The sequence below is a fragment of the Carettochelys insculpta genome, chromosome 21 (genome assembly GCF_033958435.1).
Source record: "Carettochelys insculpta isolate YL-2023 chromosome 21, ASM3395843v1, whole genome shotgun sequence".
NCBI lineage: Eukaryota > Metazoa > Chordata > Testudines > Carettochelyidae > Carettochelys > Carettochelys insculpta.
In genome coordinates, this window is record NC_134157.1 from 281,418 (window position 1) to 345,730 (window position 64,313).

Genomic DNA, 64,313 nt, shown 5'->3' on the forward strand with positions numbered 1-64,313 from the left:
TTGAAAGACACATGAGCTGGGGTTGTCTGCTGGGCCGGACGAGGTGCAGGGCACAGCTGGGATGGGACACGCTCCAGGAGAGCACTGCAGGCTGCTGTGGTGAGTGCAGGGCACAGCTGGGATGGGACATGCCCCAGGCGGGCGCTGCAGGCTGCTGTGGTGGGTGCAGGGCACAGCTGGGATGGGACACGCCCCAGGCGGGCGCTGCAGGCTGCTGTGGTGGGTGCAGGGCACAGCTGGGGTGGGACACGCCCCAGGCGGGTGCTGCAGGCTGCTGCGCTGGGTCCCTGATCCGAGGAGTGTCGCTGTATCTCTGCTCTCAGCTCTGTTGCTCCCAGGCGCTGCCGGGGTGGTCCCTGTGACGAAGTCACTGGGTACATGCACCAGCAGAGCCCTGCACAGACACAGGACCAGGCCCATTGCACATCTGGCTCCAGACCCTCAGACATGCCCGGACACCGGCGCTGCCCCACAGGAGCCTGGGCCAAACCGAGCAGCAGTGGGAGTTGGTGCCTAAGTCCCCTGGGCCCATTGCAAACCTGTCCAGCGTTTGCATGAACGTGCTCGGTCCCACCCCCCGTGGGGCAGAACGCGGCCCACTGTCACCCCACGGCACGGGGGGGAACAGGCGCGGCCCTGGGGGGCCGAGGAAGAGCCTTGGGCCCAGGCTGGAGCCGGGCGCCGGCGCTGCCCTTCGGGCTACCTGCCCCACGCGGGGTCTCTCCTCTTCCGCCCGGGAGCTGGCGAGAGGTGGGCGCCCTGCGGTTGCCCCGGGTCAAGCGCTGCCCCTGGCCCCTGGCCCGCCGCGGCCGTTGCTCCCTCGCGCAGTCACACACCGCCCCTCCCCCGCTCCGCGCCGCGACCGTTAACGGCCGTTCTGCGCGTGCCCGGCGCTGGCGGGAAAAGCGGGGGAGGCTCTTCCCGCAGATGCGGCGCTGAGCGCCGACCCCGCCGGAGCGCTGCGACCGCGCGACCCGGGCTACAGCCGGGCGGGGCGGAGAACCCCAGCAGGGCCCCGGACCGCTCTGCCCAGGAGCCCCAGCGCGGGCAAGACCTGAGCGCCACCCGCCAGGCTCCTCCTGGCCCTCCCTCTGCCCTACGGCCGCTGCGCCTCCGGCCAATCACTGTCCGCTCCTTCCTCAGTCCCGCCCGCCCCGAGCTGCGATTGGCTCCTTTCGACCGCCTGCCTCACCTGAGGGCGGGGTGAGGGAGAGCGCCAGCAGCCGGTACTGCGCATGCTCAGCGCGGTGCGCAGGCGCAGTGCGCCCTGGCTGAGCGGCTGGCGCGGGTGAAGGGCTGCAGAGCGGCCGGAGACGCCGCTGCGCACCGGGCCCCGTCTGCCTGCGGCAGCCCCGCCCTTGGCCGCCCGGTACACGTGGGAGAGGGGTCCTGGCGGGCTGGGGCACACCCTGACCCGGCCTGTGCGGCTCCGGCCGCGGCGCGACACGGGGTGTAGCGGCCGGGGCCGGGGCCGGGGCTGGGGCTGGGGCTGGGGCGGGCGCGGTGCGTTCGGCTTGTGCGGGGGCCGCCCAGCTGCACCCGCTCTCCGGCGCTTTCTCCCTGTGGCGCCCAGGGCGCGGCCTCGGCGCCTGTGGAATCGCGCGCCCCGCTCTGGCTCAGGCGCCAGGCGTGGAGGCCCCCGGCTGGGCCCCGGCTGGACGGCTCAAGCTTTGGCCCCATGGGGCGGTTCTGGCTTTGGGTCCCAGAGGTGTGATGGTGGGTTTGGCCCCAGGCGGGTCCTGGGACCAGCAGCGCTGGATGTGGTCGCAGGCAGGTGCCTGGTTTCTCGCTGGACAGCTCAGCTCTGGCTCTGACCCAGGCACGGGTGGCTCTAGCTTCGGCTCCAGGTGGGTCGGCGTCTGTCTTGACCCCAGACATGGTGGCTTTGGCCCCTAACACAGCCACTCCAGCTCTGGCCCCAGGCGCAGCATCACTGGCTTTAGCCTTGTATGTGGGGCTTTCACTTTGTTCCTGAGTGTGGAGGCTCCATCTCTGGCCCAAGGCAAAGTGGCTCCATCTTGGGTTCCAGGCATGGCACTTCTGGCATTAGCCCTGTTTGCTGAGCTTGTGGTTTGGTCCCAGGTGGGGAATGTACATATTTGCCCCGGGTGTGAAGGCTCTGGGCAGAGCACTTCTGGCCTTAGCTCTGGTGGTCACTGAACTGGTTTGGCCCTGAGCAAGGTGTCTGTGGATTTGGCCCCTTGTGCAACAGCTCTGGCTTTGGGCCTATGCCCAGAGGCTGCAGCTTTGGCCCTGGGTGCAGCAGCTCTAGCTTTGGACACAGACACAACAGCTCCCTTTCTTGCCCCAGGTTAGGTGCTTTTGGCTCTAGCTCTGGGTGCAGAGACTCTGAGCTTGGCCCCCTGCTGAGTGGCTCTGTATCTGACTCCAGGAGAAGTGGCTCCAGCTTTCCTCTTGGGTATGGAGCTTGTCATTTTGGGCACCATACTGGTGGCTCTGTGCTGGGGCCTGGGTGGGGCAGCTCTGGTATCTGTCCCAGTACAGCAGCTCCAGCCGTGAGCCCATGCATGATGGCTCTGCATTTGCCCTGGAGCAGGTGGCTCCGGTTTCAGCCCCAGGAGGGTGGATGCAGCTGTGGATTTGGGTGGGCTGACTGGCTTTGGCCCTGGGCATGAAGGCTTCAGCTTTGGTCATGTATGAGGAGACTCCGGCTTTGTGCCCAGTCAGGGTGGCCCCAGCTTTGGCCCTGACATAGTGGCTATGGGCTTGGCCATGGGCATGGAAGTGTGTCATCTCTGGCTCTAAGTAGTGTACTTCTGGCTTTGGCCCTCAGTGCAGTGATTCTGGCTCTGACCCTGGGCAGAAGTGGTGTTGCCTTTGGCCACAGGTGAGGCAACTGCAGGCTGGGCTATGGGCGTAGTGGCTGCGGCTTTGGCCCTGAGAGTATAGCCTTTGGCTCCAGCCGAGATAATCATGAATTTGGTTCTGGACAGGATGGCTCCAGCTTTTACCCCAGGTGTGGTGCTTTGACCCTGGCTACAGTGGTTCCAGCATCGTTGCTAGTCATGAAGGTTCCAGCTTTGCCTCTGGGCAGGGTGTCCTGGCTTTGGCTCTGGGCAGTGTGGCTCCATCAGTGGCCCTGGATGCCCAGGCTCTGTCTTTGACTCCAGGCTCAGTGGCTCCTCCTTTGGCTGCATGCACGGAGGCTTTGAGTTTGGCCCCAGGTCAGTCAGTGCTTCTTTAGTTCCAGATGAGGTAAGTTTGAATTTGGCTGCAAGCCAGGTGGCTGCACCTTTGGCCCCGAGCTGGGTGCCTCTCTCTTTGTCTTTGGGCAGAGTGGCTGTGGCCTTAGCCATGTATATGGCAGCTCCATTTTAGCCCTGGATGTGGAGGCTCCATTTTTGGCCCAGAGATGAGCAGCTTTGTCTTTGTCCCCAGGTGAGGTGGTTCTCGCTATAGGTCCTGATGGGGAGCTTCTGGATTTTGGCCCTGGGAGTGGAGGCTTTGGCTTTAGACCCATGTACAGAGGTTATGGCTCTGACCCTGTATAGGGCACTTCTGGCTTTAGGTCTGGGCACTGAACTTCTGGATTTGTCCCCAGGTAGAGGGGGCGCCAGCTTTGTCCCCAGGCTGGGCAGCTGTGAATTTGGCTCCAGCAGGGAGGTTCTGGCTTTGTCACGAGGTGTGGCAGCTACTGCTTTGTCCCTGGGTGCAGAGGCTCCAGCTTTTTGCCCCAGGATTCATGGCTCCAGCTTTGTGACTAGGTGTGCAAAGGAGCATTGGTTTTGATCCATGACACAGCAGCTCCAGCCTTGGCTCTGAGCATAGTGTGTCTGAGTTTGTCCCTGGAAACACCTCCTGGCTTGACATAGGGCCTGGCAGCTCTGGCTTTGGTCCCAGGTGCAGAGCTTCTGACTTTGTGCTTGAGCTTAGTGACTCCATCTTTGTCCCCAGGTAGGGAGCTTCTGGCTTTGGCTCCATGCAGGAATGATCTGGCTGTAGGCCTGGATGGGGCAGCTCCAGCTGTGGCCTTGGGTGGGGGGCTTTAGCTTTTACCCTGTGCATGGAGGCTTTATTTTTGACCCCAGTTACAGTGACTGTTGCTTTAGCCCCAAGAAGGGCAGATGCTCTCTTTGGCTGTAGTGGGCTGGCTCTGGCCTTGGCCACGGTGGTTTGGCGATGCTGGTTTTGGCCTTGGGTGCACCAGTTCCAGCTTTGGCCCTAGTCACGGAGAGGCCAGCTTTGGCTCCTGGTTGGGTGCTCTGGCTTTAGCCCCAGGCTCGGTGGCTCTGGCTTTGGCCCTGGGTGCCTCAAGATGTATCTTTGTCCCTAGCCAATAATGCTCTGGTTTTGGCCCCGGGCTTCTGGTGGGGCTCTTCTGGCCTTGGCTCTCAGCATGGTGACTCCGGCTTTGGCCCCAGATGCAGTGGCTCTGGGTTTGGCCCTATGCACTGAGGATCTGTGTTTGGCTCTGAGTGCAGAGATCTGGTACATGACTTTTGACTTGGGTGAAGTGGCTCCAGCTTTGACCGCAGACACGGTGGCTCTGGCTTTAGTCCTGGGTGGGGCAGCACTGGCCTTGGCCCATGATGCAGTGGCTCCAGCCTGGACCCTGAGCACAGCAGCTCCAGCTCTGGTCCTATTTGTGGAGTCTCCAGCTTTGGCCCCAGTGCAGCACTTCTGGCTTTGGCTCTGGGTTGAGCGGCTCCGTCTGTGGGTCTGGGTGGGGTAATTCTAGCTGTAGCCCCATGTGGGTGGCCCTGGAGGTGGCAGCTCCAGCTGTGCCCCCCCCCCCCCCACCCGCATGGTGGCTCGAGTTTTAGCACCAATTGTGGCAGCTCTGCTTTTGGCCCTGGGTGGGGCAAATCTGGCTGTGGACTCCAGCACGGTGGCTCTGGCTTTGGCTCCAGGCAATATGGCTTCAGCTGTTTCCTTGGGTGTCCCTGGACTTGGCAGCTCCAGCTCTGGCCTCAAGCGTGGAAGCTCCAGCTTTGTCCCCAAGGAGGGGGCTTCTGGTTTTGGCCCCAGGGGCTTTTCTGGGTTTCGCCTTGGGTGGGTGGTTCTAGCTGTGGCCCCAGATATGGTAGCTCCAGCTTTGGCCTCGAGCAGGGCTGCTCCAGGTTTGTCCAGAGGTCAGGTGACTGCAAATTTGATCCTGGGCACAGCAGCTCTAGCTTTGGTCCTGGGTGGAGCACTTCTGTGTTTGGTCCCAGGCAGGACAATTCTGTTTTCAGCCCAAGTCTGGGCGGCTCCAGCTTTGTCCCTGGGCTCAGTGGGTCCAGCTTTGGCCCCTGGTGCAGAGGCATTTCTGGCTTTGGTCCTGGGCACGGAGGTCTACCTTTCATTCCAGCTGGGGAGCTTCTGATTTTTGGCCTCAGGTGGGGCAGCTCCAGCCTTGGCCCTGGGTGAGGGGTCTCCAGTTTTGGCCTGGGGAGCAGCTCCTCTAGCTTTGTCCCTGGGCACAGCAGCTCTGGCTTTAGCCATAGTTGTGGAGACTCCAGCTTTGGCCCTGGGTGCAACACGTTCGGCTATAGTCTCAGCTGCGGCAGCTCTGCCTTGGGCTCTCACTTGGGTGCTAGCGGGATGGCTCTGGCTTGGAGCTGGGCACAGATGCTCTACCTGTGCCCCAGACTGGGGAGGTGGTTGCTGTGATCCTTGGCAGGCAGCTCCAGCTTTGGTCTTGGGTGCAAAGGCTTCAGGTTTGGCCCCAGGCAGCATTTCTGGCTTTGGCCCTGGGTAAGGGCTTCCAGCTTCAGCCCAGGTGGGGCAGCAGTTCCTTTGGCCACAGGTGGGGTGGCTCCAGCTCTGTCCCAAATGGTGCAGCCCTGGCGGTTGCCCTGGCTGGCGCAGTTCCGGGGGCAGTCCTGGACCGAGGCTCTGGCTTTGGCCCGAGCTAGGAGTTCCAGCTTTGAAGTGGGCATGGTGGTTCTGGCTCTGCCTTGGGAAGGGCAGCTCTGGTCTTGGCCTTGGGTGCTTTGGCTCTGGGTTTGGCTCAATGTGAGGCACTTCTGGCTTTGGCCCTGGGCAGAAACTGCTGTTTGGCCCTGGGTGCTCGGGCATGGGCACCTCTTGCTTTGGCCTCAGGCAGTCACCCAAGGCTCCTGCCCAGGCCGCTGGCTCCGGTTTTGGCTCCAGGAGTGGTGGCTCTGGCTTTGGCCACCACCAGGGAGTTCTGGCTGTAGCCCCTTGTGAGGCAGCTCTGGTTTTGGTCCTTGGCCTTGCAGTACAAAGTTGGGTAGCAAATGGGCCCTGCGCTTTGCGGGGCAGAGTGCTACATAGGCATGTGGGGGGACAAACAGGGAGGGGCTTGTGCTGGCAGCAGGGGGCAGGGCCCTGCCCCGCTTCTTTTCATGTTTGCCTGCAGCCCTACCCTGTGCTGCCTCTGGCAGTGCCTATAGGAGAGACTGTATCTCTCCAGCTGTGGAGCTGAAGCAGCACAACTGTCTCCTGCACTGTCAGAATGAAGTGAAACCAAAGCACCCAGCTGATGGGGAAGGGGCAGAGAGGTCACCTCCCCTCGGAGCAACACACTTGCAGATACTGGGCCCCCAATGCCAGTCCCAGCTACACAGCTCCCGCACTCCATGCAGGTGAGCGACTGTCAGTGTAGAGGGGCTGTAGGGTGGCTGGTCCCTTGTGGAAAGTCTGGGCCCAGGCTGCCTGGGGGATCTCATGGACCAGCCAGGAGCCCATGGGAGGCAGTTGATATCTGCCAAGTCCCTGGCCCTGCTCAGAGGCCAGGAGGGGCCCTTGGGGACAGGAGCTCTGTGGCTGTGGGAGGAGAGCCTGAGTCTGGGATACTCCTTACACTGTCAGGTGAGCTGAAGGGATGGGCCTCAGCCCCTGCTCAGCCAATCAGTGCTGAGCCTCTGAGGGGCAGGAAGCTGTGAGTTCCCCCAGATGGCCCAGGGATAGCTCCAGTCACAGTGGGAATCCCACTCCCAGCTCTCTGCCTGCCTCTTTCTGTGTGAGGCGTCCCACCAGGAGGGCTGGAGCAGCCCCTTCCCTGCTAGTGGAGGAGGGGAAGTAGGGAAAAGAGAGACAGAAATAGAGAAACCCTCATGTCCACAGTGACTCTAAGAGACGAAGTCCCAGTAGGAAAATTCTCCCACCTGAGCCCAGTGTGTGTTACACCATCCATGTGCCCAGCCCCAGTGGCTCAGGCCGTGGGTACCAAACCTCTCAGGGGCCCTTCCCCACAGGGATGTCTGTCGCTAGCTCTTTAGTTGTGGGACAGGAGAGAACTCTGCTGCTGCTGCTTCTCACGCTCACGTTCCTCACCCTGAATTTTCCTTCTGGCCTCCAGGGCAGCGCTGAGGAAGGAGACTCCATACCGCAGAGCCCTGGGGGGGCAGGTCTCTGAGATGGCCCTTCCCCTGCAGCCCGTCTGACCTGGCCATTTCCATGTACTCGCTGTGAGGTCACCACCTCCCAGCCTCCTTTAACCAATCAGCTGCTTGTGTCCTGCCCCTGGCAGCCCCTTTGCATGGCTGAGCTGCTCCCCTGCCTCACCCCTACTCCTTCAGGGTTAGTTTTGGCCTCAAGCCAGAATACCAAAGGTTGTTCAGAGCCGCAGAGATTTGCAGTGTTTGAGGACAGAATAAGTGATTAGATCTAATCTGTCCCTGCCTCCCCCTGCAGATCACAGGCCTCCTGTTGGGCACATTAGGGAGTTTTTAACCAAAGCTGACTCCAGAAAGGCAGCTGACCTGCCCTGGAAGGCAGCAAGGGATGGAGAAATCAGCACATCCTTTGGCAGTTTGGAGGGAATTGATGAAGTGAGGGGAAGCAAATTGCCTTTGTACTGTTGGAAACTTTCTGGGCACTGCTGAGAGGGCCAACAGGTTAAATACAGGGCTTCTTACAGCCCAAGGCTGGGGGTCCTTCACTGTAAGATGCCAAATCAGTCACAAAGAGCCTTTCTGTAGCCACAATGGCCAGCCTGAAGTCATACAGGCAGTTCCCTTGCACACTCCAGCTTCTGTTGTGTCACAGCCCATATCTCATTAGGAAAACCTATGGAATATTAGGAAAATAAATCTCACCAAAACCAGACAGGTTCTTCTGATTCATCTACACTCCCAGGTCAGTGTGCCCTGAGGAGCAGTTGCCGAGCCTGAGCCGCTGGTGCAGGGAGGGTTGAACCCAAGACAGCTGGAACAACCCCATATGAACCACAGCTGCCCCCTGCCAGGGTGACAGTCCCATCCCTGGCTGCTTATGTCATATTGCCTGGCGGGTCTGTTCCAGACCAAACTGTGAGAGTGGGGGCAATGCCCAGGCCAGGGACTGAGGGGTGAAATCAGAGGTGGTGAGATTCAGAGCAGAGATGAGGCCCAGCCAGCCTGTGGGGGAGGACAACCCCAGGGTGGGGGGGAAGTGATGTAGGCAGGAGGTGGGAGCTGAATGCATTGGGGGCACACACAGGGTGAGGGGCCAGGGTGATATCTCCCATAGCCAGGATGGTGCATCTTAACCCCCCCAACACCCACTGTTCCCATCGTCTGAGCTGCACAACTACTCACTGCTACTCAATGACCTCTGACAGCATCAGTGATGTTGCTCTGAGCATTGCCATTCACCTGTCTCCAGCCTGGCCTGTCAGCCCTGCCTGTCACTGACCTCTGACAGCATCACTGGTATTGCCATGAGTGCGTCACCCTTTACGTTAGTTTACAGTGTTCTCCCAGAGCAGTCATTTGCCATCACCTCATCGTCTCCTCACCTCAAAAAAGATATATTGGCATTAGAAAAGGTTCAGAAAAGGGCAACTAAAATGATTAAGGATTTGGACCGGGTGCCATATGAGGAGAGGCTAGAAAGACTGGAACTTTTCAGTCTAGAAAAGAGGAGACTGAGGGGCGATATGATAGAGGTATATAAAATCATGAATGGTCTGGAGAAAGTGAATACAGAAAAGTTATTTACTTGTTCCCATAATATAAGAAGTAGAGGACACCAAATGAAATTAATGGGTAACAGGTTCAAAACTAATAAAAGGAAGTTTTTCTTCTCACAGCACACAGTCAACCTGTGGAACTCCTTACCAGAGGAGGCTGTGAAGGCCAGGACTCTAACAGTTTAAAAAAGAGCTTGATAAATATTTGGAGGTTAGGTTGATAGATGGCTATTAGCAAGGGTAAGGTATGGTGCCTAGCCTTTTGTCAAAGGCAGGAGGTGGATGGCAGGAGACAAATCACTTGATCGTTGTCTTCGGTTCACCTCCTCTGGGGTACCTGGCATTGGCTACTGTCAGCAGACAGGATACTGGGTTAGATGGACCTTTGGTCTGACCCTGTATGGCTGTTCTTATGTTCTTATCACTTGTTTTTCCAACTCAGATCATGGGTGGCAAAGTTAGACTCGAAACTCACAATTTGTCAGACCACTCTGTTTGTTAGCAAAGCTGCTCTGCTAATACATTCAGAAAAACGTGAGCCCCCACCTAGGGCTTAGGTCTCTCAATTTATACAGACAAAAGAAGGCAAGTCAATAAACAAGGAAAAAGCCAGGGGTAACCCACAGGATGGTGTGTCTAGCACAGCTTTGGATACAAGAAGAGATGAATTGGAAACATACAAAAATAATTAAAATTCCAAATAAGATAGTCAGAATTCCTCGAAACAACCAGTTTCCTAGGCTAGAGAAATTAGATAAGCTACTTAGCCATTTCCACAAGGAACTTGGCTCTTCATGGGGAAGGTATGCAATGTGCTCCAAGTGGCTAGCATGATTTATTACATCGTTGGTATTATCAGGTACATATACACAGCATTCTGTTCCAATGAGAGCGTAGGTCCCTCCTTTTGCTGCTAGTATTATGTCTAAAGCCTGACGGTTTTGGAGGGCCACTTGTCAGACTGCTCCTGTGCCTTTAGCCAGAGCCTTTAGACTTTCTCCAGTTTCGTTTGCCATGATTTCAACCACTGCTTGTAATCTTAAAAGCCTTTTTGCATGGTGCATTTCTCCTCCAATTGGGACAAAGGAACCACCAATAATCTCTTCCGAGGTCAAAGGGCGTATGTCATCCACATATCATTGGGCATCTGACAAATCTCTTCTTTTTCGCCTAAAATTACGGAGGCAATTTCGTGGGAGGGATTGAAGCACACGGAATTGTGGGAAAGGCTGAGCAGGATAACAGATACCTGACCAGTTAGCTGGTAGCGTGGTGTAAGCTTTTGTCCCACAGACCCAATGATGCCCTGTTAAAGCCAGGAAAGGGTGGCTGCACCTATTTGACATATAGGCGTCTGTAAAAGAGGAGTAATATCCCCCAAAGGGCATAGGATAATCTTCCTTGCAGGGAGCGGTAACATTTGCATGGCATTGAAAGATTGTATTGCTTTTCTCAGGGAGGCTGTAGGGGGAGCAAGAAAGTGATTTTTCCTGTTTGATCCCAAGTTGAGAGAGAATTCATATCCCCATACCCAGTTTGCCCTTCTCCAATCTTATTTGAATAGTCCCATACACCATGGGTCACAATATATTGGAGACAGCTGCTCCTCCCTAAATTCAGCCCTGTCCCATTACGTACCCAGCACCAGTGGCCCTTTCCCTCCACCACACTTATCCATTTAGAAGCATTTGTTCTCACCAGTCCCCAAGTGTCATTTCTTTTCCATGTCTTTTCAAGTGGATGAGGTCCTCCGGTGAGGTCTGAGGAATTAAGAGGAATTGCCATGACGGGGACGCTAGCTTGTGAGTGAGCTGGGATGTAGCTGCACATGTGTGGGATACTGAGAGTCTGAGCTATCCACTAGCCAAGGATTAGGTTCCACCAGGGACACATGTTGGAGGCAAGACCCTTTCTGGTTCTGACAACCTCTCTCGAGGGAACCACAGTCATGGTTTTATGTCCAGCAGGCACTAGGTTCACTACTGCTTCTTCTTGGGTCCTATCATCTGTTGACCATCTGTTTCTGACAACCCTTACGGGGGCGTAGGTTGTAAGGTATTGCAGGCTGTTGCTCTGCGTCTTCTTCTGGAGCCATAATTGGCTCTGCGGGGTCCTGAGGTGGTGCTTGGTCCACTGGGGATGGTGCTTTCTGACACTGTGAAGCGTGAATCCAAGCTGCGATGCTGGATAGCTTTACAGCTGTCTGGGTAATGAGCAGTACCTGGTATGGACCCTTCCACTGGGGTTCCAAGGCGTGTTTTCGAAGGTAGCGTTGCACATAGACCCAGTCGCCTAGCTCAAGGGTGTGACAGGCGTCAGAGGTGGGTTTAGTTGGCCAGGCTGCTCGTACCTGTGACTGGAAGTGACTCACAGCTTGCATCAGCCCCTTGCAATACTGAAGGAGCGTGCTGAGAGTCAGGTTTAGGTCTGAGACTGGGGTAATGGTAGCCATTGTTCGCATAGGGTGTCCCATAACGATTTCAAAGGGACTTAATTTGTGCCTTTGAGATGGGGATGATCGAATATCCATAAGGGCCAGCGGTAAGGCTGCTGGCCAGTTTAACCCTGTAGAGTCACAAATTTTTGCAAGCTTATTTTTTAGCACACCGTTTCCTCTTTCAACTGCACCTGCACTCTTTGGGTGGTAGGGACAGTGCAACAGGTGAGTGACATGTAATACCCGGTCCAGATGCTGAACAATTTGTCCAGTAAAATGTGTTACCCGGTCACTGGACAGAGTAGCAGGAATTCCCTTGGCAGGGATGATATGATTTAACAAGCATTTGGCAACAGACAATGAATCAGCTTTGCAACAGGGAAAAGCTTCAATCCAACCTGAAAACAGGCATACCAGAACCAAAATGAATTCATATTGCTGGCACTTAGGCATTTGTACAAAGTCAAGTTGCCAGTGTAAGAACTGTGCTTGGAGCAGACCTCAAAACCCTTGAGTTACCCTTACAGACTTGCCTACATTGTAGCTTTGGCAAGTGGTACAAGCGGCGCAGTGGCAGGCTGCAGAGGAGCTGAAATGGGGAGCCCACCATCCCACCTTAGTCATAGCAGAAACCATCCCCTCCATTCCGACATGAGAAACACCATGTAACAGGGCGGCCGGAAATGGGTAGAGTGAAAGAGGGGCTACGAGGGCACCGATAGGTGAGCGGCAAAGGGAATCGGGGTGTAGAGAACAACCCTGAGTGCTCCAGGAGTCTTTCTCTGCTTCAGGGGCAGAGTCCTGGAGCTGGGCAAGATCAGAAAGGGACGGCGGTAGTACAGAGGCAGAGAGGGAACCAAGAAACCCGTCTAGCCAAGGTTCCATAGTGGCAGCCTTTTTTGCAGCGGCATCCGCACGTTCATTTCCCTTAGCCACCTCAGTATCTGCAGTTGAGTGACTGGTACATTTAACAATAGCCAAAGCAGATGGGAGCAAAACTGCATACGGGAGAGCAGCAATTTAGGGGCCTTTCTTGTTAGGGGTACTGGCAGAGGTAAGGAAACTTTGAGCCTGCCAGAGTCATGAACAACCCCAAAAGCATTTTGAGTGTCAGTGTAAATGGTAGCGGAGCGTCCCTCAGCCAGGAAGCAAGTGCAGGTTAGGGCAACTAATTCTGCTACTTGGGAAGAAGTTACAGAGGTAAAGGCGCAGTTTCTATAGTTTCAGAGAGTGATACCACAGCATATCCTACAAGGAGACAACCTTGTTTGTGTCTAAAACAGGAACCATCAGTGAACAACACAAGATCAGAGTTAGGGAGAGGGACATCCGAAAGGTTGGGGTGTGGGATGGTGACAGCGGACACAGTTGCGTGGCAGTCGGGGGGTTCACCATCATCAGGCAAAGGAAGGAGGGTGGCAGGGTTTAGCCGGGAACAGCGCTTTACAGTGATATGTGAGGCTGAGAGTAGTAAAAGTTCGTACCTAGGGAGGCGGGTGGAGGAGAGGTGAGCAGTATTGCATTGCAGTAGGAGCGTTTCTGCGGAATGGAGAACCATGAGAGTGACAGGAGAATAGAGAACAAGGGACTCAGACATCTCGACTAGGCATGCTGCGGCGGCTACAGCACGCAGGCAGGGGCGTAAACCCTGGGCAACAGGATCCAAGGTGGCAGAGAAATAAGCTACTGGGTGATTTTTGTCACCATCCTCTTGGGTAAGGACCCCGAGTGCACAAGCAGACTGTTCATGACAGAAAAGGGTGAAAGGTTTGCAGTAGTCAGGTAATCCTAAGGCAGGGGCAGAAGCTAAGCTCTGTTTAAGAGAAGTAAAGGCAGCATTTGCTTTTGGGGACAATGGCATGGTGTCAGGCACAGAGAACTGAGTAAGCTCCTGGAGCGGTTTAGCAAGAGAAGCATATTGGGGAATCCATTGCCTGCAGAAAGCTGTCATGCCTAAAAGCTTCCTGACCTGGTGTGGAGAGCGAGGTTGGGGAAAGCTAAGGATGGCTTGAACCCAGGTGGGAGAAAGTGTATGGGAGCCGTGGGAAAGAAGAAAGCCAAGGTACGTGATAGAGGTTTGGCAGAGCTGCAATTTAGAGCAGGAAGCCTTATGGCCCTTGTTTGCTAAAGCAGTAAGGAGCACCAATGAATCAGTTTCTGAGACAGACAATGAAGGGGAACAGAGGAGTAAGTCATCTACATATTGGATCAATGTAGATCCTGACGGGAAAACCAGGTCAGCAAGATCCCTGGCTAGGGCTTGGGAGAAGTAAGATGGGCTCTCTGTAGTAGTAGGCGGCATTCTTCAGTCTACGTAGACTGTGGATCGCACCCTTTATAGTTCCATTTGGGATCATCATTTGCAGCGTCAGCTGTGACTGTGAAGGCCCACGTACGAGTGACAGTCCTTGCTGCATCTGTTGCATGTGTAATGGGTGTCTGGCAGGTCCTTACTGTGCTTTCTGTGGGCTCGCTTCTCCTCTGCTAGCTCTCTGATCCTCATCTCACCCATCTGAACACCCTTGTGTAGTTCCTGACTCCATCTGCTGCAATCGTCTGCCAGCTCCTCCCAGCTGTCCAGCTCGATGTCTACGTCCGTGAGGTCCCTCTTGTAAACATCTTTGTAGCGCAATTGGGGGCATCTGGGAGGTCTTTTGCCAGAGGCTAGCTCACCATACAGGATGTCTTTTGGGATCCTTCCATCATTCATCTTGTGGACGTGGCCAAGCCAGCGGAGCTGCCACTGCCTGAGGACGGTGTGCATGGTTAGGATTCCAGCTTGCTCAAGGATGGCAGTGTTGGACATTCTGTCCTTCCATGATATTCCAAGGATGCACCTGAGGCAGCACAAGTGGAAGACGTTCAGCCTCTTTTCCTGGCGGGCGTACAGGGTCCAAGACTCACTGCTGTTAAAGGAAGGTGCTGAGGATGCAGGCTCTGTAGACTTGCATTTTGGTGTGGGTGTACAACTTGATGTTATTCCACACACTCTTGCTGAGTCTGGACAGAGGTGTGGCTGCTTTTCTGATCCTCCTATTTAGCTCAGTCTCCAATCACAGGGTGTCAGTGAGAGGGGTCATCCATGAGTTTGTTTACCTTGGGTCCACCAACGTATAGTTGTCAATGCTGATTGATGGAGGTTCAGCAACGTCCTGACCAAGTATGTTTGTCGTCTTTAGGCTGGTGGAAAGCCCGAAGTCCTTGCATGTTTTGGAGAACTGATTGAGCAGTTTCTGAAGCTGGTCTTCTGTGTGTGACACTACAGCAGCATCGTCTGCGAACAGCATATCTCTGAGGACTTCCCGCACCTTAGATTTAGCCTTCAGCCTTGCAAGATTAAACAGTTTCCTGCAGATCTTGTGTGCAAAAAGATGCCCTCTGTTGAGGATCCAAAGGTGTGCTTCAGGAGGAGTGCGAAGAAGTTCCCAAACAATGTCGGAGCAAGGACACGTCCTTGTTTGATGCTGCTCCTGATGCTGAAAACATCTGACAATGTGCAGTCATATTGGATGGTTCCTCTCATGTTTTCATGGAAAGACTAGATCATCTTTAGTAACCGTGGTGGACAACCTATCTTGTGGAGCAGTTTGAACAGTCCTTCCCTGCTGACCAAGTTGAAGGCCTTGGTCAGGTCGATGAAGACAATATAGAGTGGCTTCCTCTGCTTCCTTCATTTCTCCTGCAGCTGCCTCAGAGAGAAGACCATGTCAATGGTAGATCTCTCTGCGCAGAATCTGCACTGTGATTCGGGATACACCTCTCAGCAATCTTCTGGAGTCTGCTGAGAATGACACGAGCGAACAGTTTACCAGTGATGCTTAGGAGGGAGATTCCACGGTAATTGTTGCAGTTGCTTCTGTCTCCTTTGTTCTTATACAAGGTTACGATGTTAGCGTCATGCATATCCTGTGGAACCTCTCCCTCTCTCCAGCACAGGCACAGTAGCTCATGTAGGGGTTCCAGGAGGGTGTCCGTGGCACGATTGATTACCTCTGGTGGTAAACCATCCTGGCCTGGGGCCTTTCCTACTGCAATGCTGTCGATGGCTTTTTTCAGTTCGTCAACTGTTGGTTCCTGATCTGGTTCGTCCATTACTGGTAGGAGCTCGACAGTGTTGAGGGCTGTATCAGCCACAATGTTCTTGCGTGAGTACAGCTCAGAGTAGTACTCGACCCAGCGCTCCATCTGTTTGGCTTTGTCAGCGATGACTTCACCAGATTTGGATTTCAGAGGTGCCATCTTGTTCTGGGTGGGTCCTAATGCCGCCTTGATGCCCTCGTACATTCCCCTGAGATTACCAGAGTCAGCACAGGTCTGGATGCTGCTGCGTAGCTCGAGCCAGTAGTTGTTGGCACAGCGCCTGGCTGTCTGCTGTACTGTTTTTCTGGCTGCTCTGAGTGCTTGCAGGGTACTCTGGCTCGGAGAGCGTTTGTACTCCAGGAGTGCAGCGTACTTCTTTTCGATGGCTGGAATCATCTCATCGGAGTTAGCTTCGAACCAGTCATTTGTGTTTCCAGCTCTTCTTCCAAACACCGACAAGGCCTTATTGTAAATTGTATCCCTCAGATGCTGCCATCTGGATGTCACATTGGCACCCCGAGGGCTGCTGTGCAGATTCTCCTCGAGGGTCACTCTGAACTTTTCAGCTCTCTGTGAGTTTGCTGTCTTTCTGGCATCAGTGCAGGGCCTTCCAGTTGGTTTAGAGTGGTACAGCTTCTTGGGTCTCACCTTGAGTTTGGAGCAAACTAGTGAGCGATCTGTATCGCAGTCAGCACTATGATAGCTGCGTGTCAGAAAAACGTTTTTGAGGTTATCACGTCTAGCGATGACCACGTCTAGTTGATGCCACTGTTTCGAGTGTGGGTGTGTCTGTGACACTCTGTGCTGTGGCTTGGTTTGGAAAAATGTGTTTGTGATGCACAGATTGTTGTACATGCAAATTTCAACAAGACGCTGTCCGTTTTCATTCATTTTTCCCACACCGAAGTGGCCAAAGCAGGAAGGCCACGAGTCACGATTGGCTCCAGCTCTCGCATTGAAGTCACCCAAAATGTAGAGTTGTTTGCGAGCAGGTATTTGCACTACGGCAGCACTAAGCACATCCTGTGGTGTAATGGCAGCACTTAGGACTCTGGATCCTGCAATCTGAGTTCAAAGCTCAGTAGCACCTGTAGACTTGCCCCACTGCCTTGTGGGTTATCCTGGGAAGGAGCAAGGCTAAGGGAGTAAACCCTGACAGAAAATCCAGAGGGGAGTCTTAAGGCAGTTCTGTGCCAACTTCTGGCATTGACCCAGCAACTCCTGCAGCTGAGCTGGTATCAGACATAGAGGTTATCCTCTCCTTTGGACTACATCAGTAAAGCCGAGAGGGGGACACTGGTGTCTGGGCAGCCCAGGGTCCCAAAAAAAAAAAAAAAGCTCAGGCTCACACCTGGAGAGGTACTTCAGCATCGCTTAACAGTGTTGAACCAACACGGGAGGTTACAGATACCGGTTATAAGCTCTTGCTCGATTGGCGTAGAGAACGAGCGCAAGGGGTTGCCTTCGATGGTGGGAGAGATCATCGCATCTCACTGGACAGTCACCGCCCGCCTCAAGCTGGGCAGCCCCCAGCCAGAAGGGTACTGTCCTGCCACAGTTCACCTGCCTCCCTGGGTGCGTGAGGCTTAAGGTTCCCAAACCTGACAAGTGACTGAAATTTGAGCACCAGGCAAACCAGTAAGAAAATCAACCAGAAAAGGAAACCATCCAGGTTTTAAGCTTGCTTGCTGGAATGTGCAGACCATGCTGACTGGTTTGACTGAAGATCTTCAGGACATCAGCGACACCTGAAAGACCGCTGTCATCAATGAGGAACTGAAGAGGCTCCAAGTTGACATTGCTGCTCTGCAAGAGACGCGACTCGCAGATTCGGGATCCCTAAAGGAAAAGGACTACACCTTTTTCTGGCAGGGTAAAGCCCGAGAAGAACCGAGGGAGCATGGTGTTGGCTTTGCCATCAGAAACACCCTTCTATAAATGGTGGAATTAGTCATGGGCGGATCAGAAAGACTCCTTCAGGTCATACTTCAAACTTGCGCTGGTCCTGTCCACCTGATCAGCGCTTACGCTCTGACCCTGTACGCAGCACCAGAAGTAAAAGACAAGTTTTATGACGTGCTTAGTGCTGCCATAGCACAAATACCTGCTCGTGAACAACTGTACGTTTTGGGCTCTCTGTATACCCCTGGGGAAGCGTAGTCCACGTGTATTGCTGGCCCTTATAAGAAAAGGCAAAAAGGTACTGGGACTCGGGGTGAACCGGGACAGAGAAGAAAGCAGAACACAAATCCACAACGGTAAAATGGGTTGCATCTGGAGGAATAGAAGCCAGTATTGTGTCTGGATTAGGGACTACTGGAAAAGTGGGTATGACAATGCGATTAGTAGCTCGGATATCCTAAACAAACCACCATGATTTACCATCAGCCTTTTGGACTGGGAGGATAGGGGTGTTACAAGGGCAATCATGCCTTATTCCTTCAGTGCGGTTATAACTGGAGCAATGCCAGCCTCTGCTTCAGGATTTAAAGGGTACTGAGACAGGGGAGGCAGAAGTTTGGAATTGTCTACAATAATGCGAACAAGGTCACTTTAATTGGCCCGCTTCAGACGGGTGTCATGGCCATAGAGAGGATGGAACCTGTGAAATTAGGTGTTCGAGGGATGGGACTAAGGGGCAACAAGGAACTGGTGTGGAAAGGGAAGTTTCGGACAGCAGGGTGGCTGCAGAGTCACACAGGGAAGACTGAGGAATTTGTAGACAGACGCCATCTGGGGAACAGTAAATAGTACAGCCAAGTTTACATAGTAAATCCTGACCCAGAAGATTTACAGGAGTGGAATCAGAGAAGGAATGCATGGTCCTCAGAGAGGGGGCCAACCTGAACCGATAAAGGTTTTGAGAGGGGAAAGAGGTAGGGATTCCCGTAATGCCCACAGCAGACAGTTTTTCCAGATTGGGGAACCACAGGTAGGTCAGTGGTACGGACTGTAGAAAGAGAAGCTCCCGTATCAACAAGGAGAGGGGGAGAGAGATCATTAATAGTCAGGACACATTCCCCAGTAGGGGTAGAGGTAATAAGGGAGCTAAAATTTCCTGAGTTTCCCCAGCATCCCGTCATTGCGGTGCATAGTAGTGTTGGGGATTAACTGATGGGAGCAGCAGAGAGTTTAGCTGATTTCCTGCATGGTTACTAGATCTGCTTGGACACTAGTTCTCCCAGTGTCCTGGCTGCTTACAGTAATTACAAACCACTGAAAGTCCAGCCCCACAGCCCGCGCCCCCCCCCCCCCGACCGCGTCCCTGTCCTCGGTGCTGCCTGCTCTGCCCTGCGTAGTGCTGTATTTGCAGAGCCATTAACCTTTGGGAGGACTGTTCCTCCTTTCCCTTTAAAGTGCAGTAGCAATTTGTGCATGGTCTCGGTCTCCCACCCGACACTTATTCGTTTTAACATACTGCCTAGAGCAGGGAGAAGGCCGTCAACAAATGCATGTGCCAGGGCTCCCTGCCCATTGACATCAGGCTGTTGTATTCCCGAATGTTGTAGGAAAATATCAGCCGGGTTCGATAGTCTTCTGGGCTCTCTCCTTGCCCTTGCTTATGGCAGCGTATGGCTGTCAGGTTTGTTTTAGGGGACCACACTTTAGGAATGGCTTCATACAGGCGGCTCCAAAGAGCCCTACGCCGGTCTGTATGTGCAGTATCTGGGCCAGTACTTTTCATGGTTGAATGGCGAGCCTCAGCTGGCCAGTCTGAGGCAGCCAGCCATTTTTCATGCTCACTGGTAGAGGCTAACAGTTTACGCAGTTGGAGGAGGTCTGTCTCGGAGGGTTCATAGGTTTCACAGATTAACAGAAACTCCTCAGCAAATTTGATAGGATTTGCCTGTGGCTTCGGAAAACCTTTAACCATAGACAAAAGTTCCATACGGGTCCAGGGTTTATAATTCCATACGGGCTCACTTCCTTTCATCTTAAGGACCCGTAAAGGTGCCACATTTTTATCAGAGTCCTTTTTCAACCTCCCATCAGATTCTCTTGTCCAGGTAGTGAGATCAGGAGAATTTTTGCAGTCTGATTTGGGTTATCTTTTCATAACATTTTGCAGGGCTGTGAGGCCAATGAGGGTATCTTCCTCATTCTCATCACTGCTCTCATCAACGGTAGTTACCGAAGGCGTTTCTTTCCCCTTTCCTTTACTAGGGCAGGAGTACAGTGGGGTTCGGGTTTGATCAGGATCATTACACAGGACTGGGCAAAGGGGAGCGCTCAGGCTCGTGGTGGGAGAGACTGCATCCAATTGGGCTTTTAGTTTAGAATTTCTAAGAGAGGTGAGCTTTGATTCAGTCCATCTGTGATTTGCCTCTTCCCACCACTGCATGAAGCAGTCTACCTCTCCTTTAGCCAATTTAGGTTTTGAGAGGACAAGTTTGTCTTTTAAGGTGTTCACTCGGTCCTTATCCCAAGAACCTAACCGGTGGCCACTGCAATTTGGGGTCCTCCAGGGTCAGTTTACACCATTTCTCCAGAAACCTGCAAGAGTCTGGACCCTTTCTAAAATACATCAAATGAGCCAGTGTCCCCTTAGGTAACTGTTCTACCTTAGACGTCTGGTTACCCATACAGGAGGACTTCACACACCACTCACACAAGAAGGAAATTCAGGCTTGTCAGAGCGGTACCCGGTGCAACACACAGAAAGGAGCCCACGGGCTACTGCCTCAGTCGCCCTTGCTTTCACGCCAGGGTTATACCCAAGGTGTGCTGCAGCTGCGATAGTGCAGATTTCACTTATCCAGACCGCAGGGATGGGAACCCCGTGGTCAGCCGCTCCCTGGACGGAGACGGCGCCCAGACTTAAACACACCACAGGGAGGATGGATAGACACGGAGACAGGACAGTCCTCAGACCAGTCAAAACCCAGAAAGAATAATTACCTGGTCAGGACCAGATCCCAGAAGTTGTATCCCAGGATCCCTACCAGAACAGAGGGAACCAACAGGTTCGATGGCGTAGACCACGCTGTGGCCGCACACCTTTCCGTCTTGTGGAGGACCGCTCGGACTAAATGTCCAGGCGCCGGCTGCCACGGTCGTCCTTCAAGGCAGTCAGGGCTCATGCAGCCTCAGCGAAGACATTTGCCATCTCGGTGGAACCTCCAAATTGTCAAAGTTAGACTTGAGACTCACAATTTGTCAGACCACTCTGTTAGCAAAGCTGCTCTGCTAATACATTCAGAAAAATGTGAGCCCCCACCTAGGGCTCAGGTCTCTCACTTTATACAGACAAAAGAAGGTAAGTTAGTAAACAAAGAGGGAAAAAACAGACACCCACCCACCCCACATAGCCCCTGAGACTAGTCAGGTATCTTCATTTCCATATCACCTTCAGCAGTCTCCTATTGATGACTCTCTGGTTACCTTAATTACCATCCAACACCTACTGCTCTGGTTCCTGCTTTCCCAGGCACACCTGGCTCCATCCAAACCCACCCTACATTTCTACACACAGCATCAACAGAACTTCCCCTTCTTGAGCTCAGAAGCAACATTGTATCATAGTAACAGCAACGAAGGGTCCTGTGGCACCTTGTAGACTAGCAGAAGAGTTTGAGCATGAGCTTTCCTGAGCAAAGACTCGCTTCATCAGATGCATTCCGTGACTATCTATGCCTCTGCTATTGTATCATAGTGTGATTTTTACAATGTAACTCTTATACTTCCACATAGGAAATATTCTGTGCTGGCGGCTCCTGCCATCCTATGGCCCAGCATTGCTACTGCAGCACTTTGTCATTGCTGCCACTTCATAAACATTGGGGGTTTTTTTCGACAGAAGTTTATTCTCTGGGACCATGTGATTTCCAGGCTGACATTTCTTTGGTGTCAAAACCACTTCAATTTCCATTCACCCTCCAATGGGCATTGGTTTGGTCAGTGGTGCTTTTGCCTCTCTGCCCAGCAGTCTAGTGCTTTTTCACCTGTCACTGCTTGGGTAGATCTTGGTTCCCAAATATTGACTGCAGGCCAGATTTTTCATGTGCAAACACCAAGATACTTCAGAAAAACTCTTTTGTAATCAAAACTTACTGTCCTTTATTGGTAAGTAATTCCCCATCCTGCAGACACTGTGGTACAAACTGTTTCTCTGGGCATCTAAGTGTTGTATTTCTCGTTATGTGATTATACTTGTAATTGCAGGTGTCACTGCCCTAGCTGTCTACGTATGCTACGTCTGTTATGATGCGTTTCAGTGATGTTCTTCATTCTGCCACTCTGAAGTATCTCTTTCTGACTGCATTGTATATGGGGTATAGTGCCAGCCTTACCAGCTTTGGCTTTCACACTGTGTTTCAATAGAACAATAACTTTCTTAGTCCATAGTGAAACAGACGCTTTCTTTTAGCATTGAGGACACAGACTCTAATGGTGGTTTAGATGCCAAGTTAAATATTGTGACAAGCTCCGATAGGCTATGACTGCACTGTAACTGGAAATAGCTTTTGTAATTTGCACAATGGAAATTGTGTGAGTTAGTTCCAGCTAACCTCTTTCAAACTCAGTGCTGTCCGAATGGCACCAAAGTTTGAAATAAGTGGCAGTTTCAAAGTTTCTGCTGCCTTTCTCATGACAAGGCATAGTGGAAACTGAGTACTATGCTCGAAATAGCCCTGCAAATGTGCGCCAAAATAGCAGCCGCAGGGCAGCCATAGCTATACTGTTTGTGTGGGTTAAATGCAGCTGCCTTGCCATCATGGGTATTTGTGCCTGAAAGTCTACAGGCTCCTGTGTGTGTTGATTTTAAATTAAAGGAATTAACACAGAGTTTATGAAACCTCATTTTCCCTTATTCTTTGACCTTATTAGGGGCTTGTCTACATAGTGTGACACTAATGCTGTGAAGTTAAAACACACAAGTTTCAAGGTATTAAATCTCAGAGATTTCAGTATTCCATCGGTTCAGTTTAAACATGGAGCTGATATAAAACAATCAAGATGCTGAAGGGCTGAAAGCAGACTGGCTTCCACTGTATAAGTCTTGTTCGTGGACAAACTGCTGTATCCCCAAGAGCTCTTCAGTCTAGTGACTAATGGCTCAGCATGAACAAATAACCGAAAGCTGAAGCCAGACAATTTGGCTATGATTAGAATAGGTCTGTGTTTTGAAATTATGTAAGGAGAAGGTCAGAGTACACAATCTAGTGATCCTTTTGTTGCTGTGAATCTATCAATTTAAGGATTTCACCCTGCAAACACTCCCAATGCATGTTTAGTAGTAAACATCTGAACAGTTATATTCATGTCACTTATTCACTGTTGCGGAGAGGGTTTATAAAGTCTCTCTGTTTAGTCCTGATGAGAGGGCCTAGGTCTGTGCTGCAAATAAGTGGAGGAAAACTGGGGGCTTTAACTAAAACAGCCTAAGTTTGGAGACCTACAGCCATACTCAGACTGCTGAATAAGCAGCTTATTTATCAGACACAATGGGGGCTGAGAACTGAATCCCATTTTTGCGGGTGCAGTAATGTTGAAACTTGAGCCATGAATTGAGGGAAATTAATATGGATTTGGGGTCTGTGTTGTTTATGTAAAAGGTTGATTCAAGCATTTACCCAAATGTGAGTGTCTAGCATGTCTGTCAACAGGGAAAGAGTCTGGGGAGATAGGAAGCATGGAAAAGATTGAAGTCCCTTCTCAACTATCTCCAATTGCTCTTCTCCCCAGGACAGGGACAGACCACCCAAGTCTTGCTCCAGATCAGCCCCTGCCCTGAAGAGACAGAGAGGATATGGCTGTGGTGGAGCCAGTGACCTTCGAGGAGGTGGCTGTGTATTTCTCTGAGGAGGAATGGGCTCTGTTGGACCCAGGTCAGAGAACCCTCTACAGGGATGTGATGCAGGAGAATTATCAGACTGTGCGCTGGCTGGGTGAGGATTTCTAGTGTTACAAAACGGGTGCTACTGCACAGCTGGTCAGGGTGGCGGCAGGTCCCAGATAAAAACTGAAAACAATTAATTTCCACAGAATAGAAGAGTTTATTGCATGCACCTGTGGTAACAGTTTAAAAAGCACATTTAAATTGAATAGTTAATAATTAGAAAGCAAATCAAAAGCAATGTGCAGCTTGAATGGTTAATGGTCTAATTTTTATCTGAATTTAACAGCCTAATTCTTAACCCGTTAAGTATATACACACTCGCCCTCTGTAGCTGGCCAGACCCCAGGTAATGTTGATTAATGGATTGAGGAATGAGTCCAACATGCATGTCACCCCAGTATACCAAATTGATGGACTCTGATTTGTTTGGCGAATTGATGTAATATTTATCTTTTTGGTAGGAGGCAGCCCAGAGGGAGGGATGTTCAGGTCATTGGTTGTACCCTGGAATTCAGGTGAGGTGCCACTCAGTTCATTGGTCAAACCATCAGCCCGGGTGGGGTGCTTGTCCATGACCAATTTTGGAGCGTCCTGCTTACATCATCCCAGTTCTGCTTGTCTCAGCCACGAGCAGTGAGCAATGGTGTCCTTGGTGTGTGTTTCTTCCTTCTGAACGTTTTATATAGGAGCATGCCCCCTTTTGTACAAATTTTGCTTTTCTCAGCATGCAGTTCTGTTCATGGTAAACAAGGCCATAATCCACTGGGGCACGAGCCGAGAATGGCTCTCTTCAGCTCACTTACTGTTAGTTCATTCATGCTAACCATTTACACCACTCGCTCATGCTAACTGCCTATAATTTGTAACACTGTCCCCTGGGATGTCAGGCTTTGTGGGCTCTGTAGCAGCTTGGTTGGTTTTGGTTCAGGGTCCCTCATTGCCCCTTGTTGCCAAGTGTCAGCCCCACTAATCATTGGCTCCTGTGTGAGACTGCCCCCTTCGCAGCCCCTCCCAGGTGAAGCAGGTTATGGGGCAGCATGACAGTGGTGGAGTGCTGCTTTTCCTACAACCCAGATCTCCATGTGCTTCCCCACCATCTTGGCCATGTTCTGCCTTGGCCGGAGGTGTGAGTGGAAGGGCACGGGCAGGAACAGCAGGTACCAGAGCTCTGGGGCTGGCTCCAGCTGCTGTTAGTGCCTGCAGGGTACTCTGGTGCCAGTGTGCTGCACCCCTGGAAGGAGGGTGCAGTTCATCGAGTCCTTTCCTGGCTGTGGCTGATCTCTGACATGCTGGTTCCTGCCAGTGAGAGGGGCTGGGCTCTGGGGCTGAGGGAGGGTTGATGAGGCAGTTCATGCTCTGAGTGTTCTGTGAAGGGTAGCTTTGTAGTACATAAATGCGAGGAGAGTTCCTCTGGCATTTCAGGCCCTTCACTTGGTCTTGGGAGAATTGCCTTACGTTTCCTGCCCTGGCACAAAGTTCCTGGGTGACCTTGGTTAAGTCACTTGGACTGTCTGTGTCCAGCTCCCCAGTCAGACAGGACGGGCACATTATCAGGCTGCATGGCCTACTCATTAGGTGGCAGGATTGCCGGACAGGTGCTATTGTAGGACCCTGGTCCTCTGGTGTGGTCTCAGCAGAACAGAGTGACAAAGACACCTTCCCTCCTATTGCTGTGCCGAGGAAAACCCACTTCTCCACATCTCTGCCCCTCTCCCCTGGCCAGGCCAGCCAACCTCCCTGACGCACTCAACGTCAACAGTCTCTGACCAGCTACTACAGTGTCAGTAAACTGGTTATAGCAGCTCAGGTATGAGGGGGCATCCCCAGGACTGAATGTTGGTCCAAGAAAGGGTCTGGCTGAAGGGGTGAGGGATGGCCCCACGAGAGAGGTCCCACGAGAAAGGTAGATAATGTACAGCCAAAAGGGAGGGGATAGTACCACATCCCCCCCAGAAAAAGGTGAAGGAGGGGCACCGTCATTACACCACACATCCACTCAGTGCTGATCGATATCAACCAAGACTTTCGGCAGCATCTTTGCTTCCCCATGTGGTGCTTTGTTTGAAGTGTGGTGTTACAGTATCCCCACAGCCATGCCTTCCTGGCAATCTAACCTACTGAGGGTGGCCGTCGCACACTGGTAAAAGCATACCTCCTTTGGGCCCAGTATCGGACCCTAGGCTACGTCTACACGTGCACGCTGCATCGAAATAGCTTATTTCGATGAATAGCGTCTACGCGTCCTCCAGGGCTGGCAACGTTGACGTTGGGCAGCACCACATCGAAATAGGCGCTGCAAGGGAACGTCTACACGCCAAAGTAGCACATGTTGAAATAAGGGTGCCAGGAACAGCTGCAGACAGGGTCACAGGGCAGGCTCAACAGCAAGCCACTCCCTTGAAGGGCCCCTCCCAGACACACTTGCACTAAACAGCACAAGATACACAGAGCCGACAACTAGTTGCAGACCCTGTGCATGCAGCATGGATCCCCAGCTGCAGCAGCCAGAAGCCCTGGGCTAAGGGCTGCTGCACACGGTGACCATAGAGCCCCGCAGGGGCTGGAGAGAGAGCGTCTTTCAACCCCTCAGCTGATGGCCACCATGGAGGACCCCACTATTTCAATGTTGCAGGACGCGGATCGTCTACACGTTCCCTACTTCGACGTTGAACGTCGAAGTAGGGCGCTATTCCCATCCCCTCATGGGGTTAGCGACTTCGATGTCTCGCTGCCTAACGTCGAAGTTAACTTCGAAATAGCGCCCAACACGTGTAGCCATGATGGGCGCTATTTCGAAGTTGGCGCCGCTACTTCGAAGTAGCATGCATGTGTAGACGCGGCTCTAGACCTGGATGGGATTAAAAGTGTCCCTAACCTTAACCCCCTCCACATGGCCTTGGATCAGCAAGGAGCTTGGTACCACCCTGACAACCCTCAGCATGTGTTTCTGTAGAGTCAGGGAGAACAGGACCATCACTCTGCTGATGATACCATGTGGTGGTTAAAATACACCCTGTTCCCTCTACAGCTGATGCCTGGCTTCAGCTGCTGGGTCAATGTGTGTCCTTCAGGACAAATCAGTGTTATACCCTGCCTGGAGGTAGAGGAGGGTCTGGCCCCTGCCAAGACCCACCTACACCCATGAGTGTTCAGTCAGGCACAGGTGGCATCGTAATGGTGGAGTAGGAGTGAAGATCCCCACACAGGTGTCCCTGTAACCCAACAACTCCTGCTCCACCAATCTGTGTGCTGTGGGACCTCCAGGCCCACAGGAGCTGCTCCTTTGCCCTCCCCTAAGAAGGCCCTTTCTGAGCAGCAGATAAGATGGAAATGCCCCCTCAGCTGGAGAGCAAGCTGCCCCCTTTCTCCCTGCTGCACATGCGCTCTGGGAACTGGCACAGTTTGTTGCATGAGAAAGAGGGACACAAGAACTCCACAGCCATAACAGAGCAGGAGTCTGCCGGCTCCATCTCAGTGGTTCCTACTCTGATTGCCAAGGTGGGACAGCTCCTTTCCCCCTTCCGCATCAACCGCCATGGAACTCTAAGCACCACCTCCTGCACTCTGTGGTCCCTGTGCCTTGCTGCAGGAGGAAGGAGCTCCAGAAAGAAGGGGGAGTTTGGGCCCATGTGGATGATGAGGTAGGTGTTGAATTAACTGTGGCCCTTGAGCGCAAGCTGGGAGCCCTGGGAGTGGGCCCTGCTAGTAGGTAGAGGCCTTGGGGAAGGAGAGGAAAACATACGCAGCAGCCTTCTCCTTGGTGGGCGGTTGTGTATGCCTTGGAAGGAGGTTGGCCCTAGTGAGGGGTATCCTGTGGCATCCAGGAGCAGGGCTGTGAGCCTGGGGAGGCTGGGAGCCAGAAGCACATGGGGTGGGGGGCTACTCAGACACTGCCCTGCACCCAGGGCTTTTCCCCTCCCCTCACCACCAGGAGCATTCTCAGTACCTGCTACTGTGACTGCTGCCCTGTCCTGGAGTCAGTCTCAGATCCCCACTTGTGACAGGGCCAATTGCAGTGGTGTGGGTGGGGTCTGAGTAGAGGTGGGGACAGGCTGGAGGGCAGAAATCAAGCTTACAGGCAGGCTTGGGGCAGGCAGACTGGGGTCTCTGATCAGGATTTGCCCCCTCCCCTTTCTGCTAAAGAGAGAGTGGCTTCGCTGCAGGGTACCCTGCGGGGAGGGATAGCCCAGTGGTTTGAGCATTAGCCTGTTAAACCCAGGGTTGTGAACTCAATCCCTGAGGGGGCCATTCAGGGATCTGGGGCCAAAAAAAAGGGGGTGCTTGGTCTTGCCAAGAGGGCAGGGGGCTGGACTTAATGACCTCCTGAGGTCCCTTCCAGTTCCATGAGATGTGTATCTCCATATTTTTATATATATAATAAATATAAGCTGCCTGAGTGCTGGGGGTGTGAGACCCAGGGGCCAGGTTTGTAGTGTGATTCCTCACTAGGACCCAGCAGCATCCAGGCTGGGCTGTGGCTCCGGGAGCCAGAGCTGGGTTTGGTCCTGGCTCCCAGTCCTGGTTAGAGCCCTCAGCCCCAGCAGGCTGGGGGGATGGGGTGGGGAGAGGGCTGGGATCTTGCAGCTTGGGCTGCAGCTAGGAAGTGGGAATCTCCAGCAGGGCCCATCCCACTGCTCCCAGGAGCCTCTCATGGTGTGGGCAGTGCCCCCAGCCTGGCCACCCCTCTGGGCCCTGTTGCCGAGGAGGAAAGAAATACTTGCTCCCTTCTCCCCAGGAGCATTAACCTTGTGCCCCCAGGCTGCTGCCAGCCCTAGGGGGTTGCAGGAGGTGGAGGAGGATGGGAGGGGATGATGGAGACAGGATGGGAGGAGGTGAGAGGAGTGCTCAGAGCTGTGGGGGACAGGAGGGGGTGTGATAGGAAGAGGTTTCTGGGCACAGCTAAAGAAGTCAACCCAGGGTCCCTTTGCCTAAAATCCAGGCTACTTACAGCCCCAGGCTGGGATTTCCTTCTTACTGAGGCAAATCCAACCAGCCATAGCAGCACCTCTGCCAGCTCCACTGGCCAGCCAGAAGCCACACAAGCAAGCCTGCAGGCTTCCCAGCTTCTCTACCCGCCCAGCCAAACAACCCCTAAATTTAGGTGAGAGGCTTTCAAGCCTGTTTCACCCAACACCCCACAGGTTCTTCCAGACCACAAAGGGCCCAACCACAGCCCTTGGTCAATATATACTTGTTTTTTCCCAAATCACCATGCAAAAGCCAGATCGTTAGATCTGATATCTGAGGATTTAATTAATAAAATAGAAAACAGGTTTAGGGAGAATTGTTCAATCAATCCTTTACATACATCAGTCATAGCTGCTGATGCAGGCCAGTGATTGTTTGGTGATTCTTGAAAGTCTCTGAAAGTTCATTCCAGGCTACATAGGTTGTTATCAGAGCATTGTAGATCTGGCCTGCTGGGGTCCACATGCTGGGATGTGGACCCTTGGAGACCAACAGACAAAGGATCCAAGACGGATACTGCTAAGTCCACACTATTGTTCTCTTCTTGTTGTTGTCTCTTCTGTTCAGGAACAAACCCCTCTGTCCTCCCATAGTCCCTGGAGGGTTCACCTCCACATGACTCAGGTGGGCTGTTGTGGCAAACAGCCATTGGATGACTCCCAAGAGACAATCTTAAATTTCTGAAAGGGACCTGTTGCTTTGTCTCAGCCCAGGTCACTTTAACATTTGGGCTGCATCCCATTGAGACATCCCAAATATCTGGAATGTGGATTTGGTGTCTGAGCACCTGGTTTCTACCCTATTGTTGAGCCCACGGTCCTGGCTGGGGCTGAGTTCACAACTCCTATTGTGAAGCTTAGTACACAAACATTTTCTAACACAGCTACAGAGCTAAAATCTGTAACTTTACCAACATACATGATACAGATACATGTCACATCCACAGATTTAGGGCATCAACAACTTTTGTTAGACATCTCATATGCCCACACCTCCAGCACAATATTTGGAGCCAATAGCCATGCTGGGCATTAAAATGGCTTCCAGCACCGATGTAAAAGTCTGGTCAAGTGACAGGAGGTTAAGGAGGATGAGGAGAGGAGGGGCACAGTGCCGGGGAACAGGAGGGGATGAAGGAGGATGTGAGGAGAAGGGGGACAGGAGCTGTACTGGAGGGAGGAGGGAGCAATCCATGGGATCAGGCTGCATGGAGGGGTCCATGGAGTTGAGGGGAATGAGATTTAAATGGAGGGAAGGTGGGGGGCACACTTTGCTCCCCACTTCTGTGCCTCCTTCCCCTGACTATTCCATTTTACATTATAACTTCAGCCCCTTTGCTAGGTGCTTCCGTGATGCTGACTGGTCTGGACATTGTTTAACAAGCTGTATTGCACTTTACATCATAGCTGGGGCATTTGCTCCCCTCCAGTTCTCCTGCAGAGCAGCGGCTTCTAATGCTACTGCACATTGCTGCTGGCGGCTCAGACACTCCTTATTTCCTTCAGTACTCTCAGCTGTGTCTCTTTGGGGCTTTTCCATGGATCAATCTCAGCCAGTCCCAGTTCTTCTGATCCCCCAGTTACTGATCACACCTCACTGTTATTGCCAGAAAACAAGGGAGAACTCTCCCGTGCCATTGCTGTGGTGGAGACTGATGACTAGAAATCCACCACTTTCTAGCAATGTGCTTATTTTTCTTCATTGCTTCCTTAATTTTCCAGGGCTGTGTCTACACTACAAAACAACTTCGCAGTAAACAATTTTGAAGTTGAGCATCTACACACACAAGCAGACTGCCTGTGCTTCGTAGGGAAGTGTCTACACAGCAACAGCCCTTCAATGTAAGAGGCCAGGAAATAATGCAGGCAGGGGTCAAATGGCTGACAAGCCCTTCCAGGCTCTCAGCCAGCCATTCCCAACACCCCCCACCCTGCACGTGCTCAGGGCTGCCAGGCCACACACGGCAGAGCAGACCGCGTGCTCTGGAGAAGATGCCTGTGCAGCTGCTCCCCCAGGAGGATCTCCTGACCACTGTGGCCAGCCTGCTGGCCATGCTGCTCACCGTCGTCTTTGAGCAGCACGCCTGGGCTGGTCACATAGGCTCCATCCTGCAGGCCCTGGGCTGGGCCTGCTGCCCTTCTCCTAGTCCCCCATGATCCAGCACCAATGGAACAAACCATCCTGCGGCACAGTAAGAAATGCAAACGTGGTAGGCAACCAGCTTCGCTTAACAGGGGAATCCTGAGTCAGCTTAAACTCAAAAAGGATGCATACAAGTAACGGAAACGCGGACAGGTGACTAAGGAGGAGTATAAACACACGGCTGTAGAATGCCAGGGAGTAATTAGAAAAGCGCAAGTACAATTGGAACTGCAGCTGACAAGGAATGTGAAGGGTAACAAGAAGGGTTTCCACAAGCATGTTAACAATAAACGGAATATCAGAGAAGGTGTGGGGCCATTGCTGGATGAGGGAGGTAACCTAGTGACAGATGACATAAGAAAAGCTGAAGTACACAATGCTTTTTTTGCCTCAGTCTTCACAGACAAAGTCAAATCCCACACTAGGGTCCTAGACAATGCAGTATGGGAAGGTGGAGGGCAGCCATCTGCAGGGAAAGAACAAGTTATGAGCTGTCCTGAAAAACTAGATATACACAAATCCATGGGACTGGATTTAATGCACTCAAGGGTACGGAGGGAATTGGCAGATGTCATGGCCGAACATTTGTCCTTCATTTTTGAAGACTCTTGGAGATTGGAAGAGATCCCAGATGACTGGAAAAAGGCAAACATAGTGCCCATCTTTAAAAAAGGAAAGAAGGACAATTGAGGTAACTATAGACTGGTCAGTCTTACCTCAATCCCTGGGAAAATAATGGAAGGAATCCTCAAGGAATACATTTTGGAGTACTTTGGAAGAGGGGAAAGTGATCAAAAGCAGTCAACGTGGATTGACAAGGGGCAAGTCCTGCCTGACCAATCATTAGCTTCTATGATGAGGTAACAGGTTCTGTGGACATGGGAAAGTCAGTGGATGTGATATACCTTGACTTTTTGATACAATCTCCCACAATATTCTTGCCCGTAAGTTAAGGAAATATGAATTGGATCCTTGGACTATAAGATGGATAGAAAGCTGGCTTGATGGTCGGGCCCAACGGGTAGTGGTCAATGGCTCGATATCTGGATGGTGGTCAGTTTCAAACGGAGTGCCCCAAGGCTCAGTTCAGGGGCTGGTGTTGTTCAACATCTTTATTAATGACCCGGATGAGGGACTGGATTGCATCCTCAGCAAGTTTGCAGATGACACGGAACTAGGGGGAGAGGTAGATATGCTGGGGAGTAGGGAGAATCCAGAGTGACCTGGGTAAATTGGAGGACTGGGCCAAAAGAAATGTGATGTGGTTCAACAAGGAGAAGTGTAGAGTCCTGTGCCTGGGGCGGAAGAATCCCAAGCATTGTTACAGGCTGGGGACTGACTGGCTAAGCAGCAGCACAGAGGAAAGAGACCTAGGGGTTATGGTGGATGAAAGGCTGGATACGAGTAAACAGTGTGCCCTTGTAGCCAAGAAGGCTAATAGCATACGAGGGTGCATAAGGAGGAGCATTTCGAGCAGATCTAGAGAAGTAGTTGTTCCCCTCTATTTGGGACTGCTGAGGCCACATCTGGAATATTGTGTCCAGTTTTGGGCCCCCCAGTATAAAAAGGATGTGGATTTGCTGGAGCAGGTTCAGCAGAGAGCAACAAAAATAATTAAGGGGCTGGAGCACCAGACCTAATAGGCTGAGGGATTTGGGCTTGTTTAGCTTACAGAAGAGAAGACTTAGGAGTAATTTAATAGCAGCCTTCAACTTCCTGAAGGGGAGTTCTAAAGAGGAGGGTGAGAAACTGTTCTCAGTAGTGTCAGATGGCAGAACAAGGAGTTATGGTCTGAAGTTGAAGAGGGAGAGGTATGGGTTGGATATTAGGAAAAACTATTTCACCAGGAGGATGGTGACTCATGGGAATGCATTGCCTAGAGAGGTGGTGGAGTCTCCATTCCTCAAGGTTTTTAAGTCTCGTCTTGCCAAGGTCCTAACTGGGATGACTTAGTTGGGGTTGATCCTGCTTGAAGCAGGGGGCTGGACTAGATGACCTCCCGAGGTCCCTTCCAGCCCTATGAGTCTATGATTCTATGATGTGCCTTTGCCACCAGCACTGAATAGTGGGACCGACTATTCTGGGGGACTGGGATGATGAGTGGTGTTTGAGGAACTTCTGAATGACCAAGCAGACATTCAAGGATCTTTGCCACTGGCTTGCCCCAGTCCTCCAGCATCCGGACACAAGGATGCCGCCTGTGCTCCCAGTGCAGAAGAGGGTGGCAGTAGCATTGTGGAGCTGGCCACCCAGATGGCCACCGGTCTACAGCCATCAATTTGGTGTGGGCAAGTCCACTATCAGGGCAGTGATGCTAGAGGTAAGGCTGGCTCATGCCTCAGACACCCTGGAGAGGGGGTACGAGGCAAGCAGAACCACAGAAGGGTTAACAGGAAAGGATTATCGCTCTGTGGTCCTCCAGGCCCTGGTGGATGCGAGGACCCTCTTCATGGACATATGCATGGGGTGGCCAGACAGGAGAGGTAGATACGTTGGTGGGTAGATACGCTGGAGGGTAGAGATAGGATACAGAGGGACCTGGATAAATTGGAGGATTAGGCCAAATGAAATCTGATGCAGTTCAACAAGGTGAACTGTAGAGACCTGCACTTGGGATGGAAGAACACCAAGCATTGTTATAGACTGGCTAAGCAGCAGTACAGTGGAAAGGGACCCAGGGGTTATGGTGGATGAAAGGCTGGATCTGAGTCAAGAGTGTGCCCTTGTAGCCAAGAAGGCTAGCGGCATATTGGGGTGCATTAAGAGGAGCACTTCAAGCAGATCTAGAAAAGTGGTCGTTCCCCTGTATTCGGCCCTGCTGAGGCTATATCTGAAATATTGTGTCCAGTTTTGGACCCTCCAGTATAAAAAGGATGTGGATGTGCTGGAACAGGTTCAGCGGAGGGCAACAAAAATGATTAAGGAGCTGGAGCATAAGACCTATGAGGAGAGGTGGAGGGATTTGGGGTTGTTTAGTTTACAGAAGAGAAGACTGAGGAGTGATTTAGTAGCAGCCTTCAACTTCCTGAAAGGGAGCTCTAAAGAGGATAGAGAGAAACTGTTCTGAGTGGTGACAGATGGCAGAACAAGAAGCAATGGTCTGAAGTGACAGAAGGAAAGGAGCAGGTTGGCTATGAGGAAAAACTACTTCACCAGGTGGGTGGTGAAGCACTGGAATGTGTTGCCTAGAGAGGTGGTGGATTCTCCATCCCTAGAGGTTTTTAAGTCTCAGCTTGACAAGGTCCTGGCTGGGATGGCTTATCCTACGTGAAGCAGGGGGCTGGACTAGATAACCTCCTGAGTTCCCTGCCAGCCCTATGATTCTATGATGCCTGGGTGTTCCAAAATTTGTGGCTGGGATGCCGGATGCAGGAGGTCACTTATGTCCCCCCATGGGAGCTCCTGCTGGGGGATGCCACGATGCACCCTGTATCACAGCTGATGCATACACACTGCACCTGTGGCTCATGCGTCCCTATAAGGGACGCACCACCTTGGCCCAGGACATCTTCAACGCCAGCCTCAACCACACCAGGGGCACCATTGAGCAAGTGTTTGGGAGGCTGAAGGGGCGATTTTGCAGCCTCCTTACAAGGCTGGACGTCAGCCTGCCAAACATCCCTGCAGTGGTTGCTGCCTGCTGGGCTCTCTATAATTTCACGGAGAGAAGATGGGAGCCCTTCATCCAGGGCTGGGCCGGGAACCGGGGGACTGCGTATGAGCAGCTGCCTGCTGTCTCGTGCTGCCAGGCCCAAAGGGTGGGCTGAGAGTCTGGGAGGCCCTGTGTGAGGCCTTTGCACAGGGCCCACACTGACCCTCCCACCCTCCATCTGCACCACATGCCCCCTGCTCCTCCATCTCTCACATTGCCCCACCAAACACACCCCATCCCACACCAAGCACTGAGGACTCAGGGTTAGGGTGGGGGCATCACTGTTTACTGGGGTTTAGGGTAATAAACAGTTTTTGAAACCACATCAACACAACAACTTGAATTATTTACAGGGGGAAATGATGTACAGAGGGAATGCGGGGGCTGGGATGGGGGATCGAATTTGGAAGGGGGGCCGGAGTAGGGAAGGGCTCAGTCACCAACAGCCATGGAGGGACAGGAGCCACAGCGGCTGCAGCTGCCTCTACTGCCCCAAGTCTGAGGCTCTCTGAAGGGCTGGCACAGGGACAGGACCACAGGGGAGTAGGGGTGGGATGGAGGTGCCCCAGGGTCTGTGGGGGGAGCTGCTGAGGCCATGGCTGGGGTGCCCACCCTGGCCAGGAGCCTCACGGCCCAGTTCAAGGTGGGTGGCCGAGGACAAGTTTGCTAGGATGTGGGCAGCAGTGGGGGGATGGCTACTGGGAGGCTGGCAAGGGACCAGGGGGTTGGGAAGAGCAGGTGGCTGTGGCCTGGGCCAAGGTGTTCAGGCTGCCAGCCAGCCACACCCATACCTCCTGCTCCCTCACCAGCCAGTTCTGGAGCACGCTGACCATCTCCCATATGGCCACCCCCTGGGCATGTGCCATTTTGCTGCAGGACCTCCCCCCACCCCCTGCCCCATAGAGCGAGGAGGTCCTGCAGTTCCTCTCGCTCCATGAGGGGCCTCTCAGCACATGCCTTGCCCAGGTGCTGTGTGCCCTCTGAGGTGTCAGCCGGGGGAAGCAGGGGGGTCCTCCCGTGCTGCCATGGCGGTCAGGGGTGTGGGCACGGGCTGGTGCATCGAGCAGGGGCAGTCCAGTGGGGAGCTCGTGCTGCCCCTGCTTGTCGCATGCTCTCCACTTCCTGCCTGGGGTTGCTGTCAGGCAGCCAGCAGTGAGCATAGATCCCTGTCTAGGCTGGCCAGTGTCTCCCTGCTCGAGAGGGGGGCGCTGCCATGGCAAACCCCTTATTTTGAAGTAGTGAGTGCAGAGCATCTATACACACTCTGCTTCAAAGTAGGGCACTTCTTCATTCCTGAGAACGGGGTAAGAACTTCGCAGTTCGCCTCCCTTACTGCAAAGTTACCTTTGAAGTAAGATCCTAGTGTAGATGCAGCCCAGCATGGCTAAAAGAGCCACCAGGCTTTTTGCGAGATGTTGTGGCTGGTGCATTTAAATAATCTCTTGAAGTTTATTTTCACACGTTCAGCTATTTGCTTGTCAAATTCCCTTCTTCCCTAGCGCTGGCTGTAGCTTCCTGCCCCTTGTGTTCGCTTCACTCTGGCTGGATGTCCATTTTCTGAAGGATATCAGTTTGTGTTGAGCAATCTATGGAACCTTGTCACTTAGCCAAAGGTTGTGCTTTGCAGACTCCCTCTCTGCTTTCCTTGCTGTTTATACAGAGGTAGGTGTGTCTTCCATGACTTAGTTTCTATTTAAGTAGCATCCACCTCAATTTAAGGATTAATTTTTCATTATAGGACATTTTACATTAATGCCTGAAATACCTTCCAAAAATTTTAGTGTCATGGTTAGTTTTTTCGACCTTCGTTGCTCAAGTTATTTTGACCTATGTAAAAGCATTTAGAAAATCACTGCACTACAGAACTTGTCATCGCTTCAGATTGATCCTGCTACCCAAACAAGATTTTAAAGGGGCCACTAGTATGTTTACCCTGTTCATCAGGACAAAGAAACATTTCAAATGTATGGTCTGGTATTCATTGTTTCTGCTATGCTGTCCAGAAAAAACATGGACGTGTTAAATATGCTATTACTGATCAAAATGCAGCTGCGTTCTAATTGTGAAAAATTAATCTCTCATCTCCCCACCCAGTGGTATCACCAAAGACTAAAGAAAGCTGCCAAAATCATTCAGTGGCTTTCACCTGCAACTTCTTCACTGCTAGTTTATCACATAAATCAAAGTGGCCGTTACTGTCACGTAAGAAACCCAATTTTATTGCAAAATGCCAACTGTCAGAAATACTGCTGAGCAGATCCATCATGTATTTGTATTTGATATTTATATTTTCTGGGGCCAAAAATTGGGTGACTGTATCAAGTTACTTTTCTTTTAATCAGACAGGAATGCAAGTGAAAAGTCGTCTTAGTCTTTTTGGCAAATAACATATTGTATTTTGGCAGAATCTGATCTTTGCTCAAAATAGCACCTGCCTACAATCAATTATTAATTAAAAGATGTACATCATGTGACAGAGAAGATTTTTCAAGCATCTGATTTTTGCAGTTCCGTGCCCAAAAGAACAGGAGCCAGAGCAGCATCCATCTGGAAAATTTGGCCCTGTTTTATAAACTAAAATCAAAATTTATCTATGGTGCTAAATACTTGTTTGCTTAGAATTTTTAACACAAACAGCTGCTTCATCATCTCAAAGTAAAAATGAATGTTTTCTCCTTAACTCTTAGTTTGAGATCTATGTATTTACCACATGAACCACAAATCTCCATCACGTATGAGAAGGACCCCGTGGTCCCCTTCCACAGATGGGAGCACAATAATTGACCAGCCACAAGGTTTCTGATGTGCAGCTGTTTGGCTGCATTCTCACCCTCTGCCTTTTCTGCATTACTGGTGGAATGTGGACAGGGTAAAGGGGGTCTGCACAACCAAGCAGGGACTGAGAATTTCTGATGCTGGGTCTGCAAAACCAGAGGTAGCTGCAAGGGGAGTTTTATCCTCCTTCAAACGTCTCCAGAGATGACAACACAGCTGGCTCACCCCCTGTTGCTCTTGTGGGCTGGGTTTGTAGGCAATCAGAGGATGGTGTCTGGGAGAGGTGAGGGAGCTGCATCAGGGAAGTGCCCCCCATCACTGCACCCCTGCACCCCCAGACTGCTCCTTGCTCCCTACCTTTCCACCGAGCCCTTCAACCCATTCCTGCACCTCCATCCACCCCTTGCTCACTTCTGCACCCTTTCTCTCCCCCACACCATTCCTGCATCACTCCCCAGGCCCCCTTTCTCACCCTATTCCTGCATACCTTCCACCTCCACCTCACCAACTGCTGCATGCCTCTGACCAACACACCCATCCCCACCCCCTCAGACTCCCCAGGCTGCTTCTGCACCTTCCAGCATGCCCAGACCCTACACCCTGAGGTTGTGTTCAGGCAGCCCCCTCCCACTCTGAACCCCTCATTTTTGGCCCTACCACAGAGCCAAGGGGGTCTGCAAAACTATTAGCCCTGGCAGCCATAGCCTCTGGGGCTGGTGTGCAAGAGAAATGGTGGAGGTGTTTTTAGTTTGTTAGTTTTATAGTTGGGGGACCATATCAATGAGGCTTTTTGTTTGTCTTCCCACTTCTCTGGCCTCCAGCTGATTTTTCTGTGGTTCAGTTGCCTTGATCAAAAATAGTTTCCCCAGCCCTGCCCTGCGTGCTCAGAATTTGCAAGGCAAATATCGCTCCTCTCCCTGCTCCAAATTCAGGCTCTGACTTTTTTCAGAAATTCTCATATTTTCAGGGGCTGACTACTGTATGTTACATGGTTGGGGCTGACAGGACTGGATAGGATCCTGCCCTGGTTTCTGTATCAATCCAGAGTCACTGCAAGCAACAGCAAACATGAAGTTCAACTGGGGATTGGTTTGGTTTGGTTCAGGTTCAGGTTCACTGATGTTCAGAATTTTTGGTTTTATTTCCAGTTAAAGCCCTGAGAAAACAAAAATGAAAGTTCAGTTCCTTTTGAAATCCTGACTCCCTTAGTGGAAGAAATTGAAAAAAATGAAATTAAAATGGAAACTGGTTTTTGGCTTTTGATTTTTTTTTAACATTAAATGATTTGGTTTTTGTGTTTCATTTTTTGAAATTTACATGGTTATTTTTCAAACCACTGTCTGAACAACCTAAAATAACATCTTTAAACATTTGCGCTTGCCCTATTGGATATTTGCTGTGAACAGAGACATGTGAGGCCTGGGCATTTTCTTGCCACACTCATTGGTGCTGGTGGAACTGTCAAGACAATTAGTGCTAGTTGATACAACTTGAGCATGATAGTTTTCAGATGTTCCCTGTCTATTTTCTTTCTTACTGAGCCATAAATCCTCTGCAAATGGATCAAGAAGTGGCCCAATCCTTTTTGGGGGCTTTCCTTGTTCCCTTTTTGGAGATTTCACCAGCTTGCAGAAGAAGTTCCAATTCCATTTTTCAGATGCAGACATGTCTGACGTTGATTCCACGGCCTCATTACTTCTGACATACGCCTTTCCATCTCCATCCATTATTTCGTTCAATGAGATTTTACCTGGCTCCCTGCTCAGCATCCCTGCTGTGCGTCTGCTCCCGGTTGGCTTACAGTTCAGGGTCAGTCAGAGCAAAAGCTTGATGGTTCAAGCTCTTGAAAAATTTCCCACCTGCTGTGTATTGTGTCATCTCCCAGCATGAAACTCTGTTTTTTTTTTTAAATGCTGAGTATTTATTTTAACTGGATCCCCATTCCCCATCTTTTTTTCCCCATTCAATTCAGGTTCATTCAGTAAAACAACATTATGGGTTACGTTCGGTTCTGGCTCTAGTGTGAAATAGGAAATGATGGTTCTGTGGCTCCAGTGTGCATCCTGAGGGCCAATGAGCTCAGCATGGGCTGAACTGTCTAGAGGCTGCAGGGGCAGCACAGGGAAGCAGGTGGTTCACTGCACAGAGCAGAAGGCTCTGGTAATTGCTAAGCAGAGGAGGTTGGTGTCAGTCTCTGTAGTCATGGTATTGGAGCCCTAGAGCCAGCTGGGCTTCCTGGGGCAGATGCTGCTGTCTCCATTGGCACTGGGAGCCTGGGCTGAGCAGCTGTTACCCAGTGAGGTCTGTGCTGGGACAGACCACCACTAACTCCACCTCTGTGTCCTGCCTCGGGGTACAATTTCTCCTATGTCTGAAATCAGAGTAGGTCAGCCCCAGGCTCTGCCACCACCAGCTCCTGAGTCACAGCCTGAAGACAATGGGAGAGAACTCAGTGAAGGTGCTGGGCACAAACAGGAGAGTGGCTGCTCAGACAGTCATTCCTTGCCCCATTTCTGCTCCTGGGTCTCTGCAAGTCCCAGAGCTGCTGAGGAAATGCACCCAAGAATGGCCAGACCGTAACCAGCTCTTTCAGGGAAAGGGGTGAGACTGAAAGGCTGTGGCCAAACTACCCCCTCCTTTTGGAGGGTGCACGGTAATGTGTCACTTTAGCAGATGCTAATGAGGCACTGACATGAATATGCAATGCCTCATTAGCATAACGGCAGCCTCACATGCTTTGAAAGTGCCACTTTTGAAATGCATGCAGCCCGTGTAGCCGGGGGCCTTTCAAAATGACCCCTCTGATTTTGAAAGCCCCTTCTTCCCATTTGGTTTTGGCAGCCAGAGCACTCATTGGGAAGGGCGGTTCCCTGCTTCCAGCCCTGACCAGCTGCATTTTCTGGGAGGGCTAAAAAGTGTCTCCTGAGTTAGATTCAGGAGGTGGGGGCAGGTCTGTGTTGTAATAGTGTAACTGAGGGTTTTCCCAGCATGGGGGAATCCAGAGTGTCTGTCTGCAGGTAAAGTACCTGGGGGGCGGGGGGGGGGAGGGAATTGGGTGTGCAATGGACTAAGGCTAATTCAGAAACCTTCCCAATTGCTCTTCTCTTCCTGACAGGCTGCAGAACAGCAACTCCATTTTGCTCCAGATTGTTCCATCTCCCTAGGGATCAGAGAAGAGAGATGGCTGTGGTGGAGCAAGCTCAGGTAGGGGATATGAGGAGGAGCTGCTGGGGAAAATTGGAAGTGGGAGGGGGCAGGAAATGTTCAGGGTGAGGATGGGGAGGGGGCAAGCTGTGATAACCCTGCTTGGACATGCTCAGCTGAGGGGCTGATTTATAATGAGGCTCATTGGGGCTGGGGGGGGTTGAACATTTCCTTATTTTTTAAAGAGGAAATAACCCCTGGGTAGGGCAGGAAAATAGAGGAGAGTGAAGAAGCCTAAAACCACTAGGCAGAGTGCAGTGAAATACAAGGGATTCCTGTCCCTGTTCCTTGCCTAGAACCTTCTTTCCTATGTCATCATGTGCATAGTAGGTATGTGGTAAATGGGAAGACTCTGTCCTCCTCCATCTCCTGGGAGAGAAAAAGAGCTCCCCTCTTCTGTCTGTTCCCTGGAGCTCCTGGCCACTCTGAGTAACGTGGGGGGTTGGATTCTGCTCCTCCAGCCCTCCCAGAGGAGCCCTGTTTTTCTGTCTGCTGCATGACTAACAGGGTGGCTGGGACAGCAGGCACTGAGGAAGGAACCCCTGTTCTTTCAGGTGCCGGTGACCTTTGAGGAGGTGGCTGTGTATTTCCCCGAGGGGCAGGGGCTGGACCTCGCACAGAAAGCCCTCTGCAGGGACAGCAGGAAGGAGAATTATGAGGATGTGACCTCGCTGGGTAAGGATCCCTGTGCCCTTAGTTGTTGAAGCCATGCTACCCGTATTTCTGCAAACAGGCTGATTCTGCCCTGGTCCAATAGACCGGAGGGAAATGTTTCCCGTCAGCCCTCACAGCTGCAGTGTGTGAGAGCCGTTCATCACTTGCTGGCGAGATGAGCCAGAACCTCATGGACGTGGACACTCCAGCTGTCATGGGGGCAGCAGCTGTATATTACCCTGTCTGAATTACTTGTGACACACTTGGTGTCTGTGCATCTCCCTTCCAGGGACTGGCTCCCTGTGTGGGGAGGGCTCTGGGCACTGGAGATTCAGATGTAGGCAGGGGTGTAACCCCAGAACTCTGTGGCTGCATCTACACTAGCCCCAAACTTCGAAATGGCCATTCGAATGGCCATTTTGAAGTTTACTAATGAAGCGCTGAAATGCATATTCAGCGCCTCATTAGCATGCGGGCGGCCGCGGCACTTCGAAATTGACACGGCTCGCCGCCGCGCGGCTCATCCTGACAGGGCTTCTTTTCGAAAGGACCCCACCTACTTCGAAGTCCCCTTATTCCCATGAGCAGATGGGAATAAGGGGACTTCAAAGTAGGTGGGGTCCTTTCGAAAAGGAGCCCCATCTGGATGAACCGCGTCAATTTTGAAGCGCCGCGGCTGCCCGCATGCTAATGAGGCGTTGAATATGCATTTCACCGCTTCATTAGTAAACTTCAAAATGGCCATTTGAATGGCCATTTCGAAGTTTGGGGCTAGTGTAGACACGGCCTGTATGCTTCACCAACTTCCCCAGAGCCCACAGATCTGCAACTCTCCTAGTTAGGGTGTGAAGCCCCTACCCTGGACATCAGTCTCGCCCGGGGGGCTCAGTGACCATGTAACCATCTCTCAGGTCCCACATCCCCACCCCCAGCAAATCATGGGCTCAGGTTAAACTCAGGCTGTAACTTTTGTGAGCCATAGAGCTACAATCCTCAGTGCTCTTTGCTCACATCTGATCTCACCCCCATGCAGGACTCCCCATTCCCAAACCTGCCCTGATCACCTGGCTGGAAGCAGGGGAAGAGCCATGGGTCCCAGAGGAAAGGAAGAGCCCAAAAGGCAGCAGAACAGGTGAGGGGTCAGTGACACTGACACAGAAAGTATCTGGCAAATAGAGGGAAAAAGTTAAAAACCACCTTAGTGTGGTGTGAGCCCCCTCAGTTCTGCCTCCTTTCCCCCAGGTCAGGCTGTGCCCAGCAGATGTCATAGCCGATATCACTCATAGCTGCCCCCCATCAGCTGTTAAGAGTTTTCTCCTTGTCTTGACATCTGTGGGAGTGTCTCTGGGAAGCTGAGGCAGAATCTGAATTCTCAGTCTCCTCCCGAGTGACTGTTCTTTTCCCTCTTTGCTGTTCTCCTTTTGGTCCTTTCTATCAGCCCAGACAATGATTCCTGCCTGGATTTTCTCTGTCCTCCAGCAGGTGATCAGATGACAAGTGAGGATGAGGATGGGCATCCACAGAGGAAAATTCCTGAAGAAGAGGAATTCCAAAGACCTTTCTTGAGAAGAGCTGAAGGGAGTTTTGTCCAGTTATTGGAACAGAGAAAATCTTGGAAAAATTGGTACAGGTCAGAGAGGAACCTGGGAAACAGCCCAAGGAAGAAAGCAGATGAACCCATTGAATATGGGGGAGGAGGCAAGGATCCCAAGGAAACCACAGCTCAGCAGAGCAAACTCAAGGAAAAGAGAAACTATAAATGCTTGGAATGTGGGAGAAACTTCAGACAACTCTCGGGCCTTATTTGCCACAGGAGAATCCACAGTGGAGAAATCACGCAGCACCCATGTGCGCACTGTCATTCTGGGGAAAGGGTGCAAAAAAACTCAGTCCCTATTAAACATCAGAGAATCCACACAGGAGAGAAACTTTGTAAATGCTTGGAGTGTGGGAAAAGTTTCAGACAGTGCTCTGACCACCTTAGGCATGGGCAAATCCACAGTGGAGAGGGAGTGTATAAGTCCTGTTATTGTGGGGGGAAAAAATGTGTGTCCTCAACTGATACCTTACATCAGAAAACCCAGAGGAGGGAAAAACCTTCTAAAGGTTTGGACTGTGGGAGAAGTTTTAGTTGGTGCTCACATCTTATCAACAATAGGAGAAGCCATATGGGAGAGAAACCCTTTACATGCCTGGAGTGTGGGAAAAGTTTCAGTCAGCGCTCCATCCTTATTAAACATGGGAGAATCCATACAGGAGAGAAGCTCTTTAAATGCTTGGAGTGTGGGAAAAGCTTCAGTCAGTGCACACACCTGATTAGCCATGGGAGAATACATACGGGAAAGAAACCATTTAAATGCTTGCAGTGTGGGAAAAGTTTCAGTTGGCGTGCAAACCTTATTAGACATGAGAGAATCCATACAGGAGAGAAGCCTTTTAAATGCTTGGAATGTGGGAAAAGTTTCAATCAGCATGCAGACCTTATTACCCATGGCAGAATCCATACGGGAGAGAAGCCCTTTGAATGCTTGGAGTGTGGGAAAAGTTTCAATCAGCGTGCAAACCTTATTAAACATGGGAGAATCCATACAGGAGAGAAGCCCTTTAAATGCTTGCAGTGTGGGAAAAGTTTCAATCAGCGTGCGGACCTTGTTACTCATGGGAGAACCCATACAGGAGAGAAGCCTTTTAAATGCTTGGAGTGTGGGAAAAGGTTCAGTCAGCGTGCAAACCTTATTAGCCATGGGAGAATCCACACAGGAGAGAAGCCCTTTAAATGTTTGGAGTGTGGGAAATGTTTCAGTCAGAGCTCAAACCTTATTAGCCATGGGAGAATCCATACAAAGGAGAAGCCCTTTAAATGCTTGCAGTGTGGGAAATGTTTCTGTGAGCACTCAGACCTTATTAAACATGGGAGAAGCCATACAGGAGAGAAACCCTTTAAATGCATGGAGTGTGGGAAAAGTTTCAATCGGCATGCATACCTTATTAACCATGGGAGAGTCCATACGGGAGAGAAACCCTTTAACTGCCTGGCCTGTGGGAAAAGTTTCAGTGAGCGCTCTTCTCTTGTGAGGCATGGAAGAATCCATACAGGAGAGAAACCCTTTAAATGCCTGGAGTGTGGGAAAAGTTTCAGTCAGCGCTCAGTCCTTATTAAACATGGGAGAATCCATACAGGAGAGACGCTCCTTAAGTGCTTGGAGTGTGGGAAAAGCTTCAGTCAGTGCACACACCTGATTAGCCATGGGAGAATCCATACAGGAGAGAAACCATTTAAATGCTTGGAGTGTGGGAAAAGTTTCATTCGGCACTCAGACCTTATTAAGCATGGGAAAATCCACACAAGAGGGAAACCCCATGAAGCAGGAGGAGGAGAGGGGCAGTAAGTGGCTGGTGGAGGGGATTTGCAGGGTGGTGGGGAGGAAGTTGGGATTTTCCCATCTCCCATCTGAGCTGCCACAGCTGGGAGAGGAGAGGGACTACTCAGATGACAGCGTCTGGCTGCTTGTGTGAAACCCAGCACTCTCCCTTCACCCCCAGCTGGGCTGGGGAGGGTGACAGACTGCATGGGGTAGGTGAGGGAAATAGGAGTGTGTGTGGGCTGGTATTAGTGAGTTGGAAGTGAGAGTTGTGTGTTCACTGAGTCCCAGCTGGGCTGCAGCTGCTGTTGCCTACAACTCGAAGTGGCAGGACTGTGTCCCAAACCTAGGGTGACCATATCTCCCCTGGCCAAATATGGGACATGCGGAATGACCCCCATCCTGGCCAAAATGGGATGGATGGTCACCTTATCTGGGGTGTGGGGAACAGGGCTGCCACCCCACCAGCAAAGCTCCTGGCTTGCCTGAGCTGTGGGTGGCAGCCCATGCTGCCCCACAAGTCCAGCTCCTGGCTGCCCCAGCGGGGGAAGCCAGGCTGCTCCAGCACCAACCCCACTGTGGCCACAGTTCACTCCCAGCCCTGTTCAAACCTCCCCCAGCTCTGGCTCCGGCCCTCCTGGCCCTGGCTCCAAGCTCCTCAGCCTGGCTCAACCCCCCATGGCTCCAGTTCCAGCCCCTCTGCCCTCAGTTCCAGCAGCCCCACTCCAACTGGCCAGGGATGCTGCTTCAACCTCCGTGGCCCAGCTCAACCCCCCCATGGCTCCAGCTCCAATCCTGGTTCCTGCTCCAACCCCTGCCACCCAGATGCTGGATCCAACCCCACTGAAGCCCTGGTTCACCACGCCCTGCAGCTCCCACTCAAATCCCCATGGCCGTGGCTCAGCTCCAGCCTCTGCTGAGGGAAGCCAGGCAGCAGCTGAGCCACCGCACAGTCTGGGTCCCAGCTCCCATATCCCCCAGGTGGGGAAAGCTGGTGAACTCTGTGAAATATGGGGCAATTAGCCCCTTTTACAAAATAAACCAGGACACCATAACGGCACCCAAAATATGGGGCTGTCCCATCAAAAACGAGATGGATGATCATCCTACCCAAACCCCAGCTGGGCTGTGGCCTGCAGGAGCAGATTGCACTTGGATAGGTGTGGGGAAGAAGAGATGGGTAGGTGCCAGTATTTGTGTGGAGAGGTGCCCGGGCTAAAATGTAGTTTGTTTGGAGGAAGACAGATCCAGAGCACAGCAGAAGGCTGAGAGAGTCGACATGAGCCGATCTTAATACAGGATCCGACTTCACTTCTACTGGAGTTTTTCTCTTTGTAAAGAATTTAGGTGATTTTTGTAAGTGAGGATTCTGACTTCAGTGAATGAATATTGAAGCAAAAGGCCTAGCTCGTGACATTTGTGTTATTACATTTTAAACAATGTTTACACAAGGGCTAATAGCTTAAGAAAGAAAAGGATTATTTTAATAGAATTTTGAAGTGTTCTAAATAGCTGGGAACCCTGATTGTAATGATTTTTTAGAAAACCTGTGCTATAAATTTATACATGACAAATTGTTAAAACTGGAAGAAATTTGCCATGGATCCCAATTGCTTGTGTGTCCTTTAAATTAGAATAGGATTCCAGACAAATGGTTTCCATTAATTTACAGAATTTATTTGGGAGCAGTATTCAGAACCCATTAAGGTCAGATCTTTGCTATCTGGTAGAGTTCTGGCTCTTATGAGTCAATGGGTGTTCTCTGAAGTACCAAGTACGAGGTGTGATGCCAGGTGTTCTGTAGGATGAAGACCTTATTGCCAAGCTCTGTGAAGCAGGGAGCTGTCTGCAACTCTGAAGTCAGGTGTTAAATGTGCTCTGGGACTTCTACCCTAAATTGATACACATAATGTGAGAGTTTCAAACCAGGAGAATTTTTGTCTGTTTTTACGTTTCCATTTATTTGCATAGCATGGATCTGAAACATTCATTTCATATACTCATGAGCAACCCCTTGGAGTTTTACTTCCCTTCCAATTTTCAAGTGTTCATTTTTTTTTGTGGCTTTGTTTGCTGTCTGTGTTGCTTTATTTATTATTTCTGCTGTTCTAGGTCTATGGACTATTAATCAAATTAAGAACTGACATCTAAGAGAAACTGCATAAGCCTGAGTAAATGCCTTTTACTTTACTTTCCAGTATCAGTATGTATTGTATTACTAGCTGCAAGAAAAACATGACTATTTCTAGCTGACTCACAGGCTGTGCCTACACTAGCTTCCTGCTTCAAAGGGAGCATGGTAAGTAGGGTGTTAGGAGATTATTAATGAAGTGCTGTGATGCATATGCAGCACTTCACTAACCTAATCCCCCACCGCCACCACCACCATGGCAACTTCAACGTGTTAAACTTAGAAGTGCCGGCTTGCATGTAGCCTCAGCTAACTTGCTGGTACTTCGAAATTTTGAGCAGTAAGGGGACTTCGAAGTTGCCACAGGGTAGAATTAGCTTAGTGAAGTGCTGCATATGGACTGCAGTACTTCGTTACTAATCTCCTGACACCCGACTTACCATGCTCCCTTCGAAATAGGGAGCTAGTGTAGACACAGCCACAGATTTGTTTATTATCTTAAAGCTGAGCTACGTGTGGATTATTACCATGTCAGGGGGTAGTTTTGTGAAACACAAGAGTCTGGCATTTTGGCAGATGTTTAATTTTTTGAAATGGTTTTAGGTACAGAATAGCTCAGTGGTTAGAGCGTTGGCCTTGGAACTCGCTGGTTGTGAGCTCAACCCTTGAGGAGGTTCTTTCATGGGTTTGGGGCAGGTTAGATTTAAAAATATCTGTTCGGGATGGTAGGTTCTTCAGTGAGTGCAGGGGACTGGACTTAATGAATTCTCATGGTCCTTTCTGATTGTATTAATAATATTTAGTGGTCTGTGTGGACTGTTGTGGTCTGTGGGAGCAGATTGTTTAATTGGGACTCCGTGGCATCTTTTTATGTTTTTAGTTATTGGCTATGTCTTTATTTATATAGCTGTTCTCCATATGCTCCAATTTGATGAATTTACTGGTTTGGATTGTTAGGGTGATCATACATGTACTCGGGGGGTGGGTCTTGTAAATTTCCTTTTTATTTGATTTCATAGTAAATAAAATTCTTCAACATTCATCCTCATTAATTAGCCCTCATTTTAATTTTTTTTCTTCCCTACCTATAAGCTACTTAAAGTATATTTATATCAAATTCTTTTATTTGTACTTGTGGTACAACTCTGGAAGAAGGGTCACGCAGAGGCTCTCAATGCTGAGGGGATTTTACTGGTGCAGGGATCACCTGGGAGCTGTAGTCAGCAGTCAGACATAGGACATGCAGTTATTTTGGGCCAACGGTTGTCCCCTGTAGGAGCTGTGAGGGGAGCTGGAGGGATGAGTGGAAAGGAGTGGAGAGAAAATAAACCCTCAGCCCAGACAGCAAAGGGGGAGAGTGTCAAACGTATTCACAGTTTGGGTTCAGTGCTAGAGAGCCTGTCCCCTGGAGCAGCTCCCCTCCCTCCGCTTGTCTGTGGCCTCCACAGCAATGGCTGATGGGGGACAAATTGGAGCAGCAGGTATTTCAGCTGCCTTTGAATGTTACCCACTGGGAACAGGAGGGAAGAGCAGCAGCATGTGGCCAGCAGAGCTCCCACATCACTGGGTAGGTGGAAAGTTCAGCTGAAATCTGTGCAAATAGCACTTTTCCTACTCTGGTTCAAAAGCTGGCAGCTGTTTGCAGACCCATGTGAGAGACTCTTCTGCCAGCAGACAGCCAATAATCAATGGCAAAGTGCAGCAGTGTAGGAGGGGAAAGCCTGTGATTTTACACATCACCTTTTTTCATTGCTGTTTGTGTTTCCATGCGCAGCACAACTCCTGTCACTAACAAAACACCATGTCCCCAACCCCAGGCAGCAGAGACACATGAGACACTCTGCCCCAGGTCACAAGGGGCTTGAGAGGCTGCACAAGGTCACTGCAGGTGGAGTTGAATGGAGAGCCCAGGCACTAACTGTGGTTGCTTTTGGGATGAGTTTGTAGCACGGCTGTGATGTGGTTACCTGTAACTGCCAGCCCTGCACAATGGAGCCAGGTGAGGACTGTCCAGTGAGGACACTGGTGACTCTGGCCCATTGCCCCCTTTGCTGGCTGGCCTCAAATGCTGGCAGCTCCTCCTCTAGGCCATGTGCTGAAGATGTGTACTGAGCCGGGGGGTACTTATGAAGGACCCTGCTGCTGGAGGCACAGGGGTCAGGTGGCTCCATCTGAGAAACATTTTCCTGTTCTCACGTCCTACTTTAGTTAGTTCACATCATGATTACAACCTGCCTCTGGCTCATGGTTTCATGGCTGTTGTGACACAGGCAGGTTTGGAAGCTGGGAAGGAAAGTGACTCACCAGCTCGCCTTGAAGCACAGCTGAACAATTCCTCACACACACACAGTTATATAAATCACGTGGTCCAGTGTGCAGGCTGGAGAGCTGCTTGTTACAACTGGGTCCAGGCTTTCATCCTAGTGACATGCACCATTCTTCTCACCAGTGCTGCATAGGCATGACCAATTTAAGGAGAAAAAAAAATCCCACATCTGCTTTTTTTCCCAGCTGGGAAATTCAAGGGATGTTGCCAGGAAGAATGTTTTATACATGTCCTTTGCCTTGAAGCAATGTGAGTTTTAACAGGCACAGAGAGGGAGCTTTCCTAATCCAAACACCTGGTAACCCCATGTTCTGGAAGTACCACACTGCTGGGAGTAGCAGGTATCACTGTCCCACCCTTCAGCACATTTGATGGCTGTCCAGCTCCCTGCAGCTTTCTCTTTCCTCCTTCCCTTTCATCGCAGTCTATACAGTGTTGTAAACAGCACTCATTTTTCTGCCCTTTATTTCTCTAACTCCGCTAATCCTGGTCCCAGCTCTTTCCAGCACAGGTCCCAGGGCTCTGCTGAATTTATGCCTCCATTCCTTAGGCTCACAGAGCTTTGTCCTTCTCGGGGGCAGGGGGCGTTGCTTTCACTCTTCTCCGCTCAGCCCCCCTCAGACTTTTCACCTGACTCGTTTCACTTTGCGTTCACCCTTTTCAATTCCATTTCCTCTCACTTCTGGTTAACCCTGCCCTGCCCTGCCTCCCCCACAACACACACAGCCCGCTTACCTTCAGGTGAAATGCCCCCCACCAGTCTCCCTCCCCGCAGCCTGGCGAGCACCCCCTGCCAGCTTGAGGTCTCCCTCTCCCAGGGTCTCTGCTGATGCAGAGCATCCAACTTCTACCCAAGCCACAGCCCCTAATTAATAAGGGGAAGGGGAGAGTGCCTCAAATTGACCAGCCATCCTATGGCCCCTCTGCATGGACACTCACCCGCCCACATGGATTATAGGAGCTGTGAGCTGGGACTGGCATTTCGGGCTATCTCCATGGTGCCTGAGGGCCAAATCTGAGTGTGGTTTGTGCTGAGAGGAGGGGACCTCTCTCATCCTGTTACCAGTAGCCTGACACCTTTCCCCTCAGGGCAGCAATTTCCTCCAAACATCCCAGAAATGCAGGGCCTTCTCCAGTCCTGGATGTCCTCCAGTGCAGACCAGGCGCCTTTCTGGAGTGTGCTTCTGTCCAAAACTCCCTACTGCACCATACAGGAGGCCTGTGATCGTGCAGGGTGGTCAGATGAGATGCTCCCTACTGGCCTCAAAGGCTGCAAATCTCTGCAAGCTGCCTGTGGCACTGAGCAGCCTCTGGTGCTCCCATGGGCAGCCAGCTTGAGCCCAGAACAAATGGTGAGCGAGTAGGGGGGAGACGGGGAGCAGCTCAGCCAGGGGCCATGAGTCCTGCAGGGCAGGGGAGGTAATGACCTCACACAGCATCCATGACAACAGCCAGGTGGGATAGGCTGCAGGGCAGGGGCCATCTCAGAGACCCACTGGGGCTTTGCAGCAGGGAGTATCTTTCCTGAGCTCTCTCCTGCGGGCTGGAGAGAGAATGTGGGGTGAGGAATGTGAGCGTGAGCAGCAGGAGGATGGGTTTGGACACTGTGTAGTGGCAACTCTACCTTTCCTAAAAGGAACATGTGTATGAGCTAATGGCTGGAAAACGACCACTGCAGACAAGCTAGGCACGGTAATCAATGCTCTATGGTGCCCACCTCTGCCCAGTGGGCCCAGAGGAAAGTCTTGGCTCTGTATTTAGACCTCCTGACAAAGATGGTTGTCAGAGCAATAATTTGTGCCCTTGCTCCCAATCCATAAGCTAGACACGTACATCTAGGTACCCGTGGATGTTACACTGAATGTCTCCCCAATCAATTTTCGTTGGCACTTACTGTGCATACAGATAACAAGGCACTGGGGTAATTACAGAGAGGGCGCCTGAGAAATGGCTGCCGCATTGAACTGAGTACAGTTTAAATCCTTTAATGATGAGCCATTGGAGTGCAAGTCTGGGCCCAGCCCCAGCTTTTGGGTGCTTGATGCTCCACTGCCAGCCCCTGAAAATTATGGCAGCCGAGGGAGCCGTCCCCTGGATGGCTAAGACTGCTGACTGTATCCACTGCCAGAGGCTTTCCCTGGGCAGCTGCGAGCCCCTGAAAATTGTGCCCACCAACAGAGACTTCTCCCAGAGGGCCGGCAAGCCCCCCCCCCGCCCCCCGGTATCCTAGCTGTTGAGGGAGACTGCCCCCAGCCGGCTCCAGGACCCTCCCCATGCACAAGCTGCCTTGCACCTTGTGCAGTATGGCCTTGTATTGGTTTGGGGTCAAGACAAGTGATACAGCTGGGTGCAGGAAAGCTGCAGCCTGCGTGGAGCCTCTGGGGGAGGGAAGAGAGTAGATGGGGGGGCAGGACAACGTGTAAATGGCTGAAAAGAAATTTCTCACCCTACCACACAAGCACAACCCACCCCCCCCAGCCTAACTGCCACATGGTGCAGCAGGGCAGTGGCTGGCACCAGGCCGTGCAGAAAACAGCTAGCGGAGGTAGACACAGACCCACAGACCCCCTGCCCCCCCCACACAGACACACTAATAGCAGAGAAAAAGATTTTTTTCAGTCTCTCATACAAGCAGGACCCTACAGCCGTGGGCTGCCAGGTGTCCAATCGAAACGGTCTTCTATTCCTAACTCCTGAGGGCAGTGCAGCTGGAAGAGGGCAGAGCGGAGAACTGTGGGGCACATACAGGTCAAATCTGGAGACTAATGAATTCAATTTGAAGACATGGCACTTCCTCACTACCCTTCATTGGGAATCTCAAATCTGCTCTGAATGCTACACCTGTCAAGTTATGACGCGCTGATATCAAAATTACATCAATTTTAGTGCTCCATAAATTGAGCTCATGGCATTTACAGGGAAGACAGTTGCATGGTAAAATCAGGCTAAATGCTTTAAAACTCGATGCTATAGCTTAGACATAGCCATAGAAGATAAGCTGGGCCTGGTCTTAGACCATGACCCCATTCCCCCCCTCACCCACACACACAGTGTTCCCTTATGCTTGGAGTCTGCCTGGTAGAGGAGAGGGGAGGCAGTCAGCTGAGGGAAGGGGTGGTTAGGAAGCAGCATCCCAGAATGGGGCTGGCATTGAATTGAAGAAACACTGGTGGGATGAAGACTCTGAGCACCTGATAAGGATGGGCGTCAAACTCACACACACGGAGTACAATAGATTAGCAGCCAGCACCTTCACTGTTCAACCACCTCACCTGAGTCGGGCACTGGTCGACTTTGGGCTGCTGGGCACCTTTCTGCTACTCACGGGCTGGCCAGGGACGCAGGCTATGCAGTCGGACTGTTTAAATAAGGTTCCCTGTGCTGTTGTGCGCTCTTCTCCTAGGCTCACCTTGCCCTGTACGTACACACGCGCGCGCACACACACACACAAAAGCTATGTCTACAGTTACAAAGAACTTTGAAATGGCCATTCGAATGGCCAACTCGAAGCACACTAATGAGGCACTGAAATGAATATTCAGCACCTCAGCACGCCACTGGCTGCAGCACTTCAAAAGTGCCACAGTTCGCTCGCCCACAGCTGGTCTACACAGGGGTCCTTTTTGAAAGCACCCCCCCCATGCATGTAGACGCGCCTCGGGCGAGCGAACCATGGCACTTCAGAAGTGCTGCAGTTGGTGGCATGCTAATGAGGTGCTGAATATTCATGAGTGCCTCATTAGTATTCTTCGATTTGGCCATTAGCATGGCCATTTTGAAGATTTTTGTAAGTGTAGCCGTGGCCTTAGTGTGCACCTGTACTAAGGTAATGTCCCTATGGGTGTCTGGCCTGGGCTGTTTGCCTGGGTGCCAAGGCTGTGTCTGGGGGCAACAAACTACAGGGAGTTATTTGGGCTCAGGCTGGAACCTCGGCTGGGATCCGTCCCCCGCTCGGGGGGGTCAGGCCTGCACAGCTCCACTGCCATAACTATCTAGAGCAGTGTCATTAACCCCCCTACACACAACTACTGCTCCCAGGGCACACGCACACACCCCCGGCGCAGCAAGTGTGCCAGGGAATCTGGGCTGGGTGACGCACTGAACGCACTCTCAGCGAGAGCAGAGCCAGAACAGCTGACACACGTAGTTGTGGCTGAGCAGTGAAGGAGCGGAACTGGGATTTCCCTGGGCAGATTCCAACCCTGATAGCTGCAGAATTAGTGTCGTCTGTTCTCTGATGTGCACTTTTAGTGCCTTAGCAGCCTCGGTGCCACCAACCAGCTGGTCTTGCCTCCCCCACAGGCTCCACCTGCCCTGACTCACAGCAGTGTGAGGTGCACAGTGAGGGCTGGAGGCAGAGGGGGAGCCCATGCCTCTGGTTAACCCACCTTCATAAGCGTTGTCGGGGAGTCGACAGGAGAATTCTCCCCTCTCCCTCATACTGCCTGCACCAGGACTAAGCTCAGGCCCTGTAGTGGAGCTCACAGCAGTTCTCAGTACAAGGAGCCCCCCTGGCACACCCCAGAGCCAGGGCCATTTGCAATATGTGGTTACATTTTGGGCAAAAACCTCTTAAAATAAACTCACTCAAACTCCCCCTCTCACCATCCTGTGTGAAGTGAGTCATCATCTCCCAGGGAATGGCCTGTGCTGGGTGCGCCTTAGATTTCAGATCACCCACAACTACACTGCCGTGGTGGGGGCTGGACCTGCCAGAGGCACTGACAGCCTTTGCCTGTTCCCAGTGGCTGCAAGAGAGCAGGCCAGGGGAGGGAAAGCCTTGGAGGTGGGCAGGAGGAGGGGTCTGAAGTCTCCAGGGTTGGGTGCCATTACAACCAATAGTGACCAGGCTGTTGGGTGGGGAAGCTGGCACACATAGGCGGGGGCAGGGTGGGGAGGGGGTTCACCAGGCAGTCTCAGGGCAGCAGGGGAGAGTACAGGCTGGAGGAGCACGGGGCAGCTACACAGCTGCGGGGAGGGAAGGGGGCTGTGAATGGAAAACCTGCTGCTTCTGTGCAGCTGCATGGCCACCCATGGCTCCTCCGCAGTCTACTGGCCTGTGAGCATGTCCTCGCCTCTGAGCAGCAGCTGTGTGACGCTCTCAAGGCCTGGGGACCACCAGTGCCTAGACAGCTGCCGTTTCCGTGTGCACCATGAAACTTGTCGCAGCCCCACCATTTCCTGCCAGCTGGGTCTAGACCTGGCTCAGCTGGCTGCCAGCCTGGCCCATTCCCCTCTTCATCCACCTGTGAGAAAGCCAAGAAAGTAGAGTCAGAGGCAGATTCCAAGTGCACTACTTGAGGCAGGGGCATATGGGGTGTCTGGGGTACAGGTCGTACCTTTGACTCTCCGGCAGCTGCACCTTTTCAGGCGGACGGAAGCACCGGTCCTCACCCACCACTCAACTCTCACTGTTGGCTCCTAGCAGCTGTTGTGCATTACAGCGATGACATGCCCTGGGCAACTGTATCAGCTCGCAGGCAGAACGCAGTGAGGGGTGTCTGGTCTGTCTCACAGACCGACCTTATGGAGGGATTAGCTCCTTCACCCTTCTAATGAACAGTCTCAACGGTGGACCAGGAGGTGTGGTGCTGCAAATCAACAACTCCTGTGAAGGCGGAGGAAGACGCCCCACTGCCTTGTGGGTTATCCTGGGAAGGAGCAAGGCTAAGGGAGTAAACCCTGACAGAAAATCCAGAGGGGAGTCCTAAGGAGGTTCTGTGTCAACCTCTGGCATTGACCCGGCAACTCCTGCAGCTGAGCTGGTACCAGATGTGGAGGTTATCCTCTCCTTTGGACTATATCAGTAAAGCCGAGAGGGGGGCCTGGTGTCTGGGCAGCTGAGGGTCTCCATAAAAATTGTGCAGGCTCGCGCCTGGAGAGGTACTCCAGCATTTCTTAACAGCGTTGAACCAACACAGGAGGCAACAGATACCGGTTATAAGCTCTTCCTCAACTGGCGTAGAGAACGAGCACCAGGGGGTGCTTCCGACGGTGGGAGAGATCATCGCATCTCATTGGACAGTCACCGCCCGCCTTAAGCTGGGCAGCCCCCAGCCAGCAGGGTACTGTCCCGCCACAGTTCACTTGAGGCACTGGGTGCATGAGGATTAAGGTTCCCAAACCTGACAAGTGACTGAAATGAGCACCAGGCAAACCAACAAGAAAACTGTTAAGAAAAGGAAATCATCAAAGTTTCAAGCTTGCTTGTTGGAATGTGCGGACCAGGTTGACCTGTTTGACTGAAGATCTTCAGGACATCAGTGACACCCGAAAGACTGCTGTCATCAACAAGGAACTGAAGAGGCTCCAAGTTGACATCGCCACTTTGCAGGAGACGCGACTCACAGCTTCGGAATCCCTAAAGGAAAAGGACTACACCTTTTTCTGGCAGGGCAAAGTCCTACAGGAACCCAGGGAGCATGGTGTTGGCTTTGCCATCAGAAACACCTTCTGCAAATGGTGGAACTAGTCACGGGCAGATCAGAAAGGCTCCTTCAGGTCAAACTTCAAACCTGCGCCAGTCCCGTCCACCTGATCAGCACTTACGCTCCAACCCTGAACACCAGACCAGAAGCAAAGGACAAGGTCTATGACAAGCTCAGTGCTGCCATACTGCAAATACCTGCTCATGAACGATTGTACCTTTTGGGTGACTTCAAGGCAAGTGTTGGAGCCGATCGTGACTCATGGCCCTCTTGCCTAGGTCACTTTGGTGTGGGAAAAATGAATGACAACGGACAGCATCTCCTCTAACTTTGCACGTACCACAATCTGTGCATCACAAACACATTTTTCCAAACCAAGCCACAGCACAGAGTGTCATGGAGACACCCACGCTCAAAACACTGGCACCAATTAGACTTGGTCATCACCAGACACGACAACCTCAAAAACGTCCTCCTGACACACAGCTACCATAGTGCCAACTGCGATACAGATCATTCGCTATTCTGCTCCAAGATCAAGCTGAGACCCAAGAAGCTGCACCACTCTAAACCAACTGGAAGGCCCCGCATCAATGCCAGAAAGACGGCAAACTCAGAAAAAGCCAAAATGTTCAGAGAGACCCTTGAGGAGAATCTGCACAGCAGCCCTGGGGGTGCTGACGCGACATCCACATGGCAGCATCTGAGGGACCCAATCTACAATATGGCCTTGTCAGTGTTTGGAAGAAGAGCTGGAAACACAAACAACTGGATTGAAGCTAACTGATGAGATGATTTCAGTCATCAAAAAGAAGCGCACTGCACTTCTGGAGTATAAACGCTCACCGAGTCAGAGTACCCAGCAAGCACTCAGAGTAGACAGAAAAATAGTACAGCAGACAGCGAGGCGCTGTGCCAACAACTACTGGCTTAAGCTATGCAGCAGTATCCAGACCTGTGCTGACTCTGGTAATCTCAGGGGAATGTACGAGGGCATCAAGAAGGCATTAGGACCCACCCAGAACAAGATGGCACCTCTGAAATCCAAATCTGGTGAAGTCATCGCTGACAAAGCCAAACAGGTGGAGCGCTGGGTCGAGCACTACTCTGAGCTGTACTCACGCGAGAACGTTGTGGTTGATAGTCCTCAACGCTGTCGAGCTCCTGTCAGTCATGGATGAGCTGGACCAGGAACCAACTGTGGTCGAACTGAAGAAAGCTATTGACAGCACAGCAGTAGGAAAGGCCCCAGGCCAGGATGGTTTACCACCAGAGGTAATCAAGTGTGCCTTGGACACACTCCTGGAACCCCTACATGAGCTGCTGTGCTTGTGCTGGAGAGAGGATGAGGTTCCACAGGATATGCGGGATGCCAACATTGTAACCTTGTATAAGAACAAAGGAGACAGAAGTGACTGCAACAATTACCATGGAATCTCCCTCCTAAGTATCACTGGTAAACTGTTTGCTCGCATCATCCTCAGCAGACTCCAGAAGATTGGTGAGAGGGTGTATCCTGAATCACAATGCGGATTCCACGCAGAGAGATCTACTGTTGACATGGTCTTCTCTCTGAGGCAGCTGCAGGAGAAATGCAGGGAGCAGAGGAAGCCACTCTATGTTGCCTTCATCGACCTGACCAAGGCTTTCGACTCAGTCAGTAGGGATGGACTGTTCAAATTGCTCCATGAGATAGGCTGTCCACCACGGCTACTCAAGATGATCCAGTCTTTCCACAAAGACATGAGAGGAACCATCCAATATGACGGCACATTGTCGGATGCCTTCAGCATGAGGAGTGGCGTCAAACAAGGATGCGTCCTTGCTCCAACATTGTTTGGGATCTTCTTCGCACTCCTCCTGAAGCTAAGTCTGAACAGACTTGTGGCTGCTTTTCCAATCCTCCTGTTTAGCTCAGTCTCCAGCGACAGGATGTCAGTGATGGTGGACCCGAGGTAAGTAAATTCGTGGATGACCTCTAGCGTGTAATTGTTAATGCTGATTGATGGAGGTTCAGCAACGTCCTGACCAAGTACGTTTGTCTTCTCTAGGCTGATGGTAAGCCCGAAGTCCTTGCATGCTTTGGAGAACTGATCCAGCAGTTTTTGAAGCTGGCCTTCTATGTGTGTCACTACAGCATGTCTCTAACGAGCGCTTCCCACACCTTAGATTTAGCCTTCAGCCTTGCCAGATTAAACAGTTTCCTGTCAGATCTTGTATGCAAAAAGATGCCCTCTGTTGAGGATCCAAAGGCACATCAGATGTCGGGCTCGCCCCGGCGCCACAGATTGGAGACTCCCAAGCTGTACGTCGTCGGACCTCACACATGTAGGAGCACGCTGGTCCTTCACGCACTTTCGGTCACATGCACGATCTGGTCCATGCCAGTTCCTCCAAAAGCTGCCTGTGGTGCCCCTGAAAAACATTAAGCAGAACTCCAAAGCAGGGAGGAACGGGTGGGTAGTGGAGCACCCATGGAGACACATCTCAAAGAACCATCATTACTACACAAGTGAGTAACTTCTCTTTCTTCGAGTGGTCCCCGTGGGTGCTCCACATCAGGTGACTACACAGCAGTGACCCCAAAACATGCAGGTGGGTACCAGATTGTGTGTAGCTTGCCCCTGAGAGGACTGCTGTTGGTAGATATGCATCCTCTTACAGTAGCCAATGAATCACGTAGTGCTTGGTGAACATGTTATAGGATGACCACATTGTTGCTCTGCAAATGTCCTTCAAGGAGACTCCTCTGAAGAAGGCTGTCGAAGCCACCGTTGCTCTGGTGGAGTGAGCCTTAGGTGGAGCTGGTAAAGGGGTTTTACGTAATGAGTAGCACATCTTTATACAAAGATGTGATAATATTTGAAATTCTTTGCGATGATAGTCCTTTGATCTCTGTGCGAGTGACACAAGTAGTCTATCCATTTTATGGAAAGGTTTGGATCTGTCTATATAAACAGCTAGTGCCCTACTCATATCAAGTGCATGAAGCCATATTTCCCTATTCGAGACATGCGGCTTAAGATAGAAGGATGGTAGAATTATCGGTTTGTTGATATGAAACTCTGAGGAGACCTTGGGAAGGAATGCAGGATGTAAACGTAGTATTACCGCACCTTTGGAGAAGGTTGTATAGGTTGGGGTTGCCATTACTGCAGCCAGCTCACTCACCCTATGAGCAGATGTGATAGCCAGAAGGAATGTCATTTTTAAGGTAAGCGAAGTGAAATGGTGGTTAGTGGTTCGAAGGGTGGCCTAGACAACATGTCCAGCACCAGACCCAGGCTCCATGAGGGTGATATTGGCTTTCGAGGAGGATATCAATTTGTAAGGCCTTTCAGGAAATGTGTCGTAATGGGATAAGCGAATACAGTTGACGCTTCCACTGTATGCCTGAAGACCAATATAGCTGCCAGGTGGACCTTCTGTGATGGTAGAGAGAGTCGCCCTTGTTTTAGATCTAATAGATAATCTAAAATTGTGGGTATGGGAACCTCTAGGGGGCTCAGTTGCTTGGATAAGCACCAGGAAGTAAAGTGCTTCCACTTGTACACATAAGTCTTTCGGATGGAGGCCCGTCTGCTGCATTATGGGACCTTTTTAACCCTTTCTGAGCATAAAGTCCCTGAGGCACTGAGCCAAGGATTAGCCACACCTTCAGGCGTAATGTTCATGGTTGAGGGTGGCTCAGGGCTCCTCGGTTCTGTGTGAGGAGATCCGGGACAATCTACGGGGGAGTGACTGGCAACACGACATACACTGAAGCAGGGGAAACCAGTTTTGACAGTCCCATGCGGTGGCTATGAGTATCAAGCGTGCCTTTTCTATCCTCGCTTTTCCACGACCTTGTGGATAAGTACCAGAGGAGAAAATGTGTAAAGCAAGGGGCCCTTCCACGATACAAGGAAGCATTCCCCAGGGAGCCTGGACCGATGCCTGCTCTGGAGCAAAATTGAGGGCATTTCTTGTTGTTCTAGGTCGCAAACCGGTCTATTTGAGGGAACCCCCATGTGTTGAAGATATGGCGAAGTAGATCAGGATGGATCTCCCATTCACGTTCAAGTGCAAAGTGTCTGCTCAGCAGGTCAGCCCTTACATTGCTGATGCCTGGTCAGTATGAGGCTCTCAGGATTATGTCATTTGCAATGCACCAGTTCCACAGGTGAATAGCCTCTGCACATAATGCGTGAGACCTGGCTCCGCCCTGTCGATTGATGTAGTACATAGTGGTAATGTTGTTGGTATTGACACCAACTACTTTGTGTCGTAGGTACTGTAGGAAGTTCTTGCATGCATTGAACACTGCCCTTAGTTCCAGCACATTTATGTGCATAGCCATCTCCCGCTGCGACCATTGCCATTGCACTGATCTGTTTCCCATGTGTGCTCCCCAGCCTATGTTGGAAGCGTCTGTCGTGAGAAAAAATGTAGCCTGAGACTGGTGAAAGGGGACCCCAGACAGTAGGTTCTTGGGGGTCTGTCCACCATCTCAATGATTTTTGCACCTCTGCTGTTGGCGATGCCTTTTTGTGAGTGGGATGTTTTGTTAGTATATATACGGTCGCCAGCCAATGCTGGAGGCAGTGAAAGTGCAGTCTGACATTTTGTACCACAGATGTGGTGGCAGCCACGTGCCCCAGAAGTTGGAGGCAAGTTAGTACCTGTACTGTGGGGCTGTACGCCAGCACCTGTACCAATGACTGGATGGTGTGAAAATGCAGAATAGGTAGATACACTGTCACTGTGATAGAGTCGAGGCGTGCTCCTATGAACTCTATGTCCTGCATGGGCTCTGTCGTCAATTTTGGAAATTGATAATGGGGCCCAAGGAGTGGAACATCTTTGTAGTAATGTCTATCTTTTAAGAGGCAATCTTCCAGGTATGGGAAGCTGAAGACATCTTGACGATGCAGATAAGCCGATACTACTGAGAGTGCCTTTGTAAAGACTCTGGGAGCTGAAGAGAGGCCAAAGGGTGTAGTAATGAGAGGCTTGGTGTAAGGCTAAGGCCAAGGACAACAGCCAGTGCTTTGTTAACATACAGCAAAGCTAAAGGCCTCAAGCCTGAACAACAGTAGGTTAAAGCAAAAACTGTGCTAAGTAGATTCTGCCCACAGAAATGCAGCAAGAGACAGAGCTGATAAGTCACAGGGCCTAAAAACACATAAAACCACCTAAAAGCACCAAGAGCCAGGCACTTAGTGATACACATAAACACCTCCTGCTTAGTACCATGAACTCCCCATACCCTCCCTACACATAACAGCTTAGCACCAGGTACATTCCGACCCAAGTTCAGGAACAGATCGTAACGACAGCATGATGAATAGTGTTGTTTTGATGGTACCAACATTATTTCTCAAGTTAATGGGTAGATCTAGTTACATTAAGGGGTGTCAATGTATTACAATGAGGGGGTTGTACCTGGATACGTAACTTGTTTATACCTGTGTATAAATGTGTGCGTAACAGGGGCTGTGTCGCGTGACCTAGGGGATGACGGAGCCCCCTTGCCATCAACTGAGTCACATTCATTGTCACGGCGTATGCATGTACCAGCGTAAACTGTTGAGTCATATTGGAGACTCACGAGGGCGTTGGAGACCATACGTCAACGACAACAAACATGGCTCCAGGGCCTTTGTACCTCGCTTGACTTGTGGTTCTTGGGGGCTCTCTGAGGTCTGCAGTGTCAGCTAACTGCAGGGTCTGCACTGTTGTCTGAAGAGAGCACACGCATGTAGCCAAAGTGATTAACATCAAAGGGAGCTGATTGGACATCTGAGCACCATTCCGGTAGAGACATCCGACCACATGGGCACAGTTAGAGAAATCAATCCAGGGTACCTTTGCTTAAAATCCAGGCCAATTACAGCCCCAGACTGAGACTTCCTTCTTACTGAGGCGAATCCAACTAGCCTCCCCAGAACTTCTGCCAGCCTCACTGGCCAGCCAGAAGCCACACAAGCAAGCCCGCAGACTTCTCAACTGCTCTACCAGCTCAGACCAACAACCCCCAACTTCAGGTGAGAGGCTCTTAAGCCTAGTTCACCACACACCATGGAGATTCTTCCAGATCACAAAGAGTCCAGCCCCAGACTCTGGTCAATATATACTTGGATCTTACCTGAACATCCGCGCAAAACAAGATCCTTAGATCTAATGTCTGAAAGTTTATTAATACCAAAGAAAAAACAGAGTTAGAAAAATTGTTAAAGCAATACTTTTCATGTACCAGTCATAATTACTGAAGCAGGCTAGCGATGTTATGTGCTGACTCTTGCAAGTATCTGAAAGCTCATTGCAGGTTACACAGAGTCAGTCATTGGACTATTGTAAATCCTGGCCTGCTGGGGTCCACATGCTGGGACATGGACCCTTGGAAACCACAAGACAAAAGATCCAAGATGGACACTGCTAAATCCACATCATCTCTCTGAGGGATGGACCTCATCTGGGGAGGACGAGGATGACACCTCTGCCCCTTCCATGCCCACCGGCTTCCAGTGCTGAGGGCAGCCTTGGGGAGCACAGGCTCCCGCCTCGCACCAGCATCGATCTCCGCACTTCATGATCCATTTCATGGTGTGCTCTGGCAGACGCATTGGGAGGGCTCTTGGTGCTTGACCGTTTTGGGGGACTGGTCCTGTTCATGCCTCTTCTTCTTGCGAAGCACCAGTGACTGGCTTCTGTGCTGCCTTGATGCACTAGTCGCCGACCTCTGGTCCCAATGCCAGGAGCTTTCTAATGGCACTGATGGTGCTGAAGTTCTCTGCACCGATGATGCAGCTCTCTGAGCTCCCACAGGGGAAATGTCCGGGCACAAGGCTGCTTCCATTAGTAGGACTTTTAAATGCTGCACTCTGTCCTTTAGGTTTGAAAGCCTTACAGATCGTGCAATGTTCACAAAGGTGTGCCTCGCCAAGGCAACTCAAACAAGTCTTGTGCGGATTAATCTTGAGCATTCACTTGCCACATTTTGAACAGGTTTTGAAACCTGGGGAGCCAGGCATGCCCTGGCACCGAAATGCCAAGAGGGGTTAAAGTGCTGCCTTGGCTCACTGTTACCTAATTAAAAACTATTTACAAGCAAAAAGTAACTATCTAAACTATTTACACTTATTGTTAACTAATTTACAAGTGATGGCTACCAACTAACTATGAAAGAAGAGAGAGGTCCAGCAACGGACAGCACGGGGAGAAGGAACTGAGCGGGGAGGGGGTTGGGTGGTACATATATAGGTCATCATATCAGCACCACTGCAGGGGGTGACGCACCAACCCTACGGCTACTAGCCAGGGCAAAAATCTTCCAACAACTGGACATGTGCCAGCACACACCCAACTTGGAATGCACATAAGCAATCACTCAAAGAATTCTCCTTCATAAAATGTACTAAAAATGAATGGAAAAATGTTAATTCATTTTTAAAAGAAATCCAAAATAAAAAATAACCATATAAATAACACTACTTTTGACAAATACAATCATTTAATTTAAGAATATACCTTTTCCTTTTAGTTTCCAACAACCCATGAATTGCGTTAAGGACCTGAGCAATTCTGGATAACTCTGCTAGTCAATTTACAATTACGACGTGCATAACTTCAGATGTGGCAAGGATTAGACAGAGCATCACAAGAGAATAGCATCATGCCCTGCTTATGCCCCAGGAGAAGGGAACTGGGCAGTATTTCTTTCTGTATGTCTCATTTCTCAATCCTATGGTAACTGTAATGGCAAAACTTGCTTTTGGAACAAATAAGTGACTGACTGAATCAACCTGAACATGTTGGACCCCAAGTGTGTGCCATTCTTACCTCGCAATTAAATAGAAGCATAACTTAAATGTGAACAAACTGACCAGAGCCTTTTGCTTTCCATGGTCTCATATACTTAACTCACTTCCCCTCCTAGATCCCTTCTAGATACCTTTGAACTTGCTCAGTGTTTCCGACAGCTCAGTTGTTCTCTGGGAGAAACCACTGACTTGTCCTTCCAGTTCAGGAGAAGTTTCCTCTGGCGGTTGGAACTTCCTCTTCTGACACCTGCACAGAAACAGCATCAGATGGTGATACTGCATTTGGTGACTCCATTCTTCAGTTTCTGCTAGTGAGTCACTGCCATGATGGGCTGGGAGTTAGAATTCCTCTGCTTCTCCCAGCCTGAGAGCAAGTGCAGCACAGCCCATGGCCACACAACATTTCCCTTGAAGGTTCCATTAATATTCCAGAAATATGGCCTGAAGAGGCCATCTCTGGGGACAAAAGGAGAATTGAGTCTCCATGCCCAATTCACTCCTTGGCCTCCAGGCTCTGAGGAACAGGAGGTTCCAAGTGAAGTGCCATAGAAATCTTCTCACTAGGAACTAGACTGAGACGCCATCTCCCTCTTCCCCAGCTCATTCCACACACTTCTCCAAACAGACCCCAAGTGGGACAGAATCATGAGCACTGCTGGCCTGTTTTGAATGGTACCCAGTGCTCAGCAGTGGCAGGCCCACAGTCCATCCACATAGTTCTGAGGCAGCCAGTCCCCGAGGCAGGTGACATCTCCAAGAAATACTTGAGGTCTGACTTTGCGACCGCAAGGAGAATTCCGGAGTCTCTGTGCAAGACTGAGACCCTCGGGCTGAAGATGATCAGGGGTGTTTGTAGGCTGGCAGTGACCTTTCCCTAAGATCTTACTGCGGAGCCCTGGGGAGACTTGGTGATATCATCTCCAAGCTCTTTCCCAGCACTGGGAAATGTGAGGGGGGGTGAAAGATCCAGGTACCTTCTCAAGGTGTTTCTTTGGTCCCACAGAGGAAAGAGAAGAGAAACTCAGACCCGTATGACACACACAGGGAATCCCAGGGAAGAGATTTTGCAAATAAGGGGAAGAGCGGCCCTGCCCAAGTCCCAGGGCCAGGGATTCCCTGAGCTAATGGGGCTTTACCATTTCTAATTTCTCTGTGGCCCTGTCTACACTTGGGCAAAATTTCGAAAGGGCCATGCTAATGGCCAAACTGGAGAATACTAATGAGGAGCTGAAATGAATACTCAGGGCCTCATTAATATTTTCCAATTTGGCCATTCGCATGGCCCTTTTGAAATTTTGCCCAAGCGTTGACGTAGCCTGCATGAGTAACTCAGCAAAGCACAAGAGTCACCCACATCTCAGCAATGTACACCCTTAGTCGCACCGAGACCTCTGACTGTTGGACCTGAGAGCTTTTCATTCAGCAGCATCCTGTCCCTAAGTGAGGAGCTGGGATGTGTCTCCCTCAGTCTCACCTGCAGACATTCACTCATTGGCTTCTCACACGTCCCCTCCATCTCACTGATCAGCTCACTGGGATGGAAAATCTGTGCAGAGAGTTTACTGACATTGCTCTGGATCCTCACAATCTCCTCGTCCAGCTTCTCCAGCTGGGCCAGCAGGAGTTGCTCCTGTTGCCCCAGGAACTGCCAC

At 51.3% G+C, this 64,313-nt stretch overlaps 1 protein-coding gene across 8 annotated transcripts; it reads left to right on the forward strand.

The window, feature by feature from the left end:
- The first annotated feature begins 1,276 nt into the window (after positions 1-1,276).
- Positions 1,277-47,147, forward strand: LOC142023937 (uncharacterized). 8 transcript variants are annotated; one of them, XM_075015403.1, is made up of 6 exons: positions 1,277-1,369; positions 23,064-23,266; positions 39,870-39,958; positions 40,513-40,633; positions 41,646-41,744; positions 42,092-47,147. In XM_075015403.1, exons 2-6 carry the CDS (start codon positions 23,128-23,130, stop codon positions 43,999-44,001), a joined length of 2,358 nt encoding a protein of 785 aa, XP_074871504.1. In that variant the 5' UTR covers positions 1,277-1,369; positions 23,064-23,127; the 3' UTR covers positions 44,002-47,147. The 8 variants fall into 8 exon arrangements, with proteins under 8 accessions (XP_074871504.1, XP_074871507.1, XP_074871508.1 ...); XM_075015406.1 differs by having other exon boundaries at positions 42,095-47,147; XM_075015407.1 differs by having other exon boundaries at positions 23,064-23,206.
- The last annotated feature ends 17,166 nt before the right edge of the window (positions 47,148-64,313 follow it).

Excerpts from the sequence above, each read along its gene's own strand:
- LOC142023937 (XM_075015403.1), top strand. The coding sequence starts at position 23,128 with ATGGCTGTGGTGGAGCCAGTGACCTTCGAGGAGGTGGCTGTGTATTTC. Across the intron at positions 23,267-39,869 it reads TCAGACTGTGCGCTGGCTGG|GCTGCAGAACAGCAACTCCA; the intron begins GTGAGGATTTCT and ends TCTTCCTGACAG. Across the intron at positions 41,745-42,091 it reads CCCAAAAGGCAGCAGAACAG|CAGGTGATCAGATGACAAGT; the intron begins GTGAGGGGTCAG and ends TCTGTCCTCCAG.